The sequence below is a fragment of the Acipenser ruthenus genome, chromosome 5 (genome assembly GCF_902713425.1).
Source record: "Acipenser ruthenus chromosome 5, fAciRut3.2 maternal haplotype, whole genome shotgun sequence".
NCBI classification, from domain to species: domain Eukaryota; kingdom Metazoa; phylum Chordata; class Actinopteri; order Acipenseriformes; family Acipenseridae; genus Acipenser; species Acipenser ruthenus.
This window is the reverse complement of record NC_081193.1, coordinates 9,637,579-9,709,667: the sequence shown is the minus strand read 5'-3', so window position 1 is coordinate 9,709,667 and position 72,089 is coordinate 9,637,579. Positions and strand designations below refer to the sequence as shown.

Genomic DNA, 72,089 nt, shown 5'->3' with positions numbered 1-72,089 from the left:
AGCCTTTTACCATTGAGAATATTTACAGGGGGGAAAAACCTGCATGAATAGAGTGCATAGTCTCACTGTGAGAAACGGTTGGAATAAAAGCTTGCTAGAGGCCACACTTTGCAAGCACAGATCTTAACTCTGGGGTGCAATTTTCAATTCATACATAAATGAAGCAGAGGAAGCAGGCTGTGACTGCACAGAATATGAAAATGCATAGTAAGCAGGGTTGGAGCTGGGAAAATGTGTTCAAATAACTTTCTGATTTTTCCTGCAAGTTCCTTATCAATTTTTTGTAGATTGTTAGTTTTCCTCATCCTATTTTGACTCTGAATGGATCCCACCTAAAAAATAAACTCCCTTAGCTGCACCTAGGACCAGGTAGATGACATCAGGTAGGATGCTAATACATACACAGGTAGAGAATGTAGTGTGGTGGCTGATGGAGTCAGGACAGTAAATGATCTGTAGTAAAATGTAAAGCTGTAATGCTATTTTCAAAGACTTTCAAAGGTTGTTTTCACTTTTATATGCAGTATACAGTGGCTCTCAAAAGTATTCACCCCCTTGGACTTTTCCACATTGTATTGTGTTACAACATGGAATCAAAATGGATTTAATTAGGAGTTTTTGCCACTGATCAACACAAAAAATAATCCATAATGTCAAAGTGAAAAATAAAATCTACAAATTGTTCTAAATTAATTACAAATATAAAACAGAAAATAATTGATTGCATAAGTATTCACCCACTTTGCTATGACACAGCTAAATAAGCTCTGGTGCAACTAATTGTCTTTAGAAGTCACATAATTAGTTGAATGGAGTCCACCTGTGTGCAAGTAAGGTGTTTCACATGATTTCAGGTTAAATACACCTGTCTCTGGGAGGTCCCACAGTTGGTTAATACATTTCCTAACAGAAACTACATCATGAAGACGAAGGAACATTCAAAGCAAATCCGGAATAAGGTTCTTCAAAAGCACCAATCAGGGGTAGGATATAAGAACATTTCCAAGGCATTGAATATCCCCTGGAGCACAGTAAAGTCCGTTATTAAGAAATGGAGAGAATATGGCACAACTGTGAATCTGTCTAGAACAGGCCGTCCTCAAAAACTGAGTATCCGGACAAGAAGGGCACTAGTCAGGGAGGCCACCAAGAGGCCTATGGCAACTCTAAAGGAGTTACAGTGTTCCACGGCTGAGCTGGGAGACACTGTGCATACGGCAACAATAGCCCGGGTGCTTCACAAAACTGGCCTTTATGGGAGAGTGGCAAAAAGAAAGCCATTGTTGAAAAAAAACTCACATCAAATCTCAGCTAGTGTTTGCCAGAAGACATGTAGGAGACTTTGAGACCAAGTGGAAGAAGATTCTATGGTCTGATGAGACCAAAATAGAGCTTTTTGGCCTCAACGCTAAGCGCTATGTTTGGCGCAAGCCTAACACCGCACATCATCCTGAGAACACCATCCCTACCTTGAAGCATGGTGGTGGCAGCATCATGCTATGGGGATGCTTCTCTGCGTCAGGGCCTGGAAAGCTCGTGAAGATAGAGGGCAAAATGGATGCAGCAAAGTACAGAGAAATCCTGGAGGAAAACCTGCTGAAGTCTGCAAGAAACCTGGGACTCGGGAGAAGATTCATCTTCCAGCAGGACAATGACCCCAAACATACAGCCAAAGCCACACTGGAGTGGCTTAAAAAAAAGGTCAATGTCCTGGAGTGGCCCAGTCAAAGCCCAGACCTCAATCCAACTGAGAATATGTGGAGAGAGTTGAAAATTGCTGTTCACCAAAGGTCCCCATCTAACTTCACGGAGCTTGAGCAATTTTGCAAAGAATGGGCAAAAATTGCAGTGTCCAGATGTGCAAAGCTGGTAGAGACTTATCCAAATAGACTCATGGCTGTAATTGCTGCCAAAGGTGCCTCTACCAAATATTGACTCAAGGGGGTGAATACTTATGCAATCAATTATTTTCTGTTTTGTATTTGTAATTAATTTAGAACAATTTGTAGATTTTATTTTTCGCTTTGACATTATGGAGTTTTTTTGTGTTGATCAGTGGCAAAAACTCCTAATTAAATCCATTTTGATTCCATGTTGTAAAGGCACTCCGTGTGGAGTGTGGGATGCGTCCTATAACCTGGAGGTCGCCGGTTCGAGTCCAGGCTATTCCACTGCCAACCGTGTACAGGAGTTCCCAGGGGGCGGTGCACAACTGGCCGAGCACCTGCAGGCCTGCCTGTAAGTTGCCCAGAGCTGCGTGATCCTCCAACGCTGTAGCTCTGAGGTGGCCGTATGGCGGGCCTGCAGAGTGAAAAAAGCAGACAGCTGACAGTACGTTTCAGAAGATGCGTGTGTCCGTCTTCATCTCTCCCGAGTCAGCGTGGGGGTGGCAGCGGTAAGCCAGGTTGAAATAAACAGTAATTGGGCTTACCAAATTGGTGATTCCAAATTTTAAAAAAAAGTGAAGATGTCTTTTTTGTAGCCTCTGAATGTGGAAAGTAACACCATGAACAATTTAGTACCAGCCTTGCACATAAAGCTACTTTTTTATGACATTAACAGTCTGGGTTTGTTTTCTGACAAAGTAAATTGCAACAAAAGGCAAACCCTTATGTGAATGCAGTAAACCAATAAAATGAAAATGATCATGAGACGTTGAAGATTTAAACATGTGAATGGCAAGAAGAGAACGTTCAGTATAAAGATAGGTTCTCAAATGCCTGGGTTTAACTCCAGCCGTGAGCAAATAGCTTATGACAGAGTGGCAGAATAACCATTTTTATCTTACTTTATGAACACTGCACGGTCCCTGGGGACTCATAGGATGCTAATAAACGAAAGCCTGGGTCTGGAAATCATATTAATGAAGTAGACAGTTTTCCAATTCAACATTAAGCTTCCAATATCCAGCTGATATGCCACAAATTTGTTTTCATCAAGTGACTCATCATGGCCATAGTTTTTTATAGCTCAATAACCATACCGCACAAACAATTTTCTATGAGCGGATTTAAGGGTCTAACTTTTTGGTTGAGTCTGAAATTGAATGATAATAAAGGGTATCCTTCACTTTTATAGCTCATACTAGGGTTGGAAATATTGAAAAAAATGTGATAATTGCAATTATCATGGCGTTTGCTCATTTAGATGCAGCTGGTTATACAAATGTAAAATACAGTAGTCCCTCGCTAAACCGAGGACGGGTTACCTGGGATAAGTACATAAAAATAAAAAAAAAACCTGCACATTTATACTGCTCAATTTTAAATTTATTTTCCTTTTTGCAAAAATACCATTTCTGTAATGTGTTCTTTGTACACATTACATTAAGAATGATACCACTCAAATCCCATGAACAAGATTCAGTAAATTACTTTGGTTCAGGATGCAGTTACTCTCTCTCATTATATATATGAAAATATTGTTTTTTTTGTTTGTTTTTTTTAAATCACCTTAAAAGCCATTTCACTACAGGAAATTTCAGAGCCAAAATGTTACCAGATCAAGTTTGAAATCAAACTCTGCACCAATAAATTGTATACAATTAATTGTAAAGTGTTACGTTGAGTCTTAAGTCTAGTTTATAATTTATTTTTATGCAACCTTACTAGATTGCCATCTTTAATAAAAGTACAGATGGATTTAATCTCAATAGGGAACACCTGCTTTGATCATGCCCCCATCCAGCCCTACTTTTGCCATTCTTGCTCTAAAACAAACCACCCTCCCCCAGACACCTGTAGCAAGAGTTTTTGGACCAATGCAAGTAAAGGGTATTTATTACAATCTTTAAAGTGCATAAAATACATACAAAAAAAACTGTACACATTAAAATACTTAAATGTACATGAAAATCTCTAGTGACAAATAGTTTTGTCTGTGCAAGTGTTATGCCCATTCAAGTATCCATGTTCTTTAACACATTTTAAAAGACTTTAATATAAAAAGCTAGTACTGCAGGAGATGTTATTCCAGAAGAGTATGGCATGTACTACCAACGCTCCTTCAAGTATCACATGAAATAACCAGTTTAATACAAAACTATGAAGCCTGTTTAGAAGTCTGCATCCAACGTGAATGTTTTCTCTGTTGGCTTGGACATCACTCCCATTCTCTGATACTCTCCTACCCGCTTCTCAAAGAAGTTGGTCTTTCCTTCCAATGAGATGTTCTCCATAAAATCAAAAGGATTCTCAACTCTGAATATCTGCAGAAAAACAAATGCATTAGAAAACCTTTCGCAAGAGTACAAATAAATTGGTCCCAAAGGGAACACTCAATAAGTGCCTAGTTAAACCTCAACTGGAATTGGAATACTAAATTTAGAATAAATGGAAGTTGTTTTTAAAAGTGACCATTAAGTGCTTGTCTATTAGTTTTAATGGAGGCTTCAAAATAAGTCAAATCGCTTGGGGGGGGAGGGGGGGGGGGGGGTAATACAATATTTTGTACACTTCTCAAACTAAGTACACAGTAGCTATGTTTCCATCAACAAGATGAACACATTTCACACATATGCAAATCTTACTGTACAAAAACAGGTTTCCATTAAACTGGATTCTAGCAAACAGACAGCTGTACGTAATGACGTCACAAGCTTTAAAAAAAAGGTTGTTGCATAAATTGATCCGAACAAATGAAAAAAAAAGTTATATGCATTTCCATCAATTTTTTTCTAGTCGCTCGCTAGACTAGCATATAAACTCTAGCGAATGTCTGCTAAGAATAACCAACCTCACTGAGCATTCTGGTTATGTAACATGTTGCTGGACTGAAAATGGACCAAGAAGGAAAGATGTGTTTCAAGAATTAACTAAAATTGGACATATGTTGATTCTCCGTCTCTCTAATATATTACACACACACACAGCTGTGCAAAAGTCTTAGTCATGTTGCATTTTTCTACTCTGATGCATTATGAGCATTAACAATTTACTCAAAGCCTCCACTAGTGCTTTCTACTATTATAAACAACCCTGACTTGCATAAAGAAGGAAAAACATTGAGTGAAATAGCTCGCATCACTCGATTTACAAGGTGTGGTATCCAAAGCATAAATCAACAAGTACAGAGAAACATCATCTGTAATAGACAAAGCCAGGACTAGGAGACCCAAAAAGCTGTCTTTTAAAAAAAAAAAAACAAAAAAAAAAAAAAGAGGTTTAATGGAGACATAGCTAGTGACAAGATTCTCATGGAAACTTAAATTCAGATACCTAGATGGATCAAACTTATTCCAACAATTAGCCTCATTTCAGTCACACATAAGCCAAGTCAATAAACTAAATTACCTTGCTGAAACCCAGCTCCAGCATCAGTCTATCAGCCACAAACTCAATGTACTGTTTCATTAAAGTGCAGTTCATTCCAATCAAGTTCACTGGCAACGAATCGGTTAGAAACTCCTGCAAAAAATATATATTGAGTTACTCAAAGCAGGTGTGTAGAGAGGAAAGGAATGGAGAAAAAAAGGATGAAGCATTACATAGATCATTGTTATATTGGCTTTTATAACGTTTTGTTGTTAGTTTACCTTGACGTTAACGTTTTTGATGTTGTAAACATTTTTAAAAAAGGTCACACAATTGTGCCGAGGTGGGAAGTAAATGACAATGTGATTATTTACAGTGCACCGTTTTCAATTTATAATAACAGTGCCAAATAGAAAACAGATGCAGGTGTTTCAGAAGAGATTCTCCTGCCTTTGTGGTAGGCCTACCACTGCAACTGAGCTAAAATTGTGAATGATACTTGAGCTGAAACCAGATCCATTATCATTATTATTAATTTCTTAGCAGATGCCCTTACCCAGGGCGACTTACATTTGTATACAAAAAATACATAAAGAATTACAGTACAATTAAGAGCAAGATACAAAATACAATGACTTCAGTCCTAATAAGAGCAAATACAAAACACAGTATGATTTGATATCGGGGCAGTTCAGGAGCAGATAACAGTGTTGATAGTTACATCAGGGTTAGATACGAGTGCAGGTGAAATACAATATACTGCAGATTGGGTTAAGAGCAGGACTAAATACAGTAAAATAGGGAGCAGATAAGTGCAAGTTAAAGTGCATTAAAGGCAGATCTAGATAACTCACTTACCTGTTCTATCCGGACAGCATCATTGATGATTTCATTTACTTTTTCTTCCGAGGGTTTATGCACTAGGTGCTTGAACATAAGGCATGCAAAGTCGCAGTGCAACCCCTGGAATTAAAAAAAAAAAAACAATTAAGTCAACCACAATTGACACTTGAGGGACAACTGGCAATAGACAGTGGACAGCTACAGAGCCCCAAGAGAAATTGTATGACACATCCACTAGAAGTATGGTACAGTATATTGTTAAAATACAAACCCACTACCAATGTGGACTAAAAAGATCATGGGGGAGACCATCATCATGATTACATTCACTACAAGTGGTAATAAAGCACACCTGGTTTCACTGTACTGTCAGCAGGCCAAGTCAAGCTGTGGAACCACAAGCAGCAAATTAATAATAAAAATAGTAAGTTTTCACAGCAAGTAAAAGAGACCAACCTCATCTCTGCTAATGAGTTCATTGGAAAAAGTAAGCCCTGGCATCAACCCTCGTTTCTTCAACCAGAATATAGAAGCAAATGATCCAGAGAAAAAGATTCCTTCAACTGCAGCAAAGGCCACAACACGTTCACCTGAGGTGTAAAGAAATTTGTTAACAAAACAACTTTAACTAAAAACTTAGTTAATTTGCCATTTTAAAAATCAGTTTCACATTTAGAAATAGTCAAGTGAGCCATTGTTAAAATACAAGTCAAAGGCTAGCAACTCACCATATTGCGCTTCCTTGTTTCCAATCCAGTTCATAGCCCAGTCAGCCTTCCTTTTGACACATGGCAAGGTTTCAATGGCATTAAACAGGTACTCCCTAATAGCAGGGGGGGGGGGGGGGGGGGGGGTTAGAGAGGGTAAAATAGTTTATTTCCACAAAAAGTATGCAACACTTAATTTTAAAATATAGGTGGTAAACATCTACAGTTATTGCAGCCCACCAGTTACGCATTTAAGTCTGTACAGAAGAAAGCCATCACATTTACATGAAGAGAGATCAGGTATAGAATGCATTAGCTGCTCTAAATGTATACATTAAACAAAAAGTACCTCTCTGTGGGATCTTTGATGTAGGTATCAATAAGCAGGCTGTACATTTCAGAGTGGATGTTCTCCATGGCAATTTGGAAACCATAGAAACAACGGGCTTCGGTCACTTGAACTTCCTGGCTAAAGCGCTCCACCTAGTGAGCAAAAATAAAATGAGACCAGGTTCAAATGAGACCAGGTTCAAATGAGACCAGGTTCAAATGAGACCAGGTTCAAATGAGACCAGGTTCAAATGGTTCAGGTCACAGGCTGCAGTTGTCATTGCAGAAAACATACATTTTGTCAAAGCAGCACTGGATACATACCAAATTCTCATTAACTATGCCATCACTCGCAGCAAAGAACGCGAGTACGTGAGAGATGAAGTATCTTTCTTCTTTTCTCAGCGATTCCCAGTGCGCGATGTCTTTGGAGAGGTCAACCTAGTCAATTCAAAAGTATACCAGGAGGTTTTAAATCCAGTCTTCTGCATTAACACTGATCAATGCAGATTCAGGAGGCAATATACATAATATAAGGAACAAACCTCTTCTGCTGTCCAGAAAGAGGCCTTTGCTTTCTTGTACATCTGCCAGATGTCATGGTACTGGATGGGAAAGACGACAAATCTGCGTGGGTTATCTTTCAAGAGAGGCTCTTCTTGGATTTTGTCATTCTTTGTCACCTATAAAAAAAGCCAACATAAATTAACTAGTGGCATTATGCAAGCCTTAAAAAAAAAAAAGTGTACATATAAGCACACACACACTCTCACTTTGACTTACAGTATGAAACTTAGTTACCAGTAGAACATGGGGGCGAAGCATAAACACATGTATTTGATACTATGAAGTAGTACAGTACTTGTATCTACAACTCAAATAAAATGCAAGCTACTGTTATAACCAATAGAAGTATACTGTCAGAATTATTACAAGGACAAATTATAATACCAGTATGACCCCCAAAGGACTGATGCCAGTATTGTGCCAAAACAACAAAACAAACGCGGCCTCTGGTGACAATGCCCGGCTGTCTTTGGCGCCAAGACAACCCCCTCCACAAACACATAGCAACAATAATCGTTTACTTACTTCAGTTAATTCAAAGATTCTCCTTGCCGTTTTCGATGCTAAAATTCTGGTCGTGCTCATGCTTGGAGGCTACAAGAAGTAGAATAAGCTATATTATACAATTTGCTATACATCGGTACTACATCCGTTTAACATTTACGCGATAGCAGCTCGTTAGTTTCTACAATATACCTTATACAATGGTTTACAGAAAACTAACACGTTTAAAGAGAGAAAGAGCACTTACTGTATTCTCCTTATCAGTCAAACAAATGTTTGTCATATTTGAAATTATTGCGTTTTCGTTCTTGGATGACAGTGGAGAGCGAGCAGAAAGCATTTTAGATTTATGTAATTAACAAAAAACTAAACAGAACTGCTTATTATAAATGTATATAAAAATAACTGACACAAACTGAGAAATTAAAAGCAAAAAAAAGCGCCAATTTATAAAGCCTACTGTCAGTAGCTTTTTCTCAATTCAAACAGCACCTACAACGCTCTGCAGTAAAATGACTAGCTGAATTTTTGTGTTCAAATGTATATCTCAAAACCTTGGCGCCAGAAAAGCTGAACCAATCAAGAGACTACTGGAAGTGACAACACCATACGAGACATCCTCGCGAGTAATAAAACCAAACACAACGTCCAATCAGAGTTTAGTATCCAGATTGCGGGATAATTTGAGTTGGTTTTGTAATCTTGGGGGGGAAAAAAGCGCCAAAGAAATATCATTTTAATTTAAACAAAACAATACTTACAATACATCAACGTAATTATTAAAACTATATATATATATGGTTGTGTGTGTGTTTTACAGGTAAAAAGTTATATTTATGCGCTACAAGTATTAGGAATACCGGTAAGCAAGTAAACCATAAACAGTTAAGAATAATTCAATAAGACAGAAATAATACATTTATAAACAAAGTTATTTTAAAGTACCATAGAGGTTAGAATCATATTGATAGCGTGTATAATTATATGTACTGATGAGACTAGCTGCAACAATAAAGTAACATAGCAGTGACTGCGTCATCGAACTATAGGTAACACAATTATGTTTTTGTATTATTTTTTTTCTTTTTATGGTAGAGATGCGTTGTTTTTCATTTCAGACTGTCTACGTTTAAGTAATTGCAGAAGCGTGATCATGTTTTTGTTAACATGTTAACTACTACGAAATTACACAAGTCCATAATTTAAGATGCTGAACTGTAGCTTTTATTTATTTTCCAGATATAAAGTGCAAATTAAAAAAAAACACAAGACATGTCCATGTTAAGAAAATTAATCGATTCATATACATCAGTAGTTGGGCCAGTTATATGAATATCATTTCATCTGTTAACTTGTAATCCCATTTGGCGCCAGATCTTGAGCAAAATATTTTGGCGCTGTATTTTTCAGATTTAGGAAGTTTTTTTGTGCATAAATGTTTTATTTGATTTTACCTCTCTTTTTTTACGATAACGGAGGGGTTGTCTGGGTTGAAAACACTCATACAACAACAAAAAGATTGTCATTACATTACGTAAATATTTTCTTGCGAGTTAAAGATACAGTAGAAAGAAATGCAGTGACTAGTTTCCTTCTCATTATTAAACAGCTAATATACTCTGTATTAATTATTTCTCACTAGTTTTTTTTTTTTTTTTCCTGGATCTGCACAGAACAAAGACTGCAGTACGGTAACTCCGCATTTGCCAAAGAACAAAAAGGCAGAAGTTTCTTCTTTCGCAGTTCTCTTTCATTATAGGTTTATAAGAAACACTGTAACATCGTTAAGGAGATTATTATGCAACACTAATTAAAAAAAAAAAAAAAGCATAGCGGCAACTGGGCATTTAACAATCAACAAACATTTTCTTTTTGTCAGGATGGACTTGTTTCACAGGAAGAGTAAAAATGTTGACAGTGACATAGTCTGTACCTCCTTCTACCGTTGGGAGGATTAAATGACAATGGCTTTAGACTTTTTACCGTTCATACATCACTTCCAGTATTTACATAATAAACTAGGTCACTGATTATACTAATGATCAGTGTAGTGGTTAGTTGTTCAAAGTTTAACCATCTGTCACTTTAGAGTGAGTTTATGTGCATGTACGACCTTGTGTTCCCATCAATTTGAGTTTAAGGATTAATCTTTTGGTGCAACATTTTATCAAAAGCCTTTTGAAAGTTATATATTATGTCACATATTTTGTTTGTATCCATCAATGTAGTAGATTGTTACTAATATGGTAATTCGTTCTTATTCTCTAATAATTATTCCATTTTTGATATATGTATGTTTGTGTTCAAATGGTACATTATTATGAGCTAATTATGCTTAGATAACAATATAGCAGTATACCAAAATAAACAGACCATCATCACTCAATGTCCTTTTTATTTACCAACAATGGACATTTTAGGACCAAGATAGATACAATTATATACATACTTGTTTATAAGTTGATAACCTTATCAGAACAAAAGCGATATTTACCCGTTCTGGAAGCCCTGCTGCCAATGTAGAATGGTGTTTGTGTTTCACAGGAACGCAGTGAACTAATCTTCAGTTCTAACTTATATAGGTTCTGTTGCAGGTTGTGATGCTGTTAGGTGTTTTTACTTTCAGAGACTGATATTCCTGTTCTTTTCCACAGCCTTTTGCCCTATCTGATCAGCATCTTGCTGGACTCTCTCGAGCCTGATTGCAAATGTAACATGGTTACAGAAAAATGGCAAACGTTCATGCAGTGTTACCTACCATGTCATTGTCACTGAAGGAAACGAAGTTCAAGTGTGTAAGGAGGCTTTTGCTAGTGTCCATAGGATATCAAGAGGCCGAGTTGATAACCTTATATCAAAGAAGAAACATGGAAACACTGAAACTCCTCCACGTGATCAAAGAGGTGAACACAGTTATCTGTACCACATTCTGTACCTCAACTTCGAGTTCAAGAAGATGAAGAATTCTTGAAAAGAATCTCAAGAATCACTACAGTCGGAAGGACAAAGATGCATCACTGAAAATGAAAGTTTCCTGCACCTGTCCAAGAAAGGAAGGCAGTTATCCGTGGCTGATCCTGATCTCAAAACCCAAACATACCATAAAGCCAGGAAAATACCTTCAGCAAAGGCTAAGGATACTAAATCTCTGTACGAAACAAACCGGCACGGTCTTACAACATTGCAAAAATGGCATACTTAAAATTTGAAAAAAATGCACTTAATTTCCTTCCATCTTTATTTAACAATGCAAATTGTTTTTTCTTAGTCATTTTATGATGGCCTTTTACAATTCTGTGGGCATATTTACATTTTTGTAAAACTCTAAAAGTTTGAAATGTTATGGTTCTAATTTTAAACAGGACAGCTTAGCATTTTTGTAAACCATAATGGTTACATTAAAAAAAAAAAAAATTACATTTACAGTTTTGTTGTTGATGTTAGATTTTTCTTTAAAAAAAAAAAAGCAAAAAAGAAAACATTTGCTTACTGTTATTGTTGTAATTTTAAGAAGCCCAACCTAATATTGTTGTAGACCATTTTGGTTGGATTAAAAATGAATACAATTGTCATAAACAACATTTTGAAACCTCTTTTCCCAAAATAAGTGGTTTGTCAATCACTAATTTACAGTTTATTTGAATATGGAACAACCTGTTAAGCCACTGTCACAGGGTGGCTTTGTGACTGACGTCAGACCAGAAAGGAATACACAGAGAGACAGTGGTGATGAGTGAACTGAGTCGCGGCAGCGCTCAGTGTAATAAACAAATAAATAAAAGGTTTGAACAAAACAAAACACAGGATACGGCACTTGAGGCCAAATAAAACAGACAAACAAAACGGACTAACACTTAAACAAACGGTGGCTGCACAGACAAACAAACACGGTGAGTTTAAACAGTTATTATTATTATTCTCGTTTATTTTACCTCCTTCTCTACACCCGTTCTCCACTCACCGAACACACAACCCTGAGTGAGTAAAACGTGCATCTATATATACTGTTGTGCCGGGATTCAATTACCAATTAATTATTCACTTGAATCCCAGCATGTGAATTAATTATGTGCAACCTCGTGCTCACATATTAAATACTTTAAATGCACGTGAAGTGATGTGCCATCCTCGTGCCTAAATACAATTCTACATTTTAAATAACTCGTGCTGCACACACCCATTTATATCTGTGCAACCATCTCTATACACCAACATTAACACACCACACGCAACATACAACATAGAAATGCACACAGGGGCGGGGCACATTGCCACAGCCACTAATTGCTTAATTGATTGAGGTTGTGAGGCTCCTAATTTAGCACCTGAACTATAAAAACACCATAAACACCAAATTCCACAGTAATATCTTTTCAGCATGATTTACAAATGCTATTACTAACAAAACTCTAATTTCTAGAAAATAAACTTTCAGTGACTTATCAAGTGTCAGCCTTAAAGCATAATTCGGAGGGCGCAGGAGAGGGCCTCTTTCCCACTATGATTCCTATCCTTACCTCAATTCTGCTTCGATGCAGCCTTTCCCAAACACTCTGGCCTCAAGTCGATGCGAGCAGTTCCAGGCGAAAGGTCCACCTTGCGCCCGAATCCCATCTTTTATTCATGACTCCAGGTGCACGCCTGCCGAAACGTCAGCTCCAGGGAGGGGAGAGAGGGGTGAGCAGGGACTCTCTTCGGCTATCTCACCTGTCAATATCTCCTATAAAAGCTTGATCACAACTCCCGGGTTTTGTCTTGCGTTTGTCTTTTAGCATTCAGCAATTCAATTTGCCTTGACCGGACGAGCTATTGAAAAATAAACGGAAACAACATCTCCTATCGAATAACATCTGGAATATCCAGACACTGATTTGGACAACCTGTGTGCAGAAAGCAGTCTTTTCTTCACGATGAGGTTTGCGTAAGCCGGGGGTCCTATCTTTGGGGGGTCAGTGAAGCTCACTCCCCCTGCCTCGGGTTCTGGCCGCACCGCCCACATGTCAATATAGCAGAGGTTCTCACGGGAAGCCAGAGGGGACCCCCGGCCACACCTGTACTTTCGCAGCTCATGCGCTTGCCTCTACATAGGCTCTATCCTAATCCTGTCTCTACTAGCCAAGCTCAACTCTCGCAACTCTGGCCTCTAACTGTATTCTTATTCACAGGTGCCTTCGGGGCTCACAGTCCCTTGGGGGCTCACAGTCCCTTCGGGGCTGAGAGCCTGGTGCCGGCCCTGTCTAACTCTTTTTGTTTCCAGGTCCGAGACCTTTCCGCCCCTTGGGAAGCCGAGTCTACCCAGGCCACTAGAATGTGGTCCTCCGAGCAGTAGGGGATCTCCCCATCCTATATGTTTTCAGTTTCAGCCACATGGAACCTCTGCACTCTCATGGGTATGTGTTTCCCAAACCGAGCGAGGAAGCTCCTCTAGGTCCTCTGAGTAATGAGAGTTATGTTTGTCCTTTCTGTCTTCTAACACTCAGCCCTCATATGCGTCCTATGACGTTGTTCCAGGACATTCCTCAATTATTATTCAGTTTTAGTTTTAATTTCAGTTAACTCAATTCAGAAAGAATTTTAGGAATGATACATTAATGCAGACCTGTCAACTCTCGCTTATTTGCCAGGACTCTCCTGTTTTTTGGACACTTCTCCCAGACAATTCTTGAGACAGATTTTCTCTGTAACTACTGTTAAACCCCTTTATGTCAGCAGTGGTGGCTGGTGGCCAACATTTTTGGGTATTCACACAGATGCAGGTTAGGGTGTGGGGTCCAGAGGGGGGGTCCAGAGGGCCAACCTCAGTGGTAGAAGCACAGTACAGTGGATCTGTTTCTTGTTGGAAGTGATACAAAAAGTATCGTGGTAGATTTTTCGATTATTTTATTATTAAAGCCCGGAATGTCAGCCATCATGTCTTTTTCAATTGATAACATGACTAAAGCATTTAATCGTTTGTTTTTCATACATTAAAAATATATATATATATATAAAAAGTGAGATGTTGAAATTTATTCAGAGCCACTCATAGCAAATTTCAAGTTTACTGAGCATAAACACACCAGAGAGCTCCATGGCCCCCAGCAATAAATAAATAAATAAAAATGATCAGTGCCTGGCAGTCAATGTGTTCTAGTTCAATGATCTAAACATAAATATATTAAAAAAGAAAACTGCTTTTTCACAAACCTCATTCAACAGGTACCTCTAGTGGATAACATCAAAGTAATACAGTTAATGGTGGTAATATTAGATCAAACATTAACAGATCAATTAAATTACCCTATTTACAGTATCACTACACAAGTGTGTGTGTATATATATATATATATATATATATATATATATATATATATATTAGCTCAAAGATATATATATATATATTTTTTTTTAAATTAAAAATGTTAAAAAAATTTAGTGTGTCCAATTATTATTTCCCCCTGATTTTCTCCCAGTTTGGAACGCCCAATCACTTTTCCCCTCACCGCAGCAATTTTCAACATGGCCCAGGAGACCCGAAGGTTCAGTGGGTGTCCTCCAATCCCACGACCAAGCCAGCCTCTGGAGGACAAAGGCCCGCCTTGCAGGTGTCTGCTCTGAACTCACTGGGCGCCTGGCCAGCAGGGTTTGCTGCAGAGCAATGAGAAGCAGTCCCTGCCGGTTTTGCCTCCCTAACCCATGGGAGCATCAGAACCCCAGTAAAGAAGTATTTTAATAACTAGAAAAGGGATAAACAAAAACACTTTTATTTCAAGACAGCTACTTAATTTCTTGTTCAATTGTCAATAAGAAACCTGTCAGTGGGTCTGCAAAGCAGCTAATAGCATACATAAATTGAAGCACTTTTTCAGTAGGTTTCACGGATCTGAGATAACATTAGGAAGTCCAAGATTAGTGCTAATTGGGCTCTGTGAAACCAGCCATTTGTCTTCTGGGAATATAGCTTAACAAAGTCATCTGAAAGCATTTGCATGATGAGTTACTGTGCACTCAAACTACTTGTAAATTACACTGAGACGAAGTAATTAGAAAAGGTCAAGAACTGTGTGTCTCCTGATAAATGCAAACTATACAGCTATGGGCAAAAGTTTTGCATCATATCATTGAGACATTTTTTTAATAAATTTATATATTTTATTTAACATCGTGTAATCAAAGAAGCTACAAAATTATATTGCAAAAGTCTACTGGAAGCCTGTGACCGAGCTGTTGAGTGGCATGTGGGTGGTGACGTCACGAACCAGAAACAGAAACCAAAACACGGAATGGCGGTGGTGAAACTGAGCGCCACGGCGCTCAGCTATTTTATTAAATGAACAAACAAAAGGTTTAAACAAAAACACCAAACACTAAACAAAAGGGCACGTTGGCCAAACAAATAAACAATAACAGAAACAAGTATACTTATATATGTGTATATATATATATATATATATATATATATATATATATTGTAAGGAAGCAGGTTGAGTGAGACAGCAGGGAGGGGGTTAAAACCTCCCTGAAAAAAAGAAACATGTGAAAATGCACTTTTGGTTTATTGTTTAAATTGAATTGTCTAATTGTTTTATTAATGATCATCCGCACCTGGGCGTTATTGGGGAATTAGACCCAGGTGTGGGGTGTAAAAGGAGAGCAGGCAGTCTGCTCGAGGCTGCTGTGGGTAGAGCCCGCTTGCGAGGGTGTGCAGGCGTACAGAGAAGAAGGTACTGAGAAACCGTGAAAGGTGTGAAAACTGGGTTTATTTTGTTTTGCTTTGTTGTACAGGGAAACGGCTTAGCTGTCCTGTTTTCAGTTAGGTTCCTGTTTGTTTAGTTAGTGCTCATAAAGAGCTAGGTGTTTGTTTTGTATTTTTGTTTTGGTGTTTATTAAAATAGCGCAACCGTGCAAGAAAAATCAATTTCTGTGTGTTGGGTCACTGTTTTTAAAGGGGCAACGAACCCGAGAGAGGTGGAACCATTACATTATATATATATAGCAATTGTTTATATTTTAATAACTCTCTCCTTGCTCGCTTTCCCGTACTCTCCTCTGTACACTCTCCCCCTTCTGAGTCGAGAGTGGGTATCTTATACTCTGGCCGAGGGGTTAACTAGCTGTTAATTATCTTATTACCCCCAGGCCATAGTCTTCACGAGTTTAGTAAGGATGCGCAACTGTCAGCTTGTTAAATAATCAGTAGCTGATCAGTCACACATCCTCACAAGGTTTTTAAAAATACAGAAACAATAACAGATATGCGGCGCTTCGCCGTAATATAAAATATAAATCATAATAAAAAATAAATAATAAACAAAGGGGCGGGACACTCCGCCACAAAGCCATAATAGTAGTATGGTATTTCATGTTAGATTTCAAAATGTCACATTTTTCAATTGCTCTCACTTTTTCGTTAAGTATTTGGAAAACTATAAAGCGGTTTCATGAAGCACAATTAGTTAATTCTAGAGAGTGATGCAAAACGTCTGGCCATAGCTGTATGTTCTTGGATTCTACTATGAAGAAAAATAAAGGCTATATTTTAATCTGCTGCCTTCTAATGTTCTGCGTGGGCCTACCTCCAGAGAAAGGCTAATGGGAGGTTACACAGAAGAGTTGTGGATTGCAGGGGAGATGTATTCCTTGCTGCTGGTGGTGTCACATTTTGTTCAGTCGGTTGTGTTTGACTCAGCATTCTTTCAATGGCTTTCCTTTCTTACTCTGAGGGAAACTGGGACTGCCTATATTATTAAGGCATGGTGCTAGCCAGTCCATGACTATATGAACATAATTTAGATATTTTATTTAACATCATGGCAGCATTGTGGAGTAGTGGTTAAGGCTCTGGACTCTTGACCAGAGGGTCGTGGGTTCAGTCCTAGGTGGGGGACACTGTTGCTGTACCCTTTAGCAAGGTACTTTACCTAGATTGCTCCAGTAAAAACCCAACTGTATAAATGGGTACTTGTATGTAAAAATAATGTGTAAAAAAATAATGTAACTGTATGTAAAAATAATGTGATATCTTGTAACAATTGTAAGTCGCCCTGGATAAGGGCGTCTGCTAAGAAATAAATAATAATCATGTAATCAAAGAAACTACAAAATTATGTCATGTTTTTTTTTCATTTGACACATTAAACCGTTACTACCAGAACTGGTATAAGCAAGTGGAGGCTGCGTTGTACAGGATATCCGCAGGCCGCACGCTTCATTGCCAAACTGAACTTAATCGTAGCAACCCTGATGTTTTCATCTGGAAGGTTCTATCAGTTTCCGCACCAGTAACGTATGTTAGCCTTTCTGCGAGATTCGGGAGGGGGCGTGCCGGGACCCTTAATTGCTGCCTATCATTACCAATCTCCTATTTAAGCCCTAATTACACACACCTTCCCTGTCTAGTGTTTTTTGTTTTTAGCAAATGCTCAGACCCCGTCATTCATGCTTCAGCGTAACATTTTCGCTAATACCTAAACTCTCGCTCCTTTCTCTGCAGGTCACTCCTTTGCACAGCGCTGCCAAGATATTATTAACTTTTTTCCTACCTACTCAGGTGATGCTTATCATTCAGTTTCTCTATTTGGCTGCAGGAGCTCCAACGTTAGTCTTTCCTGCTCTGTACAGTATCCAGCCCAGTAACAGCGCCATTCAAAGCGTAGCTCCATCATTAACTTTATCCGCGTCTCCATTAAACAGACTGGACCTCCGTTAAAACTTTTAAAACTCAGTTGACAAGACATTGCCATCCCCGTTGTCAGCGATTGCCTGGCCTTCGCTCTATTCATATCTACCACAAAGCTTTGTCCAGTGTACTTCTGCAGCAGTACGGCTGTATATTAGAAAGGAACGGGTTGTTAAAAAACAGACTGCCCGCCGAATTCGTCTTCACTCCTCGTCTGCAACCAGGCGCTGCTCCCACAGAGCCAGCACAATTTACCGTTCCATCAGAAGATTCTGTCATGGACCTCCATCAGGTATGTCCAACGTTTTAAAGACCTATCCAGCCCATTACAAACTATTTCGACAAGCAGCAGCTCGTGATTGTGACGGATCATGCTCCAACGACACTGCCGTACTGCAACTCTCTTCCACCGGCGCCTCACACAACATAGTTACCACGGCAACGCCTCATCGAGTGACTAGTACTTGCAGTGGTGAGTTGTCATGGCGACCAGGAAGCTTCATCAGGCACTGCGAGCCTGAGCCTCAGTACTGCAATCTTCTGGCTTCTTGCTGCCGCGCTTTCACAACCGGCGAGAGCAAGTCCAACTCACCGAATTGGGACATCTAAATAATGCTGGCTCGTCTTGTAGACCTACATTAACTCCTTTTATATACATGACTAACTGTTCCAAAATACATCTAATGTATTTATTATTCAAATCTAAAAAGAATATGCAAATGTTTTGTACGTAAACAAGGATTTTAATTACAATACCCAAATATATTTTACCCTGCTTCACTGAAGCCAATGGTTTTAATTCCAATTGCAACCTCTAGACGGCAGTATAACACCACAAGTTATACATATTCGAAGCTGGCGGCTCTCTACAGCAGGCCACTGCACACTCTGACCGCACTCCATCGCTTACTTCCTCAGATCACTGCACCATTCTGCAGATCCTGTCCTCTACTGCTAATTGCTTCCCACGACAGCAGATCTTGGCTCCCTTTTCAGATCGGTTCATCATTGTAGATAGGAGCAGCAACCTCAGCAGCCTGCGTGATCAACAATGTCCCCCTAATCAAGAGTATGGGGTGCTGTACTTCATCAGCAGTGGATACATACATTCGTCATCTCCCACCAACATTGCCATGGCCCATCAGAAAATCGTTAGCATGCCCGGAGTAGGGGCCACCTGACCGCCGGGGCTACCAGAGGTTTTTCCCCTTTTAGAAGGTGTTGTTTTCCTCTCCACTGAAAGCATTACGGCAGAAGTATCTGGAAAGTAAACAGACAAGGTCATTAAGAAGGTATAGAGTGTATAAGGATAGATTCCTGGGAGCTTCTAGGGTTTAAGGCTCTGTAAATGAAAGGGGTCAAGTTCAACTGAAACTTAGATGTGCTGTTTTATAGCATTGAAAAGGGTTTCCTGGAGTACCTTTACAAGCTTGCTGCCTACTGATAAATATTCCTGTTCAAGTAAATATGAGGGGAGGCTCTTTTCTGAGAACTTCAGATCAACAAGTATAAAAAAGAGCTGCTAGATTTGTGGACACAGACAAGTTTTTTCTTCTTCTTCTTTAGGTATCTTTTCTATTATCATACACTATGTAAGAGAAATTATTTAAGGAGACGAGAATAATCTAACATTACACAATATGGGGTTTAAAATAATGACCCTTAATTAAGATTGTCGATACAGAAATCATCCCTTGCAGTATTTTCTGTAGTTTGAAAAACATTGTTTAAAAAAAATAAACAATGTAAGTAATCAAAAACCATTCCTTATGGCAGTAAACCTAAGTGTAATTGGAGCAACCTGGAGAACAGGTTACATAAAAAGGCCCAACAAACCTACTTATACATATTTTCTCTTCCTTAAGAAACACTGGGCATAATCTCGAAGTGTTCACTCCGGTCTTTAATTCATTTCTGCTTTTGAAAAGCGTAAAACACCTAGTTGAACCATAGACATGAGACAAAATGGAGAAATGTTTCCCTGCATTGTGCCTGTCTGGTTCACATTGGGTGTACTGTGTGTCCTGTTTTGGACCCATCACCTGTTCACATGGGGAGTAGACAAATACATACTTTGTATACTGCAACAGGTCGCCAACATTTCTGGAGCAAAATAGGTTTTATGGGTGTCATTTGCAAATATTTATGGATTTACAGTATTTTGATATTTTAATTTAACTGTTCTGGGTCATTAATCACCTGTTCTGAAGAGTGGCAGGACAGAGAATACCAGAGCCTTTTCTCTTAATTACTGTGTTGCATCATAGCATCAATTAAAAAAATTAAACTGACAAAACAATTATGTTTTAATGATTTCTACTGAAATGATAAAAGAGAAAATAGGAAGAAGATGGAACACAAACCATTTAGACAGATTATTCAAGTAATTCACAAATCGTTTTAAAATTCTGGTAAAGAAAATAGACTGGATGGAAATACGCAGTCAACTAACAACCCCCGGGAACGGGGAATTGCAGCAAAGTTGTGGGTGGGAGGAGAACCACGGCAAGCCTTTGATTACATTTTATGTGAAAAAAATTGCCAAATATTTATCTAATTAGAACAGTTTGGTTTGGAAAACTGCGTATAGGCCTCAGCAGAGCCTTTACAGTAAAACAAAAATAAGAAGCAATTTATCTCTGTTTGCACAAAACTGACCAACCTGGTTAGGAGGGAAATGCAGATTACTGGACATTAGCCACTTGTTCCAAACCTGACCACTAAATGAGAATGAATTGTTTGTTTGTATTCTTTGTGCCGGTTCCCAATGGTACAACACTTAAAATGTTCTTCATTTTTCTTTTTCTCATTATCTTTTAATTCATAAACAGACTGTGCACATGTCTCAGTGCTTTTCAAAAGTGTATTGTATACCGTGGATATAAACTTTGAATTTGATATGTCATTATTCTACAGTGACTTATGAGACCCTCCATTCTAAAGGAATTTTAAACAGTAAATATTGGCAAAAGAATAATTTAATCTCGTAATATACGCAGGAAAGGGGGAGTTTTGTTTTTTTCTTTGATTTAACCAGGGCTATAAATGTAGCTCTTTCTTTGTCAACCCTACTAAAATGCTCATTAATATTCACCACAGACATAAAGGCTGGAACCATTCTGCAACCCTAAGTGTTTATTGGTGGGTGGCTTTTGTTGTTCTGTGGCACTGGAAGATGAAAAGTGCAGGTTGTAAATCAGGTCTTCAATTGGACCACCAGCTGCTTTGACAGGGGACTGGGTGAGCCAGAGCTATTTTTCCAAGTCATCCGCATTGTGTAACGCAGGGGACCACAAGGAGAAAGCCCAAGGCTTAACTCGAGCGAACACATTGGTATCTTACAGCTAATAAACTGTAATATATAAATGTACAGTATGTATATATAGTATGTTATGTACAATTACAAATTATTAGCTGTAAACTACAATGTTTCATTTTGACGTGAGAATTTGAGACACCAGATGTCTACATGCCTGAAAATGTGTTTTTTTTGTTTGTTTTTTTAGTAATTTTAAGTTCACACATTAAAGAGTAAATATAGAGCAATATTCATTTGTAATGGATCCAGGTTTGGGAAGCTGTCGGTGCGATTACAGAAATGCACTTTTTCCAGCATAAAACCAAAACCAGAGATTTAGCTGAGGACCCTCTGTACTTAAACACAAGAGCTCCACAGCTGAGGTAATGCCTGTGGATGTTCTTTTAACTTTCTCCAGTCTCGTCACCGCCACATCTGTGAGCTATGAACAACAACATCTGGGTACTCACTCTGTAAAATGCCTTAATGATCCAGAGAGACTTCTTGAGCAAGAAACTGTTTGAGTGTTAATATGGTAGACTTAATAGCAAGATAATACGATGTTAAAAATATATATTGCACAAAAAATGACAGTAGGGCCACCCATCTGTTATAAAATTACCCAAACTAGTGTAGAGATCTTTTTTCACCTTGCAGGGTAACACTTTTATTTGTTTAATAGCTCATTCTAATAGTTGCCAATATTAAAGAGGCTGCAAAAGCAGGATATGGTGGGTGTCTTTTCAATGCCATAAATGTATTGCTAGGCAACCAGACTGTAGCTTGAAATGAACAGAAAGAGAACATGGGTACCCAGATAGTTTTAAAAATAGGTATCCTATACCAATAACAGTCATATTTAATAAGTGTAGGACCTGAAGCAAAGCAGCCCTGTGTCAGCACTTAAGGGGCCTACTCTTTGGGGTAATATCTACAAAGAAGACCAGACACTGTCAAAACATCAAATTCAATAATTACTTCAGTGTTCCTTCCTTTACCGCTTCACTAAACTTGCGTTGAATGGGGTGCCGCTTTCAGTCCATTCTCAGCTCCAGCCAGGATCCTCTTGACCCTACCCTGAACCTAGCTCTGGAAGTGACCTCCCACTAAAGGAATGAAAGGGTCATTCTGTGTCAATGTCCAGTCACTTCTTGGCCTCTTGGAAGGGATGGAAAAGAAAGGTGAAAGTGACAGAGGTTTTGTCAGGTGTCCACTTGAAGTGGTCCGAACCTAACAAAACTCGATGCACACACATCCCCGAGAGCCACCGATTGGAAACGGCTTTTATTAATTAATCAGATACCAAAAGCCGGTATTGACAGTTGTCTGAGCCAACCACCAGCCATGGTAAAAAAAACATAGTAAAAGCAGGTTTAAATTCACCTGAGCCCTAACCACTACTGAGCCCTAGCCACTGAGCCCTAACCACCTGAGCCCTAACCACTACTCCACACTGTGGGCAGCAGTGTGGAGTAGTGGTTAGGGCTCTGGACTCTTGACCGGAGGGTTGTGGGTTCAATCCCCAGTGGGGGATACTGCTGTTGTACCCTTGAGCAAGGTACTTTACCTAAATTGCTCCAGTAAAAACCCAACTGTATAAATGGGTAATTGTATGTAAAAATAATGTGATATCTGTATAATGTGAAATAATGTATAATGTGAAATAATGTATAATGTGATATCTTGTAACAATTGTAAGTCGCCCTGGATAAGGGCGTCTGCTAAGAAATAAATAATAATAATAAAGAAAGCAAATGGGATAAATCACAGATGAGCAGGAAAAAGTTCAGTACTGTAATACTGTAAGTAAAGTTACAGGTCTCAGCAGGTTCAGCAGGTATCTTGAGCAACAAGCTGCAGGTAAACCTACAGGTCTCAGCAGGTGGTATTCAAGCACCCCACCCTGGCCTCAAGATGTTGTCTGAGCTGTAGTAGTTTTTATGAGCCCCAAAATCCCAATTTTAGAGGAGCATGCTCTCTCCAGGACTTGAATGTTGGTTGTGTGAGTCCATCATGCAGATATATGCAGGTATTTATATTTTTGGGACAAGTGGTGTGGCTGTCTTGTTGGACAAAAGACTGAAGAGGGCAATCAGACTCTTTACAATAGGGGTGCACCATTGTGTGGTGGGCAACAATGGCAATGAGAGGGGAGACATGTCTGGCAAACAATGTGCTGATGATTTAAATAAAAGGCAATCAAGAGTGGGTGGGTACCATTGAAGATATGTTATCACTTCAGGACAAGCAATCACCACCTCTGTGGCAATGGCTGTGAGGCTTCTCCTAGGAACCACATTATGCCAGTTCATACAACCCCCCAAAATACAGTCTGGTTCCATGACTGCAAGGAATAGTCTTTATTCTAATTCAAACAGTATTACTTGACACAGATATCATTACAGTACCTTTTTATCAGAGTTGTCATGCCAACCAATACATTATCACGATGGTCCTATAGAAAGCCGCATAGCTTAAATGGAAACGAATACCCAACATATCATTGCTTCTATTCACTTTTAATATAGGCTAATGTGGTATATACTGAAAGGGGTCATGGCCTTGGCTGTAAAACTCAAGGAGCACTTGGAATAACGGCAACAAACAATGAACCTTTGAAAGGATTTAACATCAAAGGAATCGCTTTTTATTGTTGTTAAAAGGTCTGCTAAAATGGGAGTTATTTCAAACAATATGCTTAAGCTCACTTTAGGTTTATTATTAATTTATTAATGGGTTTATTAATATGCCTTGATGTGTTATATATATCTATGTAAATCGATAATTTAACTGCATCCACAATCCACGAATGTAATAATTATGTTAGCTAACATTTTATCTGATGTTTATTGGGATTTTTATTGAACACAGTGTTAAGTGTACAGCAAGAAAAACAGCATGTATTTTTTTTTTTTTTTTTTTTAATGCGTGTATTCGTGCATTGTTAGTGTAACCCTTCTCTTGAAGCTTGAGCAAGGGCAGCTGAAAGCAGTGTTTTCGTTCTGTTTTCTGCGATACTAACAGAAGAGCGTGGTATGCAGGTCTGTGTAAACAATGTGGTCTTTTCAGCCAGATGCATCCAGATGGCTTGTGAGCACCACGGCACCATGGAGTTTCAGCTTAACTTCAGCGTGAGAACACTTCTTCCAGTCAGCTACTGCTGCTGTATTAAAAACTATGGCTACCTTTCAAATGTAGACTGTCTTCTGTCTTAAAATAGTCAACAAAGTTATTTGGGCAATACAGTTTGTACCTCAGTATTTTTTTACACTACTTTCTAAGGAAAACGTGATGATTTTATTTGTCTTTTTTTTTTTTTTTTTTTTTTTACTTTGTTCAGTCTTCCAAGTTCTGATGTCAGACTCCAAGTGGAGAAGTTAAATTTTAACTCACTCAATGTGAGAATCGCCCTTTGGTGGAACGCAGGGGAATTCAACCACATCTCAGACATCAGAGAAACTTACTTTAACCACCACCAGATTCTAACGCATTGCATTGACTTTGACGACAGCTAAATATCTCACAGAGGACAACACCATGGGCAGTGGAAGCAGCAGATGGAAAAATATTTCATCTGGATTACAAAAAGAGGATCATATGTACATAAATAATAAAGAAAGGAATGGAAGTAACTGCAGTGACCCCAAATCCTACAAGATTCAGCAACTTCCCGACTTAAGCAAGCCTCGCAACAGGTCTGGCCTAGGCTGCCACAGCAAAGGACACGACTCCGATTTTTCAATCGACGATGATGAAGACAGTTTAGACGGGGAAATCGATCGAGTTTTGGCAGAATACGAAGGTCGTGATTTTTACTCGAGCAGAAAACGTAAAAATAACTCCTTTGTCAGATCAAACACCTACAGTTTTTGCAATTCAAGACAGGTGTACAAAGGATCTGACTTTAATTCGATGCCTCATATTCAGAAAGTGGACCAGATGAGAACTAACAAACAGTCTGCCTTTGGGCTCTTTGGCTCAATGGAAGTGCAACACTTCGACCGCGTCCAGATGTGTGATGGCACGGTGCTGGTCAGTCCCTGGGAAAACAACAGAGACACCTGCAGCCAAAAAATGCAGAGAAATGTAAGTCACAATTAACTGACACAGAGTTGTTAATTGACAACGTTTCTTAACACCGATGAATTTATGCTGTCGTGTTTTATTTTTACTTTCTGTACACTGGGAAAGGGACTTTTAGCATAGTCCGCCTGTTTTATTTATTTATTTATTTATTTATTTTTAATAAGTAAAAATAAGAATCGATAAATAATTGAATCAGCGGTGTGGCTATAATCTTATCCACAGACATTTGTTTAGTTACTGTTGTATTTATTTAAAACGTTTCTCTGTTTCCAGTTTCCTTATAATTCTGTTAATTTGCCTATTAATACATTGGCACGTCAATTTGTAGCAGTGTTTCGGCAGGTAAGGTGTAGCAATTTTGCAGTTCAGCACAGGTCTGCTATATTAATTTAACTGAAATTTATAGATGACGCTATATAGATTTAAATAAATTACGAATGGCTTTTTGTTCTCAGTAGCCTACATTTTTGCTAAACGGATGGAATTCGGATCCCATGTACAAGTTTTATCATTTTGTAAAAAAATAGTTGCCACACAGCTACCGTATGTACTGCAAAATTAAAATGCTTAAATTAAAGTCATTAAACTAGTTTTATGTGAAACCCAATTCCCCACACATGTACACGTACAGATATCTGTAGGCTATTGAATGTCATAAATACAGCGTAGAACAGCTGTGTTGAATAAAGTAACCGTCGACATATTCAGTTAAATACTTTAACAGGCAATTTTAACAAATTCCCAAATTAGACTCGATTTTTTAAAGGTTTTTTTTTTGTTTATATGATCATTAACAAATATATGGTAGGTTATCATATATATATATATATATATATATATATATATATATATATATATATATATATATATATATATATATATACACACACACACCACACACACACACACACACACACACACACATTGGGGGGTGGGGTTGTGTGTTGTTTATTTTGTTTGTACCTGTAAACACACTAACACACCCTCAATATTAATATAAAGGACTCCCTGAAGCAAAGAAGGACCAAAGATTTGAAGAACAACAATTTGACAGACACGTGAGTACCTTGCTCTGCATATTAATCAGTTCCTGCTCAACGTAGTAAATCAAGTACATATCATTAATTTAAAAGAAATTAGTCAGAACTTCAACACAAATAAATAGCTAGAGAGATAAATAAGAAACAACACACATTTTGATCATTTAATCAATCAGCGCCAGACTGCCCGCTGTGATTACACCGTGTAACAATTTTTATTTTTTATTTTTTTTGTTCCTGGGTAGTAAGTGTTATTTCCTAATTGCTTATGCCTCAAAAGTATAGAAAATGGCTATTATTCCCCACAAACTTTGCTTTTGTGACCAGGACAGTGATATTTTGAAATTTACCTATTTTCCAGAACATTCCAGATAGATTCAGTGCTGAGTAAACTTGGAGTAACTTCTAGAACTTTCCAGTAATATAAATAGTAGTATAAATACAGGGGCCTTAAGCCCACCAGTTCAGTTTAGTTCCAGCTGCCTAAGTGGATACATATCTGCATTTTTCTGAGATGGCATCAAGGTCATAGGAGACTTCAAAATGGTGGCATTCCTGATGGGTCTCCAAGGCGGTTTTACCAAGTTTCCCTACTATCTTTGCCTTTGGGACAGCAGGGACACCAAGGCGCACTACCACAGGCGGGACTGGCCACAGCGGACCGAGTTCTCTGTGGGGAGGAACAACGTCAAGTGGGAGCCACTGGTGGACCCCCGGAAGGTGCTGATGCCACCACTGCACATCAAATTGGGCCTTATGAAACAATTTGTCAGAGCTGTAGATAAGGAGTTGGCAGCCTTCAAGTACCTTCAAGACTTCTTCCCTAAGCTGTCTGAGGCAAAGGTCAAAGCCGGTGTCTTCGTCGGACCACAGATAAAGAAGATCCTGGAGTGCAATGAATTCCCCAAGAAGCTCACTATTAAGGAGAAAGCGGCTTGGAACAGCTTTGTCGCAGTGGTTCGCGGCTTCCTCGGCAATCACAAGTCCGAAAACTATGTGGAGCTGGTTGAGACTCTGGTGAAGAACTACGGCACAATGGGCTGTAGGATGTCCCTCAAAGTCCATATCCTTGATGCTCATCTTGATAAATTCAAGGAGAACATGAGAGCGTACTCGGAGGAGCAAGGCGAGCGCTTCCACCAGGATATACTGGACTTTGAACGCCGCTACCAAGGACAGTATAACGAGAACATGATGGGAGACTACATTTGGGGGCTGATTCGTGAAAGTGATTTACAGTATAATCGTAAATCTCGAAAGACTACTCACTTCTAAATCTTTTGTAGTCATTTTTGTATTACTTTAGTATAAATACATGTTAATTTGGATTCATATGTTGTTTTTTTCTGACTTTATGTGAACGAAAAGACACAAATTCGCCCGTTTTCTCATTGGAAATAGGTAAATTTCAAAATATCACTGTCCTGGTCACAAAAGCAAAGTTTGTGGGGAATAATAGCCATTTTCTATACTTTTGAGGCATAAGCAATTAGGAAATAACACTTACTACCCAGGAACAAAAATTGTGTTACATAGTGTTATGTAAAAACTTTCGTAACACAAATGGATTGATTGTCTGTAGTGTTCGTTCCATGCCAGTACCTTAGAATAAAACAGAGTATCTGTAAATGACACAAATAACTACAAAGAAATACATCCATTATTATTATTTGCTTTTGCTTTAATATGTACAACAACCATTTGTTCAATGTTTAAAACAAAGCTTTAGTGATACGCTTTATTTCATATTATATTTGACTTATCCAACTGTTATCAGCTGACACACCGCTTTAGTTAAAAAGGTCTGATTGCTAATTTTTAAAAACCATAACAATTCACTAGCTCTTCTGTCATTTTCACTAGGCACCCAATCATTGTGTAGTTTCTTAGGCTCTTCACAGGGTCCGATCCAGATTACATGTACTGCTCGAGGAAGTGGGGCAGAGGAAGACACACAGGCTCCTGTTCTTCCCTGTGTACCATCACACAATGTCCTTTCCAATTGGTTTAAATATACATATCAAATATTTTTGTTAAATGTTTTTAGTTTCTCTAAAACCATGCTGAAATTATATTTAATAATGTATGCAATTTTTTTTCTTCAATAATATTTTCCTTTTTTTAAGAACTAAACTAAGGTAGATATAGCTTCACTGGTTTTTTTTTGGTTTTTTTTTTTACATAATTGCACATAACTATTTTAAATGATTTTATAGAAAACAAATGTTTTTGGGTGCTACTGTATTTCTTTCCATGGATAAAAATAAGAGATTACAAGTCTCACGACCATTAAAAAGTTACAAAGACTTCCATCCACAGACTATCATAACAAATAGTCTGCAAGATCTATTTACAAGCAGATGGACTCAATAACAATTGCTATGGTTTTGTAACTTATATATTAACAGTAAAGCCGTATATAAAATTATATGACACTCGTGGTGTGATGCCCACAGCCTGTTTACTTCCTTCATACACTCCCCTGCAATTACACCTATAATATCACAGCATATTCTACTGCCTTTATATAATATGAGGGTTGCACATCACAATGCTAACCAGCTGTCAGTTACTAGAGGCTACTGGTCTGTCAAAGCATATTTAATAGTGTAGGAATGAAGCCAAGATGGATTGTACTGTGGAACTGGAGTGGTCAGATCTTAATAACTGATCAAAGGTCGCTGTCGTTTTCAGATTGCCCAGCAGCAGTGAGAACCCAGCCCCAATCCTGGCCCGGTCCCCGGCTCTCTATGATGACTCTGAAGAGGAACTCATGTCCAGCATAGAACGAGAGTACAGCTGATAGGCACATGAAGACAACGTATCTAAAACAAAGGCACTTTACATTGCAAAAACACTACAGTTTGTTCAAAGAGGTGGTGAACTGATTCAAGAAATAGCAACGTGGATCAAAATAAAAAATCGAGAATCTGTTTTCCGAAAACAGTGTTTCGGTTAAACATTATGATGTTTTGTGTAGAAAAGGTGTAAAAAAAAATAAAAACAAAACTACTTTGGTAATTTTTAATGGCAGAATCCTTGATATAGGATGTTGTGAAAGCACTGACCCCTGCCTGAAAGGTATTGACATTGTTCGGGAGTGAGATGTGATTATCACTTCTACTCCTTCATTGACTGTTCCTCGTGAAATCAGAAATGTGTGCAGTCTTGGATATAGAAGCACCTGCCAACTGAGCACCTGTTGTAAAGAAGGATCAGATCTGCTGCCTTGCTGGTCAACAATAAAACTGATGTGCACCAGGGATATGCAGCTTTTAAATAATGTATAAATGTATCAATGTATAAAATAACTAGGGAGATGTGTTAAGTAAATTAACTAATTTATTATTTATTTTTCTTAAACGTCAGCCTTAGGATTTTTTTTTTGTTTGATTAATCTTTCTAAACTTCACTCCATCCCTTCTTGCAATATAATAATAATAATAATAATAATAATAATAATAATAATAATAATAATAATAATAATAATAATGTATGTATTTAGCAGTGACCATTTGTTAATGTTTTGTCCGATACACAGACATATACACATATATTAGAGACAGAGTTCTGGTTTTATTTTGATTTTATCCCATTTGTCTTTCTCTTTATGTAAAAAAAACAAACAAACAAAAAAACACTTTCCTGATTTTATTTTAAATCAAAATTTACCATCGGGCAAACATTAGGTATGGTAATAATGACATCTCGTCAGCAAAACTCATGCCTCTACTAAGTGTGATTTAGTAGGTATTATTAAGTTGAACTAATTTAGGTTTTGCATTTCAGTGTGAATCATATGTAGTGTGCGACGTCATTTTGCCGCCAAAACATTATTTTGTATTGTGAATTGTTGCCAGACAGTGCTCATGGATGTAACGTAAGTAAAATATATCGTTCACTACTGTCGTCTTTTTTTATGCATTGACCGCTGATCTTGGTTAATCTACGCATATATCCGAAGTTACTTTATCGAGTGACCGCTGATCTGGTTAATCTATATAGGTTTGCAGATTTTATACGTGAACCAAAACATATGTTTAAATGCCAGGGATGACATTTACATAACAAATTAATTAATAATAATATGCATCCCTGCATTACCTGAAAACTGAACGAGAACCATTTCATTTTAATCCATTAATATCACAGCGTACAAATTAAACATCACGTCGAAACAGAGGGAGATCATGTTTTTCTAACTGCGCTCTGACGTCAGAGTTATTTGAGCCCCAGTTTCAGTAGGCCTGTGCTTCATTTCCTGACTACATTAACTGTTGTTATGCTATTTGAGAAGGCGGAGTTGTGGAGGGAAATCCTAGACGACTCAAATTGAGCTGCTGTGTCTGTGTATCTCATTGGCGCCACCTTCTGTAACCAATTTATAAATCTGTTCTCACAAAAATACATTCCTGCTGATATAAGTATGTTCATTTAAAGTTTTATGATATATATATATATTTTTTTAAACAGTTTACTTGGATAAATCATGCTTGCAGATATGAAATAGACTTGTTGTCCCTTTATGCAAAAAGCAGTGGAAACTTTAAATTGGTCAAACCCTTAAAAGGATGTTTATAAATGCTTTCTGATGGATTCCTAAAGTAAAATTCAGCCTAATGCAATTATTTTATAGTTTCAATAAGATCCATTTAAAGTGCCCTGCATTGTTAACACCAGATATCCACAAAATGACCAAAAACTTCCTGTGAAAGTTTGCATTCATTCATTTTTTTAAATAGAAATCCCAGTTGATTCAGATATGCAAGAGAGATGCTATATATATATATATTACAGCTTCTTTGAACACATATTTTGTGTCTGCTGTTTTCACTGGCCTTTAATATGTGTAACCTACAGTTTATGAAACATGTATTCAATGCGATGATGCTGTATGTAGAAATCTCAATAAAAATTCTGGATTCCACCTACATTGTTCTACTGTGATGTTTTCCCTTAAAGTATTTTATTTCATTGTATATCTATACGTACGTGTGTGTGCGTACGTGGGTGCATGCGTGCGTGTGTGCATGTGTGTGTGCGCGTGGGTGCGTGTATTAGATGGTTTATGTATTTTGTTGAACTGGTAAAGTGGTCTGGCTTATAGTTTAAGACATTTCAAGTTTAGTTAGTGCTCCTTGGTATTCTGGGAGATGTACTTGTGTTTCAAACCCCATAGACTACATTTTTCCTTTATCCTCCCCCTATGCTACAATATATATACAAGCGTTGAATTGACAACAGAACTGGCATAAGGCACAGGTGTTGTCCATCCATCAACAGTCCAAAGCACCTTTGACCATTGTTCCATAGTCCAATTTCTGTGTTCTTGTGCATATTTTGGCCTTTTAGTCTTATTCCCCTTTCTTAACAGAGGTATTCTTACTGCAACACATCCTTTAAGTCCTGATTTCAAGAGGGACCTTCGTACTGTTGATTTGATGGACAATGACACCTGTGCCTTCTGCCAGTTCTGTTGTCAAGTCAATGCTTGTCTTCTTTCTATTCCTTAAAGATATTATCTTCAAGTATTGCTCATCCTTGTTAGACGGCTTTTTGGGTCTTCCAGTCCTGGGTTTGACAATTACAGATGATGTTTCTCTGTACTTGTTGATTATGCTTCGGATACCACACCTTGAAAATCAAGTGATGCAAGCTATTTCACTCAATGTTTTTCCTTCTTTATGCAATACAAGAACTTAAGAGCAACTATCTACTGCTTGGCTCTGTCTTATGGCCAGGATGCCTACTGCAATATACTGTGGTAAAAGCATAGTAAAACAAACCATGATTAGTTGCAGTAAAGTCATAGTATTAGTCTGGAAAAATCATGATTCTGAGCTAAGGTATTCTCAGCAGCTGATATGTTTATCATGCTCTTTTCACGGTAATACTATGAAGGTATAAAACTACCATGTTTTCTTTTTGTTTTTGTTTTTTGCATTGCTTTGCTATTTGCTATGCTTTTACCATGTGATATTGCAGTACACATGTTCCCCATCCTTGAAAATTGATCTCTAAATCTATATATCATGGCAGTCAAATGCCTGGGTCTTTCAGAATTCTGTCTTCCTGCCTAAATATTCTAATTGAGAACCACTACCTGCTAGCCATCTCATTTGCTGCACACAGAACTGCTTTTGTTCCCAAAATTTAGATTGAACAGCAATCTAAATTGTAATAAATTGATAAAGTACAAGCAATACCAGAGTGTAGTGCTAGTTAGACTGCAGCTCAACCACATTGTAAGTCCAGATTATACTGTTAATGCCATTTATTAAACAAAAGGGGCTTTAAAAAAGTTCTTAGGTCAAAGTGAAGTGTTCCAGTAGATGTCCCACAAAGAGTTACCAACATATAAAGTACGGTTAACAAAAATATATAAGCTTTCTTTACAGGGATTCTTAAACACATTTACAGGAGGTCCCATGGCAGAGATTCGATTTGTTTTGTGCACTCATCTTAGGCCCCAGCAGACATTAGTCCACATTAAAAAACCACTGCAGTATCACATTTTTACACAACTTGCTGTCTTTTCTTGAGAGATCAAGTTAATTTAACTTGATTAAACAAACTAGTCAAATTAATTGACTAGGAGGTTTTCCTCTCAATGTCTTAAATCAACAGAAAAAGATACTTTTAGGAATTTCTTTTGGTATAGCTACAAATTTTATGGTTGAGTTGGTTTATAGTTATGGGTGAACTGCATTGCTGTCTTAGGCGGGTAAAACCAGCGAAGTGGACAGTCATTCTGTGAGATGAACTCAGGTTACGATGAGCAACAACAGGTGACGGGTTTATTGTGTTTTAGAAGAAAAAACTAAAGTAATCAGTAAATGTCCGGTAAGTCAAGGGCAGGGAAGGCCTAATGATAACCGTTTCTCAAGATACGGTTAAAATGTTACATTCGCAATTCTTGTTGCTATGAACAATTAGGGCTTTCTTTTGTAAAAATGTTTATTAAATATCATGTAAAGTGATATAGTACATAATCACAGTGCAGGATACAGTCTTTTTACAAATCTTTTACATAATCATAGCATTTTAACACTTGTGTAAAAATATTCCAATTAATAAATGCAATTCAGTACATACTTTCATATATAGATATACATAGACACATACATTCAGACATCCATACTTGAGTACTTCAGACAAAGGCTTTGGCAAAAGAGTGCATTCATTTTTACAACACAGTAAGCACATTTTTCCTGTATAAATCAATAAACAAGTTCAGTGCAAGGTCTGCTTTCCTTCAGCTACTAGCAGCCTTTCTTACAACAAGCCATCAGACAGATCACACTGTTTAAGTGGACGGGTTATTTTGAAGCAGGAACAAGCATGCCTGGTGGAAGAACGTGGTTTGAAGCCGAGTGCTTCTCTGTGGTCATTCTGTTCAGTTTTCCCACTTCAGTTTGCCAGTTCGGAACTCTCTTGGTGGTCATGTGACGGCGAGCATGTTTTGTCAGGTGGTCGCTGCGCATGAAGCGTCGATCACACACGGGGCACACAAACTTCTTCTCTCCGGTGTGAGTCCTGCGGTGGCGTGAAAGCTCATCGGAACGGGCAAACTTTTTATCACAGCCTTCCCAATTACAGCTGAACGGTTTTTTCACCTAGAAATAAATAAATTGAAAAACCTTTTGTCACATAACCCAACTAATCCAAGTTAGAGTAACATCAGTACACATCCATTAGCACTTGTACCAGTTTTACTGACATTAAAATATATTTCAGACAAGCTTTTCCTCCTTACCTAGTTTTAAAATGTTTAAATATATCGAACATAATATATGTGCATGCATGCACTACAAACATCAGCAGCAGTGCAATAATTATGTTTATAGTTATAATTTCTACTTAACACATTTATGTATATACCTATACATATTTACCTGTGTGAGTGCGAAGATGTGCTTTCAGATGGGAACTTTTGAAGTAAGTCTTCCTACAACCTGCGAAGTTGCAAACATAATTCCGTCTCCGACAAAATTCCATCTGCGACGTACAGCTGGGACCTGAAGGCAGGAAGACTGGCGCAGGAGCCAGGGGCAGTAACTTTGTGTTCCCAAGGGTCATTACAGTCTGTGGGCACTGAGGAAGCGGTGCAACATGGGACTGTGGAAGGACAAACATGACAGTGCCTTGTGGTACCACTTGGCCTCCCATAAGGAATGGCTGTGAAAAAGGAGACATCTGGGGTAAAATGGGTTTGACCCTACTTGACTGTGGCTGGGCAGTCTGGATGAAAGTAGGTATCATTCCGGCCTGACTGCCTATATGGCTCATTTGGCAGACTACAGGAGGACTAGCCACAGGAGCAGTAGGCATGGGGCTGACTGCAATTTTATTTTCAGTTCCCCTGCCATTTTCTGGCACTACTGAGGACGGTGCTGGTGCAGACGATGTCTGTTGGTCCTGTTCTACTGAACAAGACCGAGAAGACGCTCCGTTCGTAGAAGGTATTCCCACACAGTCCTGTACAGTCTTTCTTAAGAAGGTATGTTTGCTGTGCTGCTGGTGCTGCTCTGCTGAAGGAATGTGCTGGCAAGGGGAGCTGTCAGCAGTGTGACGTATTACACTGGTTGCCATGGCTCTGCAGGGATGTGAGGCAGTCTGTTCCCGGGTTGGCTTCTGGGAGGAAAACGCTGTCAAATCTATCGGTGCAGGCCTCACACAGCTTGATACTGTGCTGCTTGATAAACCAGTTGAGCAAATGCTGGAGTTCGCAATGACAGTTTTCGGTACAAAAAAAGTCAACTGTGAAGATGTTAGGATTGAGGTGGTTGTAGATGCCTCAGCAGAGTTAGGGCTGTGTGGTGGTGTCATACACTAAAAATAAATAAATAATAATAATTATAATTAAAAAATAATAATATATCAATTGACCAACAATAATTTCAGTTTTATGCTTCATTCTGTCTTAAAATGAATACATACTCAGATCATAATGTTTCAAATACTGTGTTGAAAATAAGCGTGCCTAGAACCCACTCAGCTAAAACTGTGTATTTACAACAAGGGTTTGAAATCAGACTTCTTCTGCACCCCGTCCTGGATTCCAGGTCTACTGTATTACTCAAATACAATTTAAATGTATTTGATCAAGCAGGTCCCTGTCAGATCACACAGTATGTTTGTAGATTTACTATCAAGAGATATTGACACAGCTATAGGAGAGGAGTAGTTTATTCAACAGGGCTTGATTGCTCAAAGACCTGTACTAAATTGAGGCTATAGGGTGCAGAGCTAGAGTTTCGCGGATATGTGATTTTAAAAGATTGAACAGTACTGTAGTTTCAATATCTCACTGTTACTTACCAGCGATGAACACAAAACAAAGTCCCTATGTAGTTCCCCGGGGGTCTGAGTTACTGAATCACAAGAATCTGAGGCCGGGGTAAGCGGTCTCGCCCTGAACAGGTCCTGCCTCTGTGCCCTCTGACCCCCGGAGCTCATACACAGAAGAGCCTCTACAGCCTCAAAATCGTTCTGTTCCAGCGTGCTGCAGGAGGACTGCTCGCTGTCACAGCGCTTTCTTTCCATGATAGATTCACAGATATCCAGTATGTCAACCTTAACAAAAGAAAAGAATGTGTAACTGACTGATCGTGCAGCTCAAGAGATAAACCTCAATTCTTTTTTTTACTTTTTTTATATATATACATTTTCTGGTGTTGACAAAATGTGTGCTGTTGCTATGGGGATGTTTTTTCAGCTGCTGCATGTATTTTCTTTTTATTACTCGCTTCTTATCTCTAACAGTGCCACACAACCCAGAGGCCAGTCAACTGCCGATTCAAGCCATTTTGTGGTTGTTAAGTTGTTTTATTTTTTGTTTCATTATTGCCACCTTGCATTTCTAGTGCAATACTCAAATACTCAATGTACTGTAGTACACATGAGAAATGTGGATATTTCCTACAGCGTTACATTTTTTACAATAGATAATTTTTTAATGTAGAAATATCTATACCAAACAATATCTGTAGCTCAGTAAGTCATTTTGAGTGCATACTACCTCTTGTTATGTCTTTCAAGCAAGTTTAACTTGACAGACAGGATGCCCTTCTAAGCAGTATTTATGATCCCATCGCTAACTTCATCTATGCTTTTTGTTAAACTGGGACATTCCAATTATAGAAACATTGTGGATGGAAATTAAACAGAACTTTAAAATAATTGATGTATCAAATTGGTTCAATTCAAGAATTTGTATACTAGGTGACATGTCAAGAGATCAAATCGGGCATGACTGAAAAAAAACCCTATGGCTAGGTTATTCTTCAACACTGAATAAACTCTCCCCCTACCTACTTAAGAGTGGAATGTAAAAGAGGTCATCCATTCAAAAAGTACAGCACACAGAGCACTGGCAACACATCTGAGAATGATTTTTACAATATGGAAACATAATGAATCTTAAATCAAGGACATTTGTCTAAGGTAATAACATTGATAAGAATATATATTTAAAACAGAACAAAACATATCTATGTGATAAAATAATTTATATACCAATAGTTATTTTCTCCAAATGTGTTAATGTCATATTTTATGAACTGACATGATGATTACTGTATGACAATGACACTTGAAATTAATTTAAAAAATATTAGTGAGGGGAAAAAAACTGGGACATAAACTAGTGCTGTACTAAAAGTCATTCTTGTTGAATCGGTTTAAAAGGTTTTTTGTTTGTTTTTGTTATTCTTGTTTGAGGTACCTTCAGCAAGCAGGAAAACTGCAGTGACTAACGCAAGATTGATTTAACTGGCTCACTTAGTCAAGGTTTGTGCTTCAGTGTGCGCGGCCTTTGTTCCTAAAGTTGTGATCTGCGTTTAAAACCACACCCTAACTATTCGAGCGCAGGGGAACCTCCCATTTCAAAATATAGGGTGCGTTCACGACACGCAGACTTTCGTCATTCTGCGCAGAATCTGCACGGAATCGGACCAAGTAGCCAATGAATTTTCAGAATCTATGCAGAATCTGCGCAGACAGCAAAGTCTGCCTCTCGTGAACGCACCCATAGACTTTATTATGACGTCGCAGGCCAAACAGCCATATGACCCACAAGCGTGGATCCATATTGGGGGGCGGGAGGGAAATACATCTGAAACATACTTTTCCAGTCTTCACCTCCAATTGAAACTACCCTCACAAACACAACAGGGTATTACAGTTTTGCCAAATGTTAGGCTGTGTTGCCGTAAATTGCCCAATTCCTGTTTCACTTTTTGTCTTCATCTTAACAACATTTCGCAATGATGTTACCACGATTTTAAAAACAGCACATAAACACGCTCTACCTTTTACAAATATTATTCTTTATAACGCATTCAGCAAAATCTTCCTCAAAATGACAAAAGTAGTACCGTAATATCGCAGGTATGTGTTTTAGTAGATTGCATTCCGAACGAAACACCGTAGTTATAATAGTTTCTATGCAATGTACATAAATGACAATCTTCAATACAGAAGCGTTTTTTGCTAATCAAAAGTTAAAATGGCAATATAACCTATACAAAACTAGACCCGTTATAATTACATAACCCGGCAGTTGTAATGCACAGTAGTACTGTAGTAACAGTTACATTACCTGGTGTTTTTAGCATCAGTTTAACTTTACCATTACAACTTTCAATGCATCTGCTCTAGAACTGCTACAGCACAACAAAAGTATGCTAATAAAATTAAATATGCAATTCATGAAAATATATATACATATAAAAAAATGTTGCTTACACTAAAATTTGCATGCAATATTACTATACTTACACCACTCGAGTCTTCCATTTCTGAACTCTGACAACAGGTAAAACTTAGCACTTTTTAAATAAAAATACGCTATATAGCCGCTAAGTTAAAACCAATACAACCGCTCAGTAGTTACACAGCACCGTCATTAAACCCGCTGAACCTCAGCTGTGTTCAACACACCAAAAAAAAAAAAGGAAAACAAAATACAGAGAGCCCTGGCGGGTGGCAACACGAGACCAATCAGAAGCAAAGGTGTAAAAGCTCTCGACCAGTGGGTGAATAGATAGCGCGTGATCAGTGCATGATCGCAGTCTGATTGGAGGAAATAGGGTGAGTGGCCCTAGAAGGCGTATCGGGGGAGTGTCGGTGTCAGAATGAACCTGATGAACCAAGAGCATGAAAACTGGGGGAAAGGTCGTGGCGCTGAGACGGCGGAATCGTCACATATATATGTCTGGCTCAGCGTGCCAGGGCAGCAATACAATACAGCAGTCTGTTGTAGTAATGTGTAAGCAGGCAGCTGCTAAAGTGTTACGCTAATATTTATATGGTAATATTAAAAACAACAACAACACATATTCTGTGATACATTTTCTGTTATTGCAACATTGGCGATTCGAAAGAATTATCATTCCACTGGACTTGTCTAATATACCGGGCCTTCCATTTACCATTAAGGTGAAATTGCAAAAGGTCACATTCTGATTACAAACGGACCTTGGGAAAAGAGAGATAAGAACAGACCTTTGCATCCAATAAAATTGATTTGTTTTGTATTCTTGGATGTGCTGCTGTTTAATCAGAGACATTGTCGCAGACAAAAGTACTGGCACCCTATACGTAATATAATTCAAGAAAACATGTTAAATACAAGCATTTAGTGAGCATTAGCCTCTAATTAATATGACTAAGACCAAAGTCTGGTAGTTTAACAAGCAATGTTTGTAAAATAAAAAATAAAAAACACTTAACCTATTTCAAATAGTTGTTCGTGTTCATTATATAATAACTTATTTTAAGTATATACTCATCAATTGAAAACTATTACACAGTAACTAAGCTGCATTATAAAGTCAACAGCCAGAAAATAGGTAATTATTTCCAACATCTGTTGAGAAGAACGTTTTGGCAACACGGCAGATGACAGTCAACACAACGGCGTTGGATTCACATTTGAGAAAAGCACTGGTAGCAAACTACAACAAAGGAAATGGCTACAGAATGGTATCAAAGAAATATGAAACACCAAAATCCACAATCAGAGTAATAATCACAGCATAAATTCAACAAAGAGTTGTACACAAATAGACCTCACTGCAAACCACTTCAAAGAGAATTCATAAAACAAACTGAGAAATATGAGCAGGAATCTGAGGAATTCTTCAGCAAAATTCTCTGCTCTGATGAGTCTAAAATATAATGATTCCCCAAATATGGACCACAGTGTGTTTGGAGAAAAAAGGGGAAAGCCTTCATAAAGAAAACATTGTAGCTGCAGTTAAACATGGAGGTGGGTTCGATCATGATATGGGGGTGGTTTAGCAGTTTAGGGAGAAATGTATGTGATTGAAGATCAAATGAATGGAGCCATGTATTAAAACATTATACAAAGTACAATGATACCATCTGCCCGTAGGCTGGTTGGCAGGCGGTTTATCTTCCAACACGACAATGACCAAAGGCATACAGCTAAGTCAACTCTAGAATTCTTGAAGAAACCGAAGATAATAGTTCTTTATAGGAGAACGTATGCCAGATATTGTGGCAGATACAATGCAGTACTTGAATATATGTTTTCCAAACCAATAACTTAACTAGTTTGTGTTCCTTTACATTCCACGGTAGGTCCCCTCACCCAGCCTAGAAGCCACTGACAGCAGTGAGAATGTAAACCCCCATCCATCAAGGAGGAGGAGATGGGAGGGGTTAGGTGGTAGACACTGGAGATTATTTTCTACAATAGCCAGCAGAAATGTTGTCATGGCACTTTTCTTTTTTTTGTTTATCTCTACGTTCACATTATGTCCAGATTTCAACAAACTACTGCTGATGGAGCCCAGTTGTGGATTATTAGCTAAAGTGAGTGAATGCATATCTCATTGTTATTAGGAACTCATTATCTCTGCATAATAGCTCTACACAACGAGAGCTAACGAGAGATTCCAGCTACTTACCCTCCTATATGTTCATATACAGTATAATGTTATTCATCACCTTGAACGGCTGCAGTTGTTGAACTAGAAGGCCTGCTGCAATAAGAACTGGCATGCAGCTTTTCAGAGCCAAGAGGCCTATTGAGAATGTATCGATAAACTGGAATAATACAAGGTTTTGCTTTAGATTCACGTGGTAAACAAACACCAAGCAATGATGTTTTATATACAATAAGAAAGTATTTGTGGAGAGCTTCCATTCGGTTTTTTTTACTAGGTTAAAAAAAAGATAAGTTTATTACAGTTTCAGATAGTCCAGCCCCTATAGTAATCAGGCCCCCTGGTTAAGGTCCACAGCTTCACCTTGAGATTAGTGATTAACTAATCCAAGAACATAACCCAAACCACAGGTACCTTATTTTTCTTCTTTTTTTAATACTATTAATTTAGATAAGATAGTTTTGAATGACCCATTATATTGTTACATCTAACTAATCAGACTTCTCCAGTAAGCCTTGTACCCCGCCTCACTATCGGATTGGGTACAACAATGAAAGACAAATCTGATTGGATCTCTTAAAAGTCAGATAAGTTCTTCATACTGCAGTGTTTTGATTACAAGCACTGAGGCTGTGAGGTGTCGGGCTGAAGTGGAACTCAGTACACAGGACACACACTCTCACATATTGGAATAATTTAATTTGTTCATATAGGACCCATCCACTTTTATTTGTATTATTACATAGCCCTGCATTGCACCCTCAGAGACATATTAATTACCTCTGTGTGTGGCAGCAGGAAAGAAGGAAAGGAACGGGAATACCTTTCACATCGAATAATGTCTCAGATGATGTGCCTGCTCTCCTTGGGCCATGGTATACATTTTATGACCACTGAGGTAGAAAACAGGACTTTGCTTTAACATCCAGAAGACAGCACTGCTAACAACAGCACAGTGCCCCTGTATGCATATGCTGTGGCATTGTTATAGTGTTTGGATACAGGGGAGATAAGAGCGCAGAGCCAGTTGCATCACTTCATACTCTGCAGCCCCTGCTCCAGTGTTCATTGGCGATCTTGAACCCTGAAATCTGGGTGGTAACCCAGCAGATATGTTACAATGGCATGTTATGATTAGTGCAAGAAATCTCACAATCACACAACATTATTATTATTATTATTATTATTATTATTATTTATTTCTTGGCAGACGCCCTTATCCAGGACGACGTACAATTGTTACAAGATATCACATTATACATTATTTCACATTATTTTTACATACAATTACCCATTTATACAGTTGGGTTTTTACTGGAGCAATCTAGGTAAAGTACCTTGCTCAAGGGTACAGCAGCAGTGTCCCCCACTGGGGATTGAACCCACAACCTTCCGGTCAAGAGTCCAGAGCCCTAACCATTACTCCACACTGCTGCCCAACATGAATGAACTCTCTGAGGTTTGAAGAGCTGTGGAATAATGTGTCACTGTGATCGGTAAGCATTAAATACAGACAAATATGGCCCTAATTTTCTAAATCTATGCACTTGTATCAGTTTCCAAAGCCAGTAATCACTGAGGTCACAAATAGAGCAATTAAAAGAACAAATCAGGAACACATTGCCCTATATCCTATTGACAGTGTGGCAGGTGTTCCCAATTGATCGTCAGTCCTGTCTGCTGAAGTGTATAATCCACACAAGGAGCTTTTTTTGGTTATAATTTAAACAGGGAATAATACACTCATATTCCAGTGCTGTATATTGCTAATCATCTTCCTCTATGGATAATAGTATATAAATGTTTATAAGTAGATAACATGAAAAAAGCGCATTTTAATTCATCTTAATACTTCACCATCAAATCGGCAATGTATTCACTATTTAAAAACATGGATGTAACGACCCTGCTAGACTTCAGTAATGACAATCAGTGTATGCCAGCAATGTAAATACACGACCGGAGGATACCACAATCACCCTAAAAGCAGCATGAGTCAGTTCTTAAGTTATATAAGATGTCTAAGTTGTTGTTCACAACTTGAAGTATAACATGACCATGACCTGAAGTAACACTTGAATGTGATGCTGTTGAGCAATGCTTCGATATCTTTAGGCATGCTCCTTGTTTAGTACGAGGCGCAAACCGAATGAACCTAGCAAAGGAACTAGGGGAAAGGTTACTCTGAACATGCGTGTGTTAATGCAGCCTCACTCAGAGCAGAACTGGAAACAAATCTGGGCAGGTTGAGTGGCTGCAAGCAGTCGGGTTATGATTATAATCTATTTTTGTGGCTTGCTGTCCTAGCACGTAGGCTAAAATAACACCCATTACAATTATATTCCCCTCTGCCAAGAGGTACTGTATGCACAACAGTGATCACAATGATCTTAAACAATATATTTTTTACTCTGTATGTAAGTGTGGCGGGGTGCCCCGTCCCTGTGTGTATTTTTGTGTTATATACTGTATGTGGTGTGTTATTGTTGGTGTAAATATATTGGTGCACGGGGTATAAATTGGGCTATGCAGCACGAGTGTTGTAAAAACGTATATGGGAGGATGCTGTAGATGAGGCGTATGAGAGGAAGAAACTGTGGTATGCTCAACTAGCCGCTGTAGCAGAACAGCGAGGATGGAGAGACCGGGTTTACCTAGTGGAGGTGGGTTGTCGAGGATTTGTGGCACACAAGTTTCTCAGAGACGTCGGATTCAGTGGCCAAAAGTTGCGTCGCAGGGTGAATAACTTATCTGAAGCAGCAGAGAGGAGCAGCAACTGGCTGTGGTTGAGATGGAAAGATTCTGGTTGGGGATCTCAAGCACAATAGAAAGAAAGAAACCCTGATGTACGGGTAAGTAAGCTGGGTTGAGTTGAGTGGGGGACGGAGGGGGGTGATGCTGGGACGCCAGAATCACTGTTGAGCCCTCTTGAGGTGTCGTGGGCTAGTCGACGAAACACTGAGGATGGAAGGTGCCCACTTGAAGATCCCAGAGATATACCCTACTTAGCTAAATCCAGACGGTTGTCATGCTGATGTGCTGGGGAGACCGCACTGTGGTTGATCCCCGGAGCCAGCATCGCAGCCGTTGTGTGTGCTGATGCGCCAGGGAGGCAAAATAAGCTGATCCCTGGAGCCAGCATTACACTTCAGCCATCAACACCAGGCAGAAGGATATCTACATCATCAGATGAAAGGAAACGCAAATGGATGGAGACACAGATGGATCACATTAGTTTACTGTAAAGCGACGTCTTAGTTGGTGCTTATCTTGGCGAGAGCCGAGTTCAAATCAGCATGAAGTTTTAACATCTACTCTCATGGAATGGAAATTCGGGATTGCACAACCACTTCACGTGTAGATAAAATGTGTATTAATAGGTGGGCACGGGGATTGCACATGTAACAGGTCAAGAATGCCCTGTTCACATTTATTTTACATTTGTATGTTGTTTTTATAATTGTATGTATTGATGCACGCGTCATGTTGTGTGACACTTTATCATTGAATTGTATCACGTTATGTTGGCTTCTCTGCTCGTTTCCCTTTATCTGCCTTATTGGGCACTATTGAATTATTTACGCACCTGAATATAAATAGCACATGTTTGTTTGTTTTTTTTTGTTTTTTTCTCCATCCTGGGGTTTGTGTTTGTCTGTGCAGGAGTAAGAGAGAGTGAAACGGAACAGTAAATGTAGCATCCCGACTCAGTATTGGGCTGATTGAATGCCAGTGTTGAATAATGCACGTGAGCGGCTTGAGTGTTTTTAGCCTGTCTGTAGCCGACAGGAATTTAGGAAGTGAAACAGAATAGGCTATGCTGTGATGCTGGTTTCTCTCTCTCTTTCTCTGTGTTCCCTCCCCTGCACGGACATTGTGTGTGTGTGTGTGTGTGTGTGTGTGTGTGTGTGTGGACTTTTTATAGACCGCGATATATATATATATATATATAAATATATATATATATATATATATATATATATAGTGTTATTACATTTTTACTGTGTCCTTAAAAATGCATATTCCCTCTATTCGCTGGGTAGCAGCGTTGTTGCACTCTAATACGTGACCTCATTAATATGAACCTTGTTTAACCGTTCGAAATCTCATTACCTACATGTGGATGGAATGGTTTTTCCCAGCTGTTTCTGTACGCTCCCGAGACCGGGGAGGTGTTTCACACAAATTAGTGCACGTGCATGATTAATTCGTAATTGAATCCCTGGTGTTATAAAGAGTTCTGTTCCGCCATGAAAATCCATTTCCCCTGCCAGTGGTCAGCTCTATATATAGATGCACTAATGACTCAGTCGGGGTTAGTGTGTTCGGGAGAGAACGAGATTCGGGAGTAGCATTAAAGCGAAAAACAATTGCTACGCGTGCTAGTTTTAGACTAGCAGGATAGTTGTTTAGCGTTTGCTGTGTTTTGTTTGTCATTGACTATTTTCTTTTGGTCAACGTGCCGTTTTGTTTGTTCTGTGTTTTGATGAAATCGTTTATTTTACAATAAGCCGGCGCAACAGCTTAATTCGCTCATCACTATGTGTCCTGCATTTCCTGGCCTGATGTCACCACCAGCTAGCCTGTGCGGTTGCAATTTTTTTTATTGGTTCAGTTATCAGCTGCGGCAGGAGGATGAGGGGGCACTCCAGTGTGAAACATGCAGGGAGTTTGGGCATCTCCAGGGAGAATGCCCATACGAGGACCCCCTTTTCTGGGAGTTGGTCCACTGGGAAGAGGTGACTGAGGGAGAGCCACACCAGTCTCCAGAGATAGAAATAGACTACCTGTTGCTCCTGTCTCCACCTCTAGAGGGAGACAACCTGCTGCTCCTGCCTCCACCTCTAGAGGGAGACTGCCTGCTGTTCCTGTCTCCACCTCTAGAGTGAGACTGCCAGCTGTTCCAGTCTCCACCTCTAGAGTGAGACTGCCTGCTGCTCCTGTCTCCACTTCTATAGGGAAACAACCTGCTGCTCCTTCCACCCTTAGAGGGAGACTGCCTGTTGCTCCTGCCATCGCCTCCCAAGGATCAGAAGATGATGGGACAGGGGAGCAATGCCAGTGCTATTGATTGATCAACAGAGTAGTGAATGAGGCTAATATCACAATCACGTCCCTCATCGATCCCGTGATCCCCTTAACCTCTTAACCTCCTCATGAACATCGCAGAACAAAACTTTAGTGTAACACATTTAACTGAGATGGGATTGGAAAGTCTAGTCTCGATCCACTTCAATCTTAGAAGCATTGTGGACAGCGACATACCCTGTACTAAAAGTACCAGTCAACTGGTAGTAGGTGTGGCGGAAAGGCTACCACACCCACTAATTCTGGGCCGGGACTGACCAAACTATAAGGAAATGGTCAATTTAATGGCAGCCCCGGTCGCACGCGTAAACATGGCAGAAAAAGAGAAAGGGGAACCGATTGGTGAGATTTTCCCCTTTATAACGGATATGTTTTCCCCCACTTTTCATCCTAGAAAAACAAAAAGAGAGAGACGGGTTGAAAAATGGGAGGGCGCATCAATGAGACGAGGCTGGGGTCTGGTGGGGGATCTCGCTGATGGTAGCAAATGCCAAACAAAGGGGGTTGGTACGCAGTGTGTCCGAGCGGGCGAGGTTACTGGGCCATCCAGGGCAGAGGCTACTCCAGCCCCTCTCAATATACCAGACATGTGGGACCAGAAAAACGATTCCACACTGGTGCACACTTGGGGGCAGGTTGGTCTATTGAAGGTAAGGATGTTGAAGGCACTCTGCGGCTAGTATATCTATATTTCATTATAAAAGGGCAATTATTATATAGGATGAACCCTGCCAGGAGTACAGGACAGCCTGTAACACATTTGATGGTTCCCCAGTCTTATCAGCCCGGGGTCATGAGGCTTGCGCATGACATCCCTTTTTTGGGACACCTCGGAGTCGATAATACTAGGGAACGCATATTGGCTCGATTTTATTGGATAGGACTTTATAATGACGTGTCAAAATATGTAGCCACATGCCCAGACTGGCAGCGAGTAGCACCTTGTCAAGTTCACACCTCCCCTTTAGTCCCACTACTGATTATTTCCACTCCCTTTGAACGCATTGCGATGGACATTGTAGGCTCTTTGCTACCTTCTGATTCCGGGTATACGTATATATTAGTGGTGGTAGATTATGCAACGCGATACCCGGAAGCAGTTGCATTGAGTTCTACAAGTGCATCTGTGATAGCCAAAGAACTAGTGCAGAATAGCCAGAGTAGGGATCCCCAAAGAGATATTGACTGATCATGGAACAAACTTCTTGTCTCAAAGGTTACATCCAAACCTCTGATTATCATCCACAGACAGATAGTTTGGTGGAACGTTTCAATCAGACTTTAAAGCAGATGCTGAGGCATTTTGTGATTCAAGAGCAAAAATGTTGAGCAACACTTCTTCCCTACCCCCTTTTTGCTGTAAGAGAGGTGCCGCAGAGTTTGACAGGGTTCTCCCCCTTCGAGCTCTTGTACGTCCGACAGCCTTGCGGCATCCTCGATCTGCATTTTAAATCATCTTAATACCTTACCTTCAAAGGAGAAAATCAGCATTTACTGATTCACTATAAAGTACATTTTTTGATTACATTTAATGGAAACATTAGTTACCACAACTTGAAGGAGTTAAGTAACGCGCCATATTGTTTGCATAAAACAAACTGGGTGTGGTGTCTGTTCCTTCAGCCATACTCCCAAAATTATTATTATTATTATTATTTGTTTATTTAGCAGACGACTTTATCCAAGGCGACTTACAGAGAGTAGGGTGTGTGAACTATGCATCAGCTGCAGAGTCACTTACAACTACGTCTCACCCGAAAGACGGAGCACAAGGAGGTTAAGCGATTTGCTCAGGGTCACACAATGAGTCAGTCAGTGGCTGAGGTGGGATTTGAACTGGGGATCTATTGGTTATAAGCCCTTTTCTTTAACCACTGGACCACACAGCCTCCAAAACAAAAAACAGAAGACCCTGCTGACAGGATATAAACTCAGCAAAACCCCTTCATGGTACAGAAATAATAATGCATACAAACGGGAATATTACAATTGAGTGTACAGTACATATATACCATTTACAATATTTGTTTACTACAAATAGGGAATGTTACTGAAGTACAGAGCCCCGCCCAGTGGCCAAATATTGTAATCACACCACTCAGAGGCTACATTTTCCGATCATAATTGTACAAGCATTGTATATGTATTTCTTTAGTTATTTTATTTTTCAGTACAGAAAAAAGGCAGAGTGTGACAATGAAGCGTATGCATATATATATATATAATATATATATACACACACACACGCGCGATTGCTACAGCACAGTTAGTGGTACGACGTTTGCTTGGTCTGTGAAATTAAAAAGGGAAACCAAACCCCTTTTGGGGGTAGATATCTAGACAATATATTATATGCTACAGTTCCACAATGTATTACCAATGGTTTGTAAATACCTGTATATTTAACTTAGCACCTCCTATACAACGTCAGTTTAAGAAAAGCTCGTAAATCCCTTTTTTCCCCTGTCTTTTAAAAAGTCTATTTAATTGGTTCTTCTGGCACATTTTAACCCCATTGCCGCTCTCTCTGATAGGACTGACTGTCAAGGGGTGTTGAGGCTGGGATTCAGGTAAGCTTACAGAGCTGTGAGCATTGTATTTGAAATATTTATGTATCCTGGAAAAAACAAAGAATGGAAAAACTAAATGATTCTGGACTGTTTTAAAAAAAAAGGTTTTGCAGCATTGCAATAAGTGACCTGTGGTGGGCTTTCAAGTGGTAATGTTGGCACCAGCAAGTAAGCCAGTCTAATTGGCCCTGCAGATAGAATGTTGACTCAATTCAGGCAAGAGCAACATAACTCATAAACAGGGTTTATTAAAAACAAAAGTCAATGTAAAATAAAAAAGCCATGTTTAATGTTTTCCCTTTGATATAAACATCATTTATACATCATTTATATTGTACACGCAAAACAAAAGGACATACAACCCATTCCCTGTTTTATGACAAACAGTTAAGTACTTTGTGTATAATAAGTACAATATAGCCTTTTACCAGTAAGACTGATATAAAAATAAAAAAATAAACATAACGTTTCTATGACCTGAAATATCCGTAACAATGAGACAATGCATGACTGAAGTTACCATTTTGTATAACATTAAAAAAAAAAAAAAATGTTAACACAACATCTGGACATTGAACACATTTTGTACCCATTCCATAGCAAAATATTAAGAAGGAGACTAGAGTAAAAATACTATGAAAGACATATATTTATATTATATATTTAAAATTATGTATTGCACTTACTATACACATAAGGCTGGATACGTCTACATAGGTTATAGTAACAGGATTCAGACCCCCAGAACTGAGGCAGTAGTGTATTTTAAAAAAGAAACAGATTATATAGTAATTGTAATTGAAATTTCAGTAATTCAAAGACCCTGGCTGGCAACAATTCCACATACAAGTGATGGAAACAGCACCCTTAACAACACCACTTTGACATTTGCTTTCCATGGTGTTCATATACAACTCCTCACGGAAAACACCAGAAATGTCAATATTATGGTTACTTTATAAACAGTGGCACGTCTCAATACTGTTAAAGACCTGCTGAACTTACTGTGTTGCTCAGTTCAGTAATTGAGGAAGGGGTTAAAACAAGGTCTGGGACTGGAGAGCATTGAAATTCGCACACTTATATTAACCAAATGGGGGTTTTCCTCAGGGTTGATTACAATGAAAAAATACAAATAATATATTAAATGATTAATGGAAAGAGGTGTAGAGCAGGGTTAAAGGTTTTAGGATGCTGTTAAGATCACACCATTTTTTTAAAAATCTTAATGTAATTTAGAGCTATTTACTAAAGATTTTGAGGAAGACCTTGGGTGTTTTGCAACAAAATATGGATCTTGTACCACAAGAAACACAGTATGGGCAAGGCATTCTTATCTTTTCTTTATATATACACATCGTCACAAATGGCAATTTACATTACATTACTGTGCTAAACATTATTATTATTATTCACACAAAAACATGGGAACCAATTTTCCAAATGCCCAGCTGCTACCTGAAAGGCAACAGTAGTGTACTTCAAGAAACAGAAAACAATTCAACTTTATAATGCACAAGAAAATAGATATTTGTAAACTGGTGTCCTGTCTGTATGCCATAACACTTGTTACAGTCAGTGTTTCGCAAGTCGAAATATTCATGTACTTGATACCCGGTTAATGCACTGTACAATTTACTACTTCATCAATGCTCGAGTTCTGAACCTCTTCAAATTATATTTCAGTAAGTGTGAGTTTATAGGATCCTCCCATTTCCTCAATCGCTATCTGGAAGGTGTCTTCGTTGGAGTAATGCTTCACAATGTTGTCATCCATATTAACCAGGATCCTGGAACACATGAAGTACAGGGTTAAGTTCAGGTTAAGTTTCATGGACTATAAAATGAGTGATAACAAAGGTTTTACTATCAATAGCAAGACTGCCACTGTTTTTTTTTTGCTTATTTTACTTAAATACAGCTAGCTCTTGTCTTGAAAAGTCAAAGAACTGAGATTCATGAAACAGATGTAATGCATAACTGGCAAGGAGATCCGTGGAAAGTGGGGATGAACCCCTGCAAGCTAAAGAGAACATTTTTATGCTGTATGATAAAAGCTAGTTTTGCTGATGGTATTAAATAAGGGTGTATTTGTCAGCAGGTATTAATGTGTTGTTCTAAACAAGAAAAGATGTTCTTTCCTCACCATTATAATCGAGTATCAATCTGTTGGTAATTAACTTCTGCACTAACATTTTTTTACTGCTGTACTGATGGCAGTAAACCGATGATGAAAATATGTTGCAAAACTAGCAAATTCAACCGATTCATTGTGTAAATCTCAGCTTTCCTTAAACAGAACTGAAGAGCTGCCGCTGTGAAAATTGGTATTTGTATTTCTTTAAATCAGAGATTACATCTTGCCCAGGATTACACTGCAGAGATTACATCTTTTTAAGGAAAGTGAAATAAAAGGTTATTATTTACTCACCCTTTTTTGCACTTCTTGTAAACTTTTTCCACTTTTTCTATTGGCACATCATATTTCTCTGAAACCTAAAGCACAACAGCCACCAGTTACATTTCACACAAGAATAAAAAAAAACAAAAAAAACAATAAGAACATAAATACATTGTTACAGTTATAAAGAGCAGCTCATTGCCTAAATCAGTGGTTCCCAGTTGCCTAAGGGTCAGTTAAATAATTTAGGAATGGAAATAATCCTGAATGGGTATGGACCCTGAAGGACAGATCTGGGAACCACTGTCTTAAATGGTTCATGCTGTCAAATTATAGCAAGTAAGTAGAATCTGAATAAAACTAAAAATAAGTGAAGAAGCCCTTTGCCAGGCCCGGCGTTATGGGCAGGCCTTAGGGGGCCTGGCCCGTCCAGTATAGGTCCAGTGTCCTCCCAGTTTCAGATTCTAAATTGATTCAGTACCATCAGCTTCCAGTTCTAGCGGTAGATGCCCGTTGGAATGCCTCAGCATCAACTGTGAATCAAATTTAAAATCAATCCGCGCAAGTGCTGGCTTTTTCTTTTTGACTTGCTGTATTTTTAAGTGTAGTTCACTATTGGACAAAAATACTAAGCAAAGACACAATTAGTCCAAATTATTATCCACCAAAACCAGCCAGTCAATACTTTGCATCGACGAAAGCAGCCAATCCTGTACCTGCAACTACCGAGAGCCAATCACAGACTGTCAGCTTGATTTGAGCACAGGCACAGCATCTTTCAACAACAACAAAGCGAGACGTGGACAGTTCAGTGATATTGGTCCATTTAGATGTAGATTCAAGAGAGAAAGGCTTTGTCTGAAGGCTGAAACATGGTGAGTTAGGAGACATTTTAGAGTGGTATTTAATGAGAGATTGTATTGGTAGTTCAGACTCCATCGTACAGGGACTCATTGATGGCTCTACTATGTGATAGTTGACCTTGACTTTCGTTAGTGCCCTCGCCTTCGGCTCGGGACACATAACTCCCATCGCGGTCAACTATCAAGTAGAGCCATCATCGACGGGCACTATCACTTAAATAAAAAATTTATGAGAAATCATTAATCAAATCAAATTAAAGTAAAGCAAAGCACAATAATAATAATAATAATAATAATAATAATAATAATAATAATGTCTAGTGTTTGGAAACCCCTTCGCAGAGCCGCCTTGTCAGATTGCTTACAAGAGCATCTGCTTTTTATATTCAGTACTGAATAGTCAGTTGAAAGTAAGCATTATATGTATATTTGTTACTTTACAGTAATGTGGTGTGTGTGGGAATCTGTTTCAATCTCTGTACAGGGCCTGCTCACTGTATGATTGTATTTGTTTCAAGTATTGTTGCTCAGACACCCCGTTGTTGCTAATGCGGTAATAATAATAATTTAAAAGACTGAAGGCTGGCACTCACAGTGAGATCCAGCCCAGACTGAAGGCTGGCGCACACAATGAGATCCAGCCCAGGGTGAAGGCTGGCACACACAATGAGATCCAGCCCAGGGTGAAGGCTGGCACTCACAATGAGATCCAGCCCAGGGTGAAGGCTGGCACTCACAATGAGGCATACTGCAATTTACAGCCACATTTACAAAGAAAACAACATTAAACAGTATAGTCCCCAGAACAGGAATCTGGCAGGTGTCCACTATAGGCTTGACTGCATGCTGAGTTTACAGGGCTCTTTTTCTGCTGGCAGCAGTAGTTTTCTCTCCCGGTGGACCAGAGCATTCATACACCATTATTTTTATAACCAAGAAGAGATTTTTTTCCCAACCCCCTGGCATATTGCCAGGCAGTTCCAGGGAGGCACTCATTCATCAAAGATGACATCATCAAGGCTTAACCAATCAAGACGCGGGGACTGAACTCATGATGACCTCCCTGTGTCTGTCTGTGCTGATGACAAAGTCATTGAATTGCTGTGACATGCCCAGCCTCACTTTCTGTAGTGAAGATCCATACTACAGAAGAAATGGATACTTACTGCTTCCATCAGTCCTTTCAGAGATGGGGTCTTCAGCAAAATTGCATCAAAGACTTCCTCAGACTCTTTCCTTACATACAGCAGTACTAAAGGAATGGGAAGAAAATGCATGTTACAAAAACAAGCCTAAACAGTGAAGATTCAGCTACAGTTACTTGCAGGGTAGTTGCACTGTAAATTATCATTGCTCTGTGATTGGACTGATGGCTCAGGCTGACGGAGCAATTATTGCACAAATGAGAGCATGTGTGTTTTAAGCGCCTCTGCATACTTTTATTTCTATGTATTTTTTTTATTTTTAGGGTAGATTTAATGCTTTTTGCGCAAATACAAAAATGATTTATTTTATTATTGTAAGCATTTTTAGCTGCTTTGCTTTGTGGTATACAAATCACTGAGGACATCAACAATTCACTTTTGATTCAGAAATCTTAATGCCAACTGCATCACTGCAATACACTACCTGTCTTGAGTATGAGAGGAATTGGAATGGTTCAGTACCAATCTCACAGGTACGGCAGCAAGAACACCTGTAACCATGGAAACCCCTTCCATACTGCCTCATTGGCTTAGAGAACCATTTAGTCAATGTCTACAACAACAACACAGCTCATATACTGCAGAATGTATTGTGATTGGTGGAAATTCAGGGAATGAAAAACACAACATATCAGAAACAGGTTTCCCAAATGGCACCTTCTGGCAGAAGAGACAGATGTTTACTAGTTAACAGCAGTTCCATGGAACAGTGCGTCTGATTCAGTATAAAACCTTCATTCAGCATGACAAAGCTCACATCGGCTCAAAGTGCTGTGGTGTGCTTAATAAACCACCATGTTAGTGTCTAAATAAAGTACCTTGTTAGTGTCACCTTTGTCCCTTCAAGTAAAGCAAAATAACTCATGACACCTGCTCCAATGGGAAATGACCATGCATTTCCTCGTGCAGGTTGAAATATGTACACTGCTTGGAAATTCATGAATTGCCTTAAAAGAGAAACACAGTCTTCATGCCTTCTGTTTGAATTAACACTAACAAGAGCTCTGATCTAAGTGTGTATAATAAAAACACCAAGCCCTACCTTCCCTACTCTGTAACAGCACAAAAAAAAACAACAGCTCAATGGTTCAATTCACATTTTACAGCACAGAGAGAAACACATGCACAAACTGCAGCTGGGTTTTCCAGGGCATTGACTTGAAAGGGCAGATAGTGGTTTTGTTGGCACGTGCCAGTCACATGTTACAAGAACAAGCAACAACATCATTTAGGGGTATACTGAAGTTCAGCTTTCTTTGCTTTTCCCTAAAACCAGGAGATCATGCATAAGTAGATCAGCATAACCTAAACTCTGATACTCTCAAGAAGTTGTTTTAAGGAGTGCCTATATGTTTCATCATCATTTTATGAAAGGTTTTGAAGATATAACCAACAATACAAGTCTGGCATATGTAGGTACATATGGGAGCCCCAACTGTTTCCAGGAAATATTCAACCCTCACAGGGGATTACTAAAGCATTATGTTCAAATATATAAAGCAAACACCATTGGTCTTTTTTGGCTTTGTTTTTAAAAAAGGGGTATCTTATATCTAACCCTTTATTAAAATTGCTGTGCCAGGGATACACGAAAACAAGCTCAAAGCACTTGAGATAAAAGTATTTAAAAATTAATTACAAAAATATAATAACCTTTTGTGTGGTCATCAATCCTGGCGACTTTTCTCGGAGTTGAACCAAAGTCTTCATCAGACACAAAGGGTCCCCTTTTCATCCCATCCCTAAATTAATGCAAAACTGGACAGTGAGCATCAGCTTGGGCTTTCAAAATCTGCGCTAATGTTACAATAGCCCGGTTTTTATAATGCTAACACTTCAGCATTGCAAACATGCAGCAGTCATTCACAATCAATTAAAAACAGTCACTGTTCCATTTTTTAAAGTTTATTAAAAAAAAAAAAAAAATCCTTACCCTTCTGCCATATCTTCTGAGCCAAATGGCTAAAAATTGAAGAAAAAAAAAGTTATTTTGTGCAAAAACTGTTCATTTCTGCACCCCATGAGTTTTCATACTATGGAGATTTGGGGTCATAGACTTATTTTGTGACACACGGCCATTTTTATCTGCCCCTGCCATAGAATCTCCAGTACTGTGTTTCGTGTCCACTGTAGAGAACACCTCATCAATACAGTATTGATTTAAACTTGAAAGCAGTAAAATAGTTTGATAACTGTCTGTAAATATACTAATTGGATAATATTTGTCTGATTTGTTATTTTGAACCCTAACGAGATCCAGGTGAACCTGATGGAATGTTTGTAGCTTATTAAGGATGATTTGGAGCTCTCTTTAGAAACACCTGATGTGTAGATTTGCTCCCTTTGATTTTTCTTCTCCCTGATGAAGGTGGATTCGGCTGTACCAAAACATGTTGGGAGTAACTGTCCTTTAAATGTTATGGACTTTTAAATTTACTTTAATAAAGTTTGATGTTTTTTATCAAATCCACTCATGATTAATGCAGTAATGGTTTGGATGTGCATAATTTCAGGTTTGGGTGGGGTAGGGGGGGGGGGCTTACATTGCGCTGCAGGTTCGCGAAGTGGAGGTCAGGGATGAAGAGAACGGGCTGAGTCTCAAATTCACTCATCGGTTTGAAAGTTGTGATGTCAGTCCTTTTGACAATGAGTGGAATCTTGACATCTGAATCTGGAAAGAGAAAGCCAGCTGTGACACCCTGCAGCTTCTTGTGGATGTGCAACCATAGATAAAGATGTGGCTCGATATGCACAGGGCAGCAGTTATCATGCAGAGCTGCATGGGTTTCTCGTTCTTGTTTATTTATTGAATATTTTAGATGCAAAATAATTAAATACAAGAAGCTTCTCAGTCTAGAAAACAGTTTCAGATAGAATAGCACTGTTTTTCCAGCTATAATACCCATCACCCAAAGCCCGTGCCCGCCTCATTGTAATATTACAGTAAAGCTGTTGCCAGTGTGTGCAGGCCCTGCATACGTACAGGTACTGAGGGGAGTAGTGGGGTCAGTGCCCTTCCCCTTCCTCCTGGACTGCTTCCTCTCCTCGTCCCGGATCTTGCGCTCAGCTCCCTTGTCGCAGAACACTTTGATCTGGCAGAAGGCACGATGGATGGGCTTGTTGCTGCGGTTGTTGTAGCTGTACGTGTCGATCTGGAGGTTGAGAGGAAGGCCCTTGACACCCTTCTGAGAGGAGAAGTCGGTGCTCAGACAGTTCACAGAGATGAAGATCTGCAACAAATGATATAGAGCAGGCCATCATAAGCACTGGTGACCACTGGTCTTGTGTATTCTGAATAACTAGACTACATATGTTTGTTTAGGACAGAATTAATCTATGACCATGAACAGTGCATACCTAAACGAATAAAGGTGCAGTATGTCATACTGAACTGCTTTGCATTTATGATCCATGGTGAGATTTTATACCACAGCATTTATTGTAATAGGTCTGTGGTGGTTTTACTTATTTACTGAGATGAGGGTGTGTGAATTATACATCACCTGCAGAGCCACTTACAGCAACGTCTCACCCGAAAGACGGAGCACAAGGAGGTTAAGTGACTTGCTCACGGTCACACAGTGAGCTGGGATTTGAACTGGAGACCTCCTGGTTACAAGCTATTTTTTTAACCACTGGACCACACAGCTTCTACGGAGTTGCTGCATTCCAGCTGATGGAGTTTTAAAATATTATGCTCTGTGGTAAACATCGTGTCGTATCATCTTCTGTACCGCGGCTGTTATTTCAATATTGTGAGAGATATGCTCGCACTTTGACACTTTCATAAAAGCAAATTCAACATATGCATATGGTTCCCCCTGCTGGAAACTTTGTTTAATACCTTTTCAGCACCAGTTAATACATGAAGCCTACTGGAAAACATTTTAACATTTAATGTTTAATGCACAATTAGGGATATGAAGAATGAATGAATTAATATATTAATGAATGGATGCTATCAATAATACAATTATTTATGTAATAATTATTTATGTAATAAATAATCAAGTATAATATATATATATATATATATATATATATATATATATATATATATATATATATATATATATATATATATATATATATATATATATATTTTTTTTTTTATTATTATTTTTTTATTATTTATTTATTTCTTAGCAGACACCCTTATCCAGGGCGACTTACAATTGTTACAAGACATCACATTATTTTTGACATAGAATTGCCCATTTATACAGTTGGGTTTTTACTGGAGCAAGCCAAGTAAAGTACCTTGCTCAAGGGTACAGCAGCAGTGTCTCCCACCTGGGATTGAACCCACGACCCTCCGGGTCAACAGTCCAGAGGCCTAACCACTACTCCACACTGCTGATATACAGTGAATGGTGTTGATTACATATAATCAACACAATTCACTGTATATCTAAACAATACAATTGTTGATATAACAAATATTTAGATGATTAAATGTTACAATGGCTTGCCAAAGAACTCAAGTCTTTGAAATCTGCCACAATGTTGAGAACGTGTGATTGCTTCCATCTATGAACACTAGATGGCAATGCTAGCACAGGCATTCTAAACTACCATCTCTGGTTCCTTGGCCACTGCTTAAGTGATTCATCAAATAACAGGAAAACTGATGGTCTTGTTTACAACGTATCACTGAGGCAAACACTATTATGTATTGTGCAAACACAAATCCTACCGTTCCTCTTTCAACAAAACAAACGAAGACCACAGTTTTGGCAGTAGCTGCAGTTCATACGTTATGGGATAGAAAAACAGGATCTAGTCTGCCTCTAATCTGCTCCCCACAATCAAACAAAGCAGTTCTGTACACAGAGTAAACTGTCCCATAAAAACACCTGCACAGAGCTAATGGTTACGGGGGCATATCATCCTGAACCCACATCCTGTTTCAAGGAAAACCTAACGTAAAGTCTTTGAGTGTCAAATTCATGTACATTGGAAAGCGATAAACACTGGCAAGCGACAAACACTGGCAAGCGACAAACACTGGCTGCCACACTGTTGTTCTGCAACCCACAGAGAGGAAGTGAGAAAAAGGGAAGTCCAGAGAAAGGAGATTACAAAAAGAGGATGGCATCTTGGGGAGATCTTGAGGGGTGTTCTCCACTGAGGGAAACAGTCAACATGCTCGAGTGTGTAGCTCAGAGCGAATGACCTGCATCTTACAGCCACCTCGGTCTTTAGAAAGGGTTAAAGTGTCCCTGGAATTACCACATGAAGCCCTCACCCAGTCTTGCAAAGTGTCTTTATCTACCTGTCTGGTAGGATTCCACTGCTTGTGCTGTCAAAACCAGTTTTCTGCACAACGCAGTTCCTCATTCTCCGTAGCATAGGCACGGCTTAGCAGAAATACATTTTCTGTAGACATCATAAACAAACAGGGCTTTGCGATGCCAACTGGGAAAATCAAAGCCCCTCTTTGTCCCCTAACCTCTTTACCACTGTAACAGTAAACTGCAGTTTATCTGTGCCTCGTCAGGTCACTTGAGAAAGAGCAGACTTCACTGTGGAAGCAGAGGAAGTTCTCTGCCTGGGGGAGTTTCAGTGTCAGTGCTCAGAGGAGTATCTGTTTTCAGATATAATCCTCCTTAATAAAACAATAATAATAACTGGTTTCTACTCCGCAGCCAAGAAAAGCTAAAGTGACTTTAAACAATGTGTGTTTCAAAAGAAAATGCCAGAAACTTCCTCATCTTCAAACTCCAACTGGCATCTCCTGCCACTTTCAACCATTATAGTGAGCACTAGCTGGCGGGACAAGGGGCCTTGCTATTTTTACATGACTGTGGCTATTGTTTGGTGAATTTAATGTACCAGGACTCGAAGTCTCAGAGTTCTTCTTTCAGCTTAACTGTAACATGCAACTTACTATCAATGCATTTAATCAAACTTTCTTCTACATACATTTTTTGGAACCTATTGAGAAAATGTCACGTATTTGAACAGATTGCCTATTTTGGTGACAATAAAAAGAAGGTAAACAGTACATCATTTGTTTCAGCACGTGGCTACCTAAAAAATGACCCACAAAAATTTGTGTTTAACAGAGTTTTACATCATTTTTTTTCCCTCTGCCGGGTGATTCGATTGCATCCTCCAATTAAGATTTTTTCAAAACATTGCAAATTGAACAAGTTACTCCACAAAACCCCTAGAAATGATCACAGAACAACACTAGTTTCTAATTCATGTCGGACTCACCTTTGCTTCATCATTTATGTCCCAGGTGAAGGAGATGGCGTTGTATGAAATCTCTTCAATGTTGCTGATCGTATTGAAGCTTTCTTTATAATCAGCTGTTTAAAGAGGGATGAAAAATATTAAAACACAAATATCCAATGTAGTGAAGATACCTGGATGGGACACAGTGGAGGAATCTATATTTTCATAATCACTCACATGAATTTCAGTTGGCTTAAAAGGTACAAAAAGGCTCCTGTTGTACCAGAACCACAATGCTATGTAAGCAAATGAAGGTGGAGTAATCTAAAAAAAAAATGTGTTTACCAGGAGAAAGACAATTTCTCTTGTGAACAAAAGTGTGTATCCAGATCACGTTCCCTCCTGCGACAATGTTCGTTTTCTGTTCACACAATAGCCACTCATTTCAATCACAGCGTCAACATTGTTGCAGGAGGGAGCACGATCTGGATACGCATTATCATGTCTGTAAGAGAAATGCTCTTGATCCAGAAGATCGTGCCCAAGGAAAAGTTGAGAAATGTGTTTCCAGCAGATTTATTGCTATGCGTCTAGTTTAAACAGTTTGTTTCATTGTCAATAACAGAAACAGTATCACCACAAAACAAATTACAGTATGCAAATGGTAAATAACTGGGAGGAAAAGCTGGCAAACAGACACATTGCTAGAATGTGTAACAGGAACACTAACAGTTAGAATTAACCATTCCTGGTGTAGCTCTGGGTCAACTTGTAACTTTAGTCACCCCCAGTGATACATTAAATAAGGATAAAAGCAATAAAAATACAATATAAAAAAAAGAAAATCATGTTATATGTTCATTTTGGGGTTCTACTTTGTGAAACAATATGCAAATGGAGCTTTTGGGAAAGCAGGGGGTAGATGAAGCCTATGGAGCTCACACAGTAAGTTTTGAAGGTTTGCTGTAAACAGGCAGTTATCTACTATTCACTGTATTTGAGTCATCTTTTTGGTCAAAACATAAATAAAGAATAAACGTTGCCTTTTATTTTCTTTTATTATACTGTAAAAAAACAAACATGTTTAAAAAAAAAATACAAAATACTGCAAAGTGCAACTGAACTGAATTTACAGTACAGTTAAACTACAGTTAAACTAGGCTCCAAGTCCACTATAAAGATGCACACCAGTTTTGACACCAGGATAATAGTTACCATAAGAGCAACCACTGACTTGACAAACCTGAAGTGGGCGCTTACAAAAATTGGTTTCTGAAATGGGGCCGTACATCTTTTAATTAGCAGCTGATTCTGTCACACAGCTCCACTCACTTTGCTTATTTGTATTAAACAAGGAAAAGATAAACAGGAGCTGGTGAGATGTTTGTCTACTAAACTTGGGAGTTTCTTTAGTTTTACTGTTAACAATAACATTGCAAATGCAGGCTGTGTTATTTACACGATGCCCCCCCCCCCCCCCACCCCCCATGCCCAGACTGAGCTTGTGTTCAGTAGTACGGGAGTCACGCAGGGGTTAAACAGGGATCCTGGTGGCCCCTGCCCTTCTCCCTCCCTTTTCAGTTCATAGCAGTTAATCTGCAAAACCAGAAAAGCCAGTGACGCCAAGTGTGACAGGCAGCTGAGCACTATACCCTGTGGTTATGGGTGAGGAGCGGCACATTGCATGACAAGGATTCTGGTTCCTAAGAACAGCCTCAGAGCAAACAACACAAGAATTTGCATGAATGTCTCCTGCATGAGACAAGTAATTAATCATACTAGACTGAACTAGATGCCGACTGAGATGCAATATCCCTTACAGAGACTTGGGGTAGTATGCATCTGAACTGCTGCTGCAGAGTCACTTACAATAAGGACCTCGGTTTTACGTCTCATCCAAAGGACGTTAAAATAAGCGATAAACACTGGCAAGCGACAAACACTGGCTGCCACACTGTTGTTCTGCAACCCACAGAGAGGAAGTGAGAAAAAGGGAAGTCCAGAGAAAGGAGATTACAAAAAGAGGATGGCATCTTGGGGAGATCTTGAGGGGTGTTCTCCACTGAGGGAAACAGTCAACATGCTCGAGTGTGTAGCTCAGAGCGAATGACCTGCATCTTACAGCCACCTCGGTCTTTAGAAAGGGTTAAAGTGTCCCTGGAATTACCACATGAAGCCCTCACCCAGTCTTGCAAAGTGTCTTTATCTACCTGTCTGGTAGGATTCCACTGCTTGTGCTGTCAAAACCAGTTTTCTGCACAACGCAGTTCCTCATTCTCCGTAGCATAGGCACGGCTTAGCAGAAATACATTTTCTGTAGACATCATAAACAAACAGGGCTTTGCGATGCCAACTGTAGGAGGCTGTGTGATCCAGTGGTTAAAGAAAAGGGCTTGTAACCAGGAGGTCCCCGGTTCAAATCCCACAGCCACTGACTCATTGTGTGACCCTGAGCAAGTCACTTAACCTCCTTGTGCACCGTCTTTCGGGTGAGACGTAATTGTAAGTGACTCTGCAGCTGATGCATAGTTCACACACCCTAGTCTCTGTAAGTCGCCTTGGATAAAGGCGTCTGCTAAATAAACAAATCTGCAAAACCAGAAAAGCCAGTGACGCCAAGTGTGACAGGCAGCTGAGCCCTATACCCTTACAATAAGGACCTCGGTTTTACGTCTCATCCAAAGGACGTTAAAATAAAAAATGAGTAACTGCAGTTGTAAGGTGTGAACAGATAATTGAACAGTGACAGCAGTGACAAAATATGACACGAATGGGGAAGAAAAATAACTCATCAATCAATGCTTCAGTCACATAAATAGGCATTTATAGGGGACAACATAGGGGCCTAACTTACTTGTTTGGGTCTTTGTAACCATTCTAGTGATTCACTTTGACTCCCTTTATTGAAGTGGAAATGAAACATGAAAGCAGAAGGTTTCTTACCAATGTCAACGCATCTCTGTTTGGCGGTGTGTTGCCGAGAGTGCCAATATTTCCAGTGCTTGAGCTGGTCGTCCCTGCATTTCTCTTCCCCAAATACAACCATGACGACGCTCTGCAAAATAATACAGTGAAATCCTGGCACTAGCATTTGTTTTATTATCCCAGTACGACTTTAAGATAGAGTAGTATACAGCAACTGTCAAACACGTAGGGTTACAGTAAGGCACCTAACTGTCCTAATAACTATAGTTACAGGAACATAAAAAAAGTATTTTAATACAATATCAATACATGCTGTCTGAGAGGAGAGCACTCACCCGGACTTTGCTGATTGGATGATGCAGTCCTTTGCCCCTTCCATGCTCCTTCAGTGTGATTGGATAGAACTGCCCCTTGTTCAGGTACGTCATTGTGCCATCTCCTGACTTCTGCCGAAGGGATTTAGAGGCTTCCAGTGTGTACTCGAAATGATTCCTAAAATAAAAAAAACCCTACTATTTATTAAAATAAACAAATAAATAAATAAATACATATTCTTAATGTCAAAATCATTAGGTGGTACACCACTTACAGAATATAGGATTCTCATCACAAATGCATTCAGTAAGACAGAAATGATGATTTACCCCGAGATACTGTTGAATGTATAACCATCCGGTTCCATTCTCAGCTGCAGGTCGCTAGGGAAAGAAAACACCTGAAACAGTCGCAGAGAGACAGAAGATTTCTGTTTTATATATATATATAAATACTTAAAAACAATTGTAAGTCGCCCTGGATACGGGCGTCTGCTAAGAAATAAATAATAAATAATAATAATAAAAAAATCATACATAATCCAACAACATCCTCGAATGGGTCTGGTGTTTTATTAGTATAAAAACATTAAATAACTCATGCATTAAATCTTTGTGAATGGGCCCTGCCATGTAATTTAGCATGTCTCCATCTTTTTCTCTCCCATGGTTAGTATGATTAATCAGGTTCCGATTTAATTTTTTAAAAACTTTATAAGGGTAAATATGGAAAACTATATTTTTTTAATTGTTCTTGGCTGGTATGTCACCTGACTACATACCAGTCATTGTTATTTCCTGTTACATAATGTTACATAATGATAGCATACAATGTTCTGATTTCCAAAAATGAGACCTGTAGACCACTTACTTGCATAAACCTCTCATGCTATGCTACCATAACAAAAGTTACGGCTATCCAGCTCCAGCCAGGAAAAACAGAAAGAACCTGAAGCACATTACCCACAATGCAGTTTACCTGATCGGCCTCGTCCTTGAAGCTCTCTGTGAAGGTGGAGTCTGGCGTCCTGCGTTGGGAGTTCTGTGGCTGGGAGTTGGGACTGAAGTGGTCTGGGTTGAGGCGGCGATCAAAAACAACAATGCGACTGTCTGGCTCGGCACAGTGTACACCAGGAGGGTTCCCCACCGTGAAGCTGTGGGACGACGCTTCACTCTTCATGGCGTAGTTGGGGACTGTGGCAATTGAGACGGTTACCGTGGTATCCGGGGAGGGGAAGTGGTTCCTTTTGTCCTGCTGGTTTCCAGGCATGACGATATTGAGTGGAAGCCCCTTTAAAAGCTGGAGTCTGTTCTCTCCTGCCAGCATAGCTGGTTCTGGCACAGAAACCATGCAGTTCCTGAACAAAGAACATACATATACAGTATGTGTAGGTTTCCTTTTCATGTTGTAAGGCACATCAATAATAAATACACTATGTTAAGCGAATATGCATTCGTATGGATATGGTCACACATGTGCACGGGAGGTTCAACAGCAGAACATTTTAATTCACAGTTACCAAACCAATTCGTGGTTCAGTTATTAGAAGAGTTCATTTGCATTATTTTGTATAAGTAGTGTTCTAATTTACTTACAGTACGCATACTGTAAAATACATTTAAATAAAAAAACTACCCACTAACAGAAATTTCTCAAATTTCATCCAAAATTCTAAATAGGTTTACATGGCCAATTTGCAAATGCAATATATATTGTTGTAAGTTACATTTTAATATACTGTAGGGGTCTTATCTGGGTTTGGCCTCAAGCACAGCTCAAGGCTTTTAAGGAATCTTAAATGAACTAGAGTCAAGATGGATACTTACTTTGAAGTTATATTTGACAATGTAGTTCGAGTACATTGTTTCACAAAGGCAATTATGTATATTTTTTATGTTGTTTAAAAATGTCAGCTAAAGATTGGACTAGAGATGAGAACTGGGGGTGGTCGTGGCTTCAGGTGGCTGTTGGTCCACTTAGTAGCCTATCATCTTTGTCTTATTTCATTTGTAATCAACACCATCATACCTTTTGGCGAGATCACCATCAGTCAAAATAACTTCTGGTTTTGAAGTTGAGAGCGTTCTCTTTTCTCTTGGCACCTACAGGAGATCATCACACGGTTATCATCACGCACCCACTCTTACACAAAGGCATAACAGAGGCATTGATCCAAAGCCTGAAACTGAACTTGCTTTGAATTGGAAATCATACCATGTCTATATCAAATCTGCTATTCTTGTTTGAGCACGGTTGCCAAGCCTGACTGAAATTCATTCCTCAATTGCTTTTCTTTTCTTTTTTACTGTTCCCAAACTGTAAGCACCTTGTAATAATCGTAGAGCAACCCCAAGGCCGCTGCGCTGTCGTCATCTCCGTTGATGCTCATCATGGCTTTGGTGGCAGCTGTGAGTGGATTCTCCAGGAAAGACTTCCAGGCCTCGTCCTCGTTGGTGTAGGATCTCCGCTGGCTGTACGGGGCTTCATTCTGCAGCACCAGCACCGCCCTTTTGCTGCAAGTCAAATGTGCACATTACTATATACAGCACCATTACACAGGTTTTACAGAGCAGAAGTGTGGCATTTTCCAGTTATCTTTCCTCACCCTGCTTCAGCTTAACCAGCAGTGAGACAGGTCATTACGGGTAAATATTTTCAATAAATCTATTTTTCACTTTACCTAGATTGCTCTAGTAAAAACCCAACTCTATAAATGGGTAATTGTATGTAAAAAATAATGTGATAACTTGTAACAATTGTAAGTCGCCCTGGATACGAGCGTCTGCTAAGAAATAAATAATAATAAATAATAATATGGAAATTCATGACCAATGCCATTCCTGACATATTTGTATGTATTCTGTAATACATAAAAGCTGCATATTATTATTTGTTTATTTAGCAGACGCCTTTATCCAAGGCGACTTACAGAGACTAGGGTGTGTGAACTATGCATCAGCTGCAGAGTCACTTACAATTACGTCTCACCCAAAAGACGGAGCACAAGGAGGTGAAGTGACTTGCTCAGGGTCACACAATGAGTCAGTGGCTGAGGTGGGATTTGAACCGGGGACCTCCAGGTTACAAGCCCTTTTCTTTAACCACTGGACCACACAGCCTCCTCATATGCCTTTTGCAAGTCAGTTTCATTCACAAGGGGGAAGAGCGTATCTGCTGATCTTTGATAGTCATTCATGGGAACCGACTTTGCTGCAGATTTCCACCTCCAGAAGGAATTTGTATCTGAAGCGATTTTAATAATAAAATCCAGGTATGTGTTTATATAGCAATATGTGTGTGCGTGCATCTTTTACCTCGGGTCACTTGCTTTGAGAGGTTCTGCTGAGCAGGCTGGAGGAAATGGTTGGTAGAAACCGCAAGGCAGAGATCATTAAAAGATGAGCAAAGGCTGCAATGAAGTGTTATTCTATCTTTCAGATCAATAGGGGCCAGATTGAGCAACAAATCGCAGTGCTGACTGATGTGTTCACTTCCTTATACTACCTATCTTTTTAGCATGCTTGCCCTGAAGCAAAGAATGTACACATACACTTTTATTGTGATTGTTAGTATTACATTATTCTTGAATTGTTTTTATCACAGATGTTGTTTTATCTTCGGAGTGTGTTAAATTGGTGTTTGGCTCCTGCTGCTGTACTGCTGTCACAATGGGAAATGTCAGCCAGTTTAATAAACAAATAAATACATAAGTAAATCAAACATGGGTAAACAAGCTTTATCAGCCTGGGCTGGGAATGTTTACAGCACATAAAGACAGTTGAAAATAAGTGGCTTATAAGGGCCAACTCGTTTAAGCAGCGATGGAAACTCAATGAGCTCTGCAATAGGGGGCCTTCAATTGATTTGCCAAATGTATTTTCTATTACTGTGGAATGCTTTAAACACCTAGGGATATGGCTCAACGCAAACGTACAGTATTATAGTAGACACATGGGGATTATTTTTAAAACATGGATTTCAGGCCTGCTGAACAGGATACAATTCTGCCTTCTGCATGGTTTGTCCAGAAAACTGTTCAAGCCAGTAAAAGTAAGATTCTGCCCATACACAGGCTGGGTTTACATGCAAGTGAAAATCGACTCTACAATCATGACTGTGCGACGTTGTCACGTGAATACATTGTGAAACAGCAAAAGAACGTCCTTTGGTTAGCGCGACTTTAAAGGCAGGGTCAATCGCTTTCTCACGATAAAAAATAGCTGTAAAAACCCATGTAAACCAGAGCAGGAATCATGCTTATGTGTCACGAAATTTCAGCAGTCAAGATCCCGTTTAACTGGCAGAATCTCACGTTGTTCTTCAGCAAAGCCGTACCAAACCACACACACACACAAGAACGAACACACGCACGCACGCATGCATGCACACACGCACAAGAAAGAACGTAAAAGACTCTGCAAATGTAAACCTCTCGTATAGTCTATTATTAATGTTTGTATGAATGCATGTTGTTAAGCACAACTAACCGAACTTTTAGCTTCAGATTATTATTATTAGTAGTAGCAGTAGTAGTCGCATTTTCTTTCTATAATTCTTTTAAGATGGCCCAGGAACAACAGAGCTCCACCTCTTCTTCCATCGCACAGAACTGGAATGAATTGTTAGCATCAATTGGCATATTGTGCAATAAGTAATGGATATAGTTAACAAACAACATAAATGTACCGTATTGCTTTAAATAAAGACTTTTGTTTGAATGTTTATAATATTACAAGACATCCATGTTTCATTATAATGTGTGTGTGTGTTAAGCGGATTCTGCACCTGGCATTTCTACCGCAGCTGCAGACCAGCAGTCACTGGCTTCTCGGAGCAGAGGCAGGGTATAGGGACTGGCAGATGTGTACAGGAACATTAGGATGCTCAGCCTGGTACTCCACCTATAGAACTGCCAGTGCATGAAGCTGCTCAGGAACCTTGTATGTATTTTTACATACCCCCCTCTTTTCAATCTTATATTCCTATAAGCCTAAGGATCATACCGTTTTTTTTATTGTATTGTAGTGTAACCACCCGTGTTCCCACATTTTCCACATACATTTATAGACTACTTTAATTAAATAAAACTTTGAAATGTTACGCATATCTATTTTTTAAGTAGTAAAACTTACACTTAGTAGAAGTTTTATTTTATATACTTTTGTGTGTGTGTGTCTGTGTGTGTGTGTGTGTGTTGGAAAGGTAACGAGACACAAACAAGTGTGCGTGACAACAAGTTAATTCTTTCCTCTTGTTGATTTTTTTAAATCTTCGTGGCAAAGCATGACGCTCTCCTCACGACATTCAGAGTCGTTCTTTTCCTAATTACTAGTCAGACACGGACATTTAAATATCCCCTCCCCTAAATGACTATGAATTGAGTAATCTGCATTGGTATGGTCGACTGCTTGTGATTTGCGTTGCCATAATCTTCTGACAAGTAACACACCAAAATGGCTTGGACTTTTGACCAAACAGATTCAAACAGATTCTCTCCAGTTAAACATTCTATCATTTTCAATAGCAATAGCCTAGAAGGCAAAATAATGCTAATGTAACAAGATGCAACCTGAAGAAACTGCCTCGAAATCCTGATTAATTGGAAACACTTGAAATACTAAATATACCATAAAGAACAGAGCTTTCTCCTCAAAAGTACAGCCAAATGTTACAAGCAGTTCTAACTAACAGTAACTGCTTCTTTGCAAAATATGTCTTAAATGATCCCATATTGAATCACAATGTTAAGAGATTCTGTGCTTTGAAAATGCATAGTTAAATGGTGAACTACACAGAGCTGGTCAAATTGAGTATAGTTGTGGTCACTCTAATCCATTTGAATTGTAACAGCTCATATAGATATAATAATAATAATAATTTATTTCTTAGCAGATGCCCTTATCCAGGGCGACTTACAAGATATCACAATATTTTTACATACAATTACCCATTTATACAGTTGGGTTTTTACTGGAGCAATCTAGGTAAAGTACCTTGCTCAAGGGTACAGCAGCAGTGTCCCCACCGGGGATTGAACCCATGACCCTCCAGTCAAGAGTCCAGAGCCCTAACCACTACTCCACACTGCTGCCCTACTACTCCACACTGCTGCCCTGGTCTAACTGCACAGGGGTTTCAGGTAACAGCAAAGCAAACTGATCTATTGCAGATACTTTTCTGTTGAAGAGTTTTGAATGAAAAAGAATAATGAACACTGAGGTCTACACATTTTCTGCAATTTTTAGAAAAAGAGATTGTAGGACTGGACCTACGGAGGGTGACCACCTTTTCAAAATGCTGGATCAAGATTTACTGTTTTATTGTTTCAACTGGCAAACGACCGAGTGTAAAGCATAGCAAAATAATGCAGCAGGGGTAATGCTATGATGTGCTATTAAACAGATAAGCTATATGGTTTAACTGGTGCTAAACTGTAAGGACGGGTGGTCACCCTAACCTATGGTCTCTTCAGTAATATACACCTGAGTGTTCTTCACTGCTTAAATAGTTCCTAATACAGAGGTCACACTCAATAATAATAATAATAATAATAATAATAATAATAATAATAATAATAATAGTAGTAGTAATTGACATTTTTATCCTTCAAGTGCAGAACAAAAAGGAAATAAAAAAACTGCCAGGATCAATTCCCAAGCTTAGTAGTTTCTGTCTTTTGGGTTCTTCGCAGAATGCTGTTGATTTCTGCGATCTGGCTGTCCCCACTGTCTCACAGGTCTCCAACAGATTACCTGTGAATTAGTCAGAGGAATGCAACCAAAGACGATAATAAGCCAAAACGAAAACACCATTTTCTGGCATTAGGGGCAAAGCGTTTGCCCTGCACTTGTAAGGTTACCAACAATCAGTCAGTCAGGTGTAGCTAACAGGGGGTTGTGCTCAGACAGGAGCAAGGCCCTGTCAGGTATGTTGTAATTGCCAAAAAGATCCATCAGGGAGTTAGGAGAGAAATATAGACAAAAAATTGTAACAGAAAACACCTCAGGGATTCCTTCTGCACAGCAAATTAAGAATCAAGACGTTAGTTCTGCTGTACATGTAAAAGTAATTTCACAGAATGTAGACCTATTTTCTTTCTTTAACTGCTTAGCCATGGTGCTAAGTATAAATAAAGTAAACCATAGTAAAGCGGAATCATGTAAAGAAGCTGTTTAATCCCAAACAGGTGTTTCACCAGCCCGTCCCGAGTTAAATGACAATCACCGCCTAACAACTTCAAGATTTGCAAATATGTCGTTTCTTCCAAGCACATATAAAAACCGTACAAAATTACACTGAAGTACTGGCAAATGAATCAACAAATAAATAAAACTGTAAGATCACTGAATGCAGAGTACAAGAACGAAAGCTGAATTACAGTGTATTTAATTACCGTACAACTAGCATTACAGTGTATTTAATTAGCGTACAACTAGAAAGCTATCTCCTATTAATTGTGTAAGCATCTGTACGTGACGGTTTCTCACTACCGGCCAAAGGGCTAATTTTGAAATTGAAACGTTTACATCTTTAAAAAAGCAACAACTGATAGACGTCCTTAAAAAAGTACCATTCATTCGTTTTCTTCATTGAACAATGTATTTCTTGCAGTGGTGACCTGGCAAATAACCTTAAAACGAGGCAGCACCTTCAACATACAGAATAGTAAAAAGTGATGACTATGGTGGTAACACTATATTGTGCTGATAGTAGTGGGTATTTAAGTTGGGTGCTCTGTTGGCGCCACTGTTATGAGCACAGCTCCCGTAGTGTTTTCTTTAATTTAAAGTATTCAAGAACAAACAAACGAATGTAATGACGTGAACCCATTGCATTGCTACCAACCGAAACAATGACCAGTGAATGCGCCAGTGTTTTTAAAGCGCTGTGCTTTTGAAAGCCTGCTAGCAAACCGATTGTTCTCAGAGATTTTAAAGAAACCAAGGACCAACGCCTTACAGGTGTTCAGTTTCACTGCAGAAACTAGTATACATACAAACCAAATATGAGACTATACTAGGCTAGATTAAAATCGCATTTATTTAAATCTGTAGGAATACCGCGTAGATAGATACCGTTTTGTATTTTGTTAAATAGAAAAGAAATATATGTTCAATAAATATATACACAAATAAAAGCAAACCAACAAACAAGCAAAACAGAAATGAATAAAACGTATTTACAATTTGACAGAGGTTCTCGTTCAATAGTGTTTTGTTTTTGTTTTTTAAACAAATAATCAATGTCCATGATTTGTGAAACAAAATAATGCAGTTGATCGGTAACAAAAGCAAAAGCGTTAAACCTGTTAATAATGTTGAATGAAATCTTGCTGAAAAGGTAGAGCACAGAATGTAAAAAAGGAACGTCTCAAAACCCAAGCTAGCTGTGTAGCAGGTGCTCATATTCACCTGTGCGAGCTGCAGGTTGCAACTTGACAGGTGAAACTACAAACGCATCTACACACTGTCAATATCTGACACACACGCACCCGAAACTCCCGTCAGCTAAAATCCAAACTGATGCAAGTTTCAGCGGAGTCACGTAAATGAGAAGAAAAGAGCGATCAAAAAAGAAACAAATCGTTTCTTTTAATCCATCTGCTCAGACAGGGAGATATATATCACTCAGTAGTCTCCACCTGAACAAATCGTAAAATAACAAAAGATCATAAACAACACGTCTGTTCCTCTGGACTTCACAATACAGTGAGACGATGAGAACTTACTTGTCCTGCTCCTGTGTCATCTCGAATGGTCGAACTGGACTTTCTAGTTAGGACGGTAAATCCGATCTGGCCGCTTTCTTTGAAACCCTAATTTGAGAAGCAGAATGAGGGATATGTGAGAGGAGTCCTGAAAGAACGGGTTTTGTTCGCTTTTCTCGCTTTTTTGCGAGGCCGGGTTTACATGTGATTGGGGTTGGGATTGGGTTACCTATGGGGAAGGAGGAGACTGCGTTATAATAATATTGGTTTGCTGGTTTTCATTGGGTTGTTGGGATGGGGTGGGGTGGGCAGGGCAAAAGTTTGTTAAACTGCTCAAGGGAAAAGTTGGGATGTTGCGGATTATGAAAGGTGTGATAGAATTTGTCGTGCTAGATTTATAGTTTTATTTTTCCCTGTTGCTTTTGCGTTTTTAAAACCCTGCATTTAAAGAGAACATGATGTCATACTAATAATAAAAACAAACAACTGTGTACAGCGCGAACATTGTAGGCTAATAATTACACAATTACACACATGTGTATTGTACGTGTAGCATTTTAGTAGCCCAGGTGCAATTTAATCATTCGTTTTTGGAATCGAACAATTTACACACACAACAGTTGTTTATTTTTTTGGGGGGGGGGGGGACGGGACACCGCTGGAAAGCAGGTGTTGTGTTAAAGGCGATCTTCTTTGTGGAGGTGAAGCCTACCTGGCTAGGGTTGCATCTCCCTACGATTCAGTTTACTTCAAGAGATAAAATAGAACCCATTTTCAAATGAATCAAAAGGAAAATAGCAAAGGAAAAAAGCTAATCCGCTTTAAATTATAATTAAACGAATACTATTTCGTCAAAAAACATTTTTTTGCGACATATTTAAACACATCTTTGTGTTGTTTCAGAATATTCTTTAAAGTTGATGCACGTTTGCAAAATATTTATTTCTTAAACATTTAGTTTACAGCCTGCTGAAGCGGAGTTGTCAGTTTGTCGTGGAAGAGACACTATTAAGTGCACGACATTTGGCTTGGTCGCCCCAGGGAGGGATGGCTTCCTGATAGCCAACGGTCGATATTATTGAACTCTGCGGCCGATACTGTCGTGAGAAATAAAACACTTACAGGTACTTACATATACCAGAGGGTAGCATGTGTTGTTGTTGTTAAGGGCGTGTGTGAAAACGTCAGCATTAATAATCTGTCAAAGGATTACAAGCTTTTATTTTTAATTAAAAGAGACCTACAATTGCCCAACCACACTGTTTTAAATTTTGTAATTTAAATTGATTTCTTCAAAGCAACCCACCTTCAAAACCTTAGTATTTTAGTTACGAGAACATATCTGATAACTTCAGCAACATGTTTTTAAGTCACTTTAATCAATCAGTCATCAATCTTTATTTTATATAGCGCCTTTCATAGTGCGCCTTTCATAGTGGGCCACCATCACAAAGCACTTTACAAGATGCAGTAACAACAAGAAAAACCATAATACTTTAAATAGAGAAATGGATAATACATGATAGTAGAATAATACATGAAATAGTACATTAAATACAGTGGAAAGTGCATAATACATGATGGTAACATAATACATGAAATAGTAGCAGCAACACCAGCTAACAGCAGAT

At 38.9% G+C, this 72,089-nt stretch overlaps 4 protein-coding genes across 4 annotated transcripts; 1 reads left to right on the top strand and 3 right to left on the bottom strand.

The window, feature by feature from the left end:
* Positions 1–3,761: 3,761 nt before the first annotated feature.
* Positions 3,762–8,793, bottom strand: LOC117403249 (ribonucleoside-diphosphate reductase subunit M2-like). Its single transcript, XM_034005261.2, has 10 exons — positions 8,451–8,793; positions 8,225–8,293; positions 7,678–7,815; positions 7,457–7,573; positions 7,152–7,285; positions 6,824–6,918; positions 6,552–6,685; positions 6,111–6,215; positions 5,292–5,405; positions 3,762–4,207 (listed from the first exon to the last, which is right to left on the bottom strand). Exons 1-10 carry the CDS (start codon positions 8,541–8,543, stop codon positions 4,055–4,057), a joined length of 1,152 nt encoding a protein of 383 aa, XP_033861152.1. The 5' UTR covers positions 8,544–8,793; the 3' UTR covers positions 3,762–4,054.
* Positions 8,794–24,514: 15,721 nt separating this feature from the next.
* Positions 24,515–30,189, top strand: LOC117402364 (uncharacterized). The gene is made up of 3 exons (XM_034003424.3): positions 24,515–25,245; positions 26,248–26,303; positions 28,980–30,189. Exons 1-3 carry the CDS (start codon positions 24,697–24,699, stop codon positions 29,086–29,088), a joined length of 714 nt encoding a protein of 237 aa, XP_033859315.3. The 5' UTR covers positions 24,515–24,696; the 3' UTR covers positions 29,089–30,189.
* A 3,034-nt stretch (positions 30,190–33,223) lies between these two features.
* On the bottom strand, positions 33,224–38,269 carry LOC117402481 (Krueppel-like factor 11). Its single transcript, XM_059023626.1, has 4 exons — positions 38,067–38,269; positions 35,607–35,861; positions 34,173–35,117; positions 33,224–33,901 (listed from the first exon to the last, which is right to left on the bottom strand). Exons 1-4 carry the CDS (start codon positions 38,082–38,084, stop codon positions 33,605–33,607), a joined length of 1,515 nt encoding a protein of 504 aa, XP_058879609.1. The 5' UTR covers positions 38,085–38,269; the 3' UTR covers positions 33,224–33,604.
* Positions 38,270–48,126: 9,857 nt separating this feature from the next.
* On the bottom strand, positions 48,127–70,658 carry LOC117403282 (grainyhead-like protein 1 homolog). Its single transcript, XM_034005316.3, has 15 exons — positions 70,480–70,658; positions 64,078–64,264; positions 63,780–63,853; positions 62,730–63,108; positions 62,081–62,151; positions 61,772–61,928; positions 61,455–61,566; positions 58,551–58,645; positions 55,312–55,558; positions 54,872–54,999; positions 54,262–54,290; positions 53,982–54,070; positions 52,290–52,375; positions 50,291–50,355; positions 48,127–49,649 (listed from the first exon to the last, which is right to left on the bottom strand). The coding sequence occupies exons 1-15, from the start codon at positions 70,497–70,499 to the stop codon at positions 49,535–49,537; spliced, it is 1,854 nt and encodes a 617-aa protein (XP_033861207.1). The 5' UTR covers positions 70,500–70,658; the 3' UTR covers positions 48,127–49,534.
* Positions 70,659–72,089: the final 1,431 nt, after the last annotated feature.

What these genes read in the sequence shown, in the direction of transcription:
- LOC117402364 (XM_034003424.3), top strand. Translation starts at nt 24,697, where the DNA reads ATGGGCAGTGGAAGCAGCAGATGGAAAAATATTTCATCTGGATTACAA. An exon ending in GCCAAAAAATGCAGAGAAAT is followed by an intron (nt 25,246 to 26,247) that starts GTAAGTCACAAT and finishes ATTAATATAAAG; the next exon opens with GACTCCCTGAAGCAAAGAAG. An exon ending in AACAACAATTTGACAGACAC is followed by an intron (nt 26,304 to 28,979) that starts GTGAGTACCTTG and finishes TGTCGTTTTCAG; the next exon opens with ATTGCCCAGCAGCAGTGAGA.
- LOC117402481 (XM_059023626.1), bottom strand. An exon ending in TTGTTTTGTGTTCATCGCTG is followed by an intron (nt 35,118 to 35,606) that starts GTAAGTAACAGT and finishes ATTTATTTTTAG; the next exon opens with TGTATGACACCACCACACAG. An exon ending in GCACTCACACAGGTAAATAT is followed by an intron (nt 33,902 to 34,172) that starts GTATAGGTATAT and finishes ATTTATTTCTAG; the next exon opens with GTGAAAAAACCGTTCAGCTG.
- LOC117403249 (XM_034005261.2), bottom strand. Translation starts at nt 8,543, where the DNA reads ATGCTTTCTGCTCGCTCTCCACTGTCATCCAAGAACGAAAACGCAATA. An exon ending in ATCAAAGATCCCACAGAGAG is followed by an intron (nt 6,919 to 7,151) that starts GTACTTTTTGTT and finishes CCCTGCTATTAG; the next exon opens with GGAGTACCTGTTTAATGCCA. An exon ending in AACTCATTAGCAGAGATGAG is followed by an intron (nt 6,216 to 6,551) that starts GTTGGTCTCTTT and finishes TTTTAATTCCAG; the next exon opens with GGGTTGCACTGCGACTTTGC.
- LOC117403282 (XM_034005316.3), bottom strand. Translation starts at nt 70,499, where the DNA reads ATGACACAGGAGCAGGACAA. An exon ending in TCAGAAGATATGGCAGAAGG is followed by an intron (nt 54,071 to 54,261) that starts GTAAGGATTTTT and finishes GCATTAATTTAG; the next exon opens with GGATGGGATGAAAAGGGGAC. An exon ending in TGAAAGGACTGATGGAAGCA is followed by an intron (nt 50,356 to 52,289) that starts GTAAGTATCCAT and finishes GTTGTGCTTTAG; the next exon opens with GTTTCAGAGAAATATGATGT.